Here is a 71,172-nt window from a genome sequence, read left to right on the forward strand (position 1 = left end):
AGGGGAGGAGGGGGGCGATACGCGGGACCGACCCCCGTCCACGCACCGTTGCAAAGAGGCTTTCCTCCCGCGGGAAGGGCGCGAGGCCAGGCCACGCGGCGTCTCTAGCTCTCTCTCTTTCCCCCCCCCCACTCTTTTAAATCCCCCCACCTTTTTTTTTTTGCATCCGCCTGCCGGAACGCGCACACAGCCCCGGGGAGGGAGGGAGGGAGGGAGGGGGGCGGGGCCTGGGGGGAGGCGCGTGCGAGGGGGGCAGGGAGGCGGCGTGCAAAGGGCGGGGCGGGGGGGGGCGCTGGGAAATGCAGCGGCGGAGCAGCAGGTGGTGCTGCCGCTCAGCCGCAGGAGCGAGCGCGGGGGTCCGCAGCCGCCATTAGACAATAGGAGCGGCGGCGGTAGCAGCAGCAGGAGCGAGCCAGAGAAGCGCGGGCGAGGCCCGGGGAAACTGCGCCGCTTTGCCCTTCCTGTCCTTCCGGCCTTTGCAAAGGGGAAAAAACAAACAAAAAAGCCCGGACGGGCCTTCAAAGCAGCCGCAGCAGCAGCAGCAGCCTCCGGGGCCTCCCCGCTTTGCAATCCCCGCCGCTGCTTTCTCCCTGCCGGGACTCCGCAGACGACGAGAGGCGGCACCAGCAGCTCCAGCTCTCGGCGGGGTTTAGCCCCACAAAGGCCGCTCGGGTGCGAAGTCCGCCGCCTGCGCTTCCTCGGCCGCCTTTGCCCGTTCGGGGGGCGGCTTGCAGGCGGGTGCAGCGGCCGGCTGCCTGCCTCCGGCTCCGGCTGCCCGATTGGCATGATGTTTCCGCAAAGCCGGCACTCGGTAAGAGGAGGGGGAGGAAGAGGAGGATTGGGGGAGGGGGGGCTGGATGGGGGGGGCTGCTTGCTCGGGGCCCGGGGAGGAGCGTCGTGGGAATGCGGGAGGGAGGGGGAGGTTGGGTGCAGGAGGGGGAGGGCGGTCAAATACCGCGGGGTGCCTTGAGAATCGGGGACCCTCGTGGGGGGGGGAATCTCGGATGGGAGGCCACGGACCGTCGTGGGGAAGGAGGAGGGAAAAAACACGAGTGGGGGGAGGAAAGGGGGGGCAGAGGGAAAAAAAGGCGGAGGGGGCAGGGGAGCATGGGCATCGGAGTACCCAGAGTTCGGGGAGCCCCCTCCAATATTAAGCGTGGGTGCGGGGGGGGCATATATTGGAGATTGCAAACCGTGATTCCCCCCCTCTCCAGTTTTGCAAAGGGGTCTTTGGCATATAAAGGAAGGGGAAAGGCAGGAGGGAAGGGGGCGCTGGGGAAGAGGGAAAAGAGGGTTGGGGGAACCAGGTGTGGGAGATGCAGCCAGAAGGGGAAGGGGGGTTTCAGGGGAAGGGGGGTTCCTCTTGCAGGAGATATTTCCCCCCCCCTTCCTAAAAACAACAAACAAAAAATTCTTAATGGGTGGGTGGGTGGGGGAAAGCCACTGAATTGGGGCATAGAAGGAAGGGCGTGGACCTGGGGCTGGTGAGAGAGAGAGAGAGAGAAGAAACTTGGGGGGGGGGGAAGGACACCCCAGTGATGCCCCCCCTCCAGTCAAAGATGAGGGGAACAGGCCTGGCTGGGCAGAGCCTGGATGGAAGGGGGGGCCAAGGAAAGTGCATGGAGCCCCAATGGTGGCAGGGTGAGTGGAGAAGATGAGTGTGGGTCAAGAAACTAGTCCTCATTGAGGAGGGGAGTTCCAGTTGGGGGTGAGAAGGTGGGCTTGGCAGGGCCCGCGGAAAGTTCCATTCAGGGCCGTTAATAATGGGAGGTGGGGGAGGGGTCGGATGGGTTTGAGAGTAGGAAAAGTAGGATTGGGTTGGAAGACATGAACGGATTTGCAAAATTGGGGGGAACCGGAAGGGGCTATATAAATAAATTAAACTCAGTTTCTTTCTCTCCCCCCCCCCCTTACTTTGCACTCTGATATCTATGGGTCGAAAAATAGATGAAAGGAAAACAGGATCTCCCCCTTACAATGAAACACACACACACACACACACACCCCGAAACAGGCCGCCTTGCCCTCTGCTTGGTGGGAAATGAGCCTCTGCAGGAAAGGGGGGGGGGGAGAAAGCGGATTTTTATAGGATGTAAAAGAGTAGAATGATTTTTTTGGGGGGGGGGAAGGTTACCAGATTTCCGACTACAGGAAAGCAGGTTTTAATTTTGCTTTTCCAAAAGAGAAGGCCCGGGAAGCGAAGTCTTGGTTTGTGTCCCACCCACTCAAAAATTTCCTTGTCCAAAGCCCCAGGTCAACAAACATGGTTAAGATTGCAAGTGTTCGCCCCCCCCCAGATTGTACTGTTGTAGTGAAGCTGTTTGGGATCCCTTCATGGGCGATACAGCAAAAGTCGCCAGATCCTAAAAAAAATAAAATCCGGCTAATTTTGTGTAGAAAAACCAGGAAGGAAGGAAGAGCTGCCTCGATGCTGAAGATTTTTTTTCCCAAAGAGAAAAAAAGAGATTTTGTAGACATGATTGAAGAACGCCTCAAAAAGAAAAGTTTCTCTGCCATCAAAATGGATGCATTAAATAAATGAAATTAATGCATGTGTAGCATTCTTAGATGTGTTTGGATTGGCGATGCCCACATCCTATTAAGCCAGGGGTGTCCAAACTTGGGAACTTTAAGACTTGTGGACTTCAACTCCCAGAATTCCCCAGCCAGCCATGCTGGCTGGGGAATTCTGGGAGTTGAAGTCCACAAGTCTTAAAGTTCCCAAGTTTGGACACCCCTGTATTAAGCCATAATGGGCTTTTCCCCCCTTCCGATAACCTGAACACACAATCGTTTGCGATTTGCACTCTTTGTGTTACAACTTAACGGTGGGTGTTGTTTGGACACTCCAATTGTGACTAATTTAACAAATTTGTGTTAAAACAGCCTAGGGATTACAAGGAGGCCTGCAACAGTGAATGGGGGTAGATGAGGGGAAATATGCAAGTTGTCCTCGATTTACGACTATTAGTTTAGTGACTGTTCAAAGTTACAACAGCGCTTAAAAAAGGGACTCATGACCATTTTTCACACTTACGACCGTTGCAGCATCGTTTACCTTTGGATGTTTGGCAAAGGGTTCGTATTTATGACAGTGGCATCTCGTGATCCCCTTTTGCAACCTTCTGACAAGCAAAGTCAATGGAAAGGCCGATTCACTTAACAACGGTGTTACTAACTTAACAACTGTCGTGATTTTCGCTTAACAAATGCGGCAAGGAAAGTCGTAAAGCGGGACAAATCTCACAGATTTCTCTGACAGATTGACAGATTTCTCACTTAGGAATATAAACATTGGGCTCAATTGTGGTCGTAAATCGAGGACTAGATATAATACTGGTGTTCACCACCCAAAACAGGAGACGCACCAATGCCCCCCCAAATCACTAATTGTTGCAATTTCTAAAGGCAGATGGAATAGCTGGATTGCTGAAATCTGATGCTTCCTTTAAAACATCTGTTTGCAGCTGTTCAGATACAAAACTAATGTATCCAGGTGGACCTGGATTATATCAAAACAAATCAAATTACAATGTACTTCTTAATTTAAGAACACAATTGAAGCCAAAATATCTGTTGCTAAGCATGGCCGCTGTTAAGTGAGCTTTGCCCCATTTTTCGACCTTTTTTTTGCCGCCGTTAAGTGAATCATGTTGTCCTTAAGCGAATCTGGCTCTCCTCCTTTGACTTTGCTTGTCGGAAGCCGGCTGGGAAGGTCACCAATGGGGATCACATGAATCCTCCCACTCCTACTTGGACAATGCAACCGTCATAACTACGAATCAGTTGTCAAACTCCCAAAATGGTCATAAGGGTGAAAAGTGCCATGAGTGTAACTTTGGTCACTAAAGGAATGATTGTAAGTTGACTGCCTTTAAAAGGTCTTTCAGCCAAGAGTTTTCCAGCCTGAGCCATTGGCAGGGGTGAGACTTCTGTTCCACTAATTCCCCACCCAGCGTGGCCAATGGTGGAGAATTATGGGAGTTGAAGTCCACCTGCCTGGAAGTTGGGAAACGTAGTTTTTAGGATATTAAAAAGCCTCAGATATTTCTGGGCAATGTGGTGAGCGTTTTAAGTAGCCACTTATGGATGGACAACTGCCTGTATAACAACAACAACAATAATAATAATAACTCCATCAAACTGTAGAAGAAGAAAAATGAAGTTTGAATGATGATGTGAACCAAAGTACAGAAAAATTGCTGCAGGATGTGAAAACAGAGAACAGTATAAAAACAACAGAAACAAAGGCAGAATATAAGGAAAAACAGCTGGATGACAGATTAAACAGATGGAAAACCAAAGCTTTGCATGGACAGCACTTGAAAAACATTGAAGGAAAATGTGATGACAACTTGACATGGACAAGGCCTAAGATGGGAACTATCAAGAAAGAAGAGGAAGGTTTAATACTGGCTGCTCAAGAACAAGCACTACAAACTAATGCCATGAAAGCGAAGATACAAAAATCCACTGACAACCCAAATTGCCGACTTTGCAATAACAAAGTCGAAACTGTTTCGCATTTAATATGTGAATGCAGCAAAATTGCACAAACTGATTACAAAGCTAGACATGACCGAGTTGCTAAATTAATCCACTGGTCATTATGTAAAAAATTACCTGCATCCAGAAAATCATGGGAACATAAAAAGTTATCGAAAATGAGAAGGTGAAGATCTTGTGGGACTTTCGAATACAAACGGATCGTCTTTTGGAGCACAGCATGCCAGATATCACGGTTGTAGAGGGCCGAAGTGTACAGTTTATTGATATCGCTGTTCCTGGAGATGCCAGAGTTGAAAAAAAGAGCTAGAAAAAATAATGAAATATCGCGACCTGGCCATTGAAATTACCCGGCTATGGATGAAGCGTGTAAGAGTGATACCCATTGTCATCGGGGCACTTGGCACCATGTCCAAGAATTTTACAAGATACATCCACAAATTGCAGCTTCCTGCAATAACACCAGCGGAACTGCAAAAAACTGCGCTACTCGGAACATCTTATATTTGAAGAAGGTACTTGGTTGATACCTAGGACGCTGGCAGCAAACCGTATCAACCATTAGCACCAGTCACTGGTATTTGTAATGCATTTTTGAATGTTCAGTTGGCTGAGTTTGATGTTTAATGAATAAAGTATATAATAACAACAACATTAATAATAATAATTTAGCCAAGACATTGGTATGCAGTTTGGAATTGACAAATGTGCAACAATGGCAACCAAGGCAGGCAAGGTCCTAGAAGATGATGGAATACAACTTGAGAATGAAGAAATGATAAAGGCAGTAAAACCAGAAGAAGGCTACAAGTACTTGGGGATTTTAGAGGCCTCTGACTTAATGCATAATAAAGTCAAGGAATTAACCTCAGCCAAGTACATTTGACAAATTCGCAAGATATTAAAGACCAAACTGAGTGGAGGAAACATCATAAAAGCCGTAAATACCTGGGCTATACCTGTGACTCGATACTCTGCAGGAATAATTGACTGGACCCAGATGGAGTTGGACAATTTGGACAGAAAAACAAGGCAGCTTATGACAATGAATCATGCTTTGCACCCTAAAAGTGATGTTGACCGATTATATCTACCAAGAGCAGAGGGTGGTCGAGGACTCCTACAAGTAAAACAGACTGTGGAAGAAGAAAGACACAGCTTGAATGATTACATCCAGAAAAGTGAAGAACCAATGATTAAGGAAGTAAATAAAGGAGGCCTTTTGAAGACAATTAAGTCGAAAGCTGAATACAAAAAAGAAGTAATTGAGAGGCGAGCTGAAAATTGGAAAAGCAAAGCTATGCATGGCCAATACTTGAAAAGTATTGAAGGCAAAGCTGACCAAAAACTAACCTGAAACTGGTTAAGATCAGGAGTACTGAAAAAAGAAACAGAAGGCTTTATTGGCAGCTGAAGAACAAGCCTTAGCCACAAACTGCATGAAGGCAAAAATTCAACATGTTACCACCAACAGCAAATGTCGCCTCTGTAATGAGAAAGATGAGACAGTCGACCACTTGATCAGCGGGTGCAGCAAAATTTCACAAACTGACTACCTACAACGCCATGACCGCATTGCTAAGATTATTCAGTGGAAATTGTGCCAAAAAGTTTGGATTTGAGTACAACAAAAACCACTGGGACCATCAGGTGGAGAAGGTTTTAGAGAATGAGAAAGTGAAGATCTTGTGGGACTTCAGAATTCAGACTGACAGGCACTTGGCTACAACACACCTGACATAACAATAATTGAAAAGAAAAAAGTATGGTCCATTGACATTGCAATACCTGGTGATGCACAAATTGAAGATAAACTGCAAGAAAAAAATCACAAAATACCGGGACTTGCAAATTGAAGTTGAGCGACTGTGGAAAAAGAAATCATGTGCTGTCCCGATTGTAATTGGAGCCCTTGGAGCAATACCTAAAGGGCTACCTCGCTATTTGGAAATTCTAAATTTACCTGATTTGAACATTCTGACTCTACAAAAAACCACCCTACTTGGAACAGCTTATATCCCCCGACGTTACCTTAACAGTTCCTAGGTCCTTGGTTAGGACTCGAGCTGTTGAGCTACCAACCAGCCCCAAAGGCTGTGAATCTCACCAAAGATTAACCAAATAATAATAATAATAAACTTGACAAAATCACCATCAGTCAAATGCAAAAAGCTGCACTGCTTGGATCTGCACGTATATTACGAAAACACGTTACGACGTCCTAGGCCCCCGGGTGGGGCCCGACTAGTAATCAATGCCAAATCCGGCGAAACAACTGGCCGCTGTGATACAATCGTATAATAATAAGAATAAACAGTGATACCCATTGTCATCGGGGCACTTGGTACCATGTCCAAGAATTCCACAAAACACATCAAGTTAATTGCAGCTTCCTGCAATAACACCAGAGGAACTGCAAAAAACTGTGCTACTTGGAACATATATTTTAAAAAGGTACTTGGTTGATACCTGGGACGCTGGCAGCAACCCCGTATCAACCATTAGCACCAGTCACTGGTATTTGCGACACATCTTTAAATGTTCCCTTGAACTGAGTTTTATGTTTGATGAATAAAAGAAATAATAATAGCCAAATTTCTGTCAGTTCTGTACAGGTAGCCTTCAATTTCTATTAAATATATATTTTTATTATTTTTACATTTAAAACAATGCAATGCCGCGGAGTCGGAGTGATCGTATATTCACATTATGTACAGCTAGTTTCAACCATTAACAGTTATTCTACTTAATACATTGTCTGTCCTTCTGTTTGATCACAATATATACATTTGTTCCAGTCTTGTCATCTTAACTTATACCAATCATAAAATCTATTCCATACCTCAAAATATTCTGATTCCCCTTTATTTTTAAGTTCCAAAGTGAGCCTATCTGCTTCTGCACAGGCCAACACTTTTCTGATTATATCTAGCTCTGATGGTGTATTTTCTTTTTTCCAATGCTGTGCATAGGTTATACGCGCTGCAGTTAGTATATGTATGATTAGATATTCAATTTCCTTCAATTTCTGACCACAATTGGGATTAGACTTCTGTCACTAAGCGGTGCAGGCATGAAGCAAGTTGCGTCCTATTGTATGAACCTTTTGCCACAGTTGTTAAGCAAATCATTGTGGTCATTAAGTGAATCCAGCTTCCTCCATGGATTTTGCTCTCTTGAGAGGGTTACAAATGATCCCCAAGGAATCTGAAACCACCATAAATACAGGTCCCATCAATATACCAGGTGCCAAACCATTGGATTTTGATCACATGACTTGTTGGGATACTACAACGGAATCGTAAGTGTGAGGACCGGTGATAAGCCATTGTTGTAACAGACATTTGTGACTGCCATCCAGAGTCCATTGGAGTTGGGAAGGACCAATAAAATTTAGAAATAATCCAACCCACTTGAGGGCAGCAAAGAGACCTTTCTGGATCTCTTTGCTGCCACCTGGTGGCCACAGAGATTATTGCAGCCCGGATGGATACACAATAAAGTAAATGCATCGCTTTACACAACAGGTGAATGAGTTGTGTTTGTTTGATTAGATGCAGTCCAACCTGCAGGTAGAAATTTCCCCATTTTAGTGCTCACCCCATGTATAAAATTTATTCCTTAGAAGGAAAAAGGCATGTCCCCAAACGGCTTCATTTTCTGACATTGATGAAGAGGAAGAAAAAAACTCAGAAGTTGAGTTTCTTTCTCTGAACTTGCCAACAACTCCCTCCCCCCCCAGTCGGAAATGGTACATCCCATAGTTACATGCAGAATACAGGTGCTCTTCGACTTACAACAGTTCACTTTGTGACCGAAATTACAACAGCACTGAAAAAAAGTGACTTAGGACCATTTCTCACACTTACGACCCTTGCAGCATCCCCATGCTCGCACGGTTTACATTTGCAACTGACGTTTATGACGGCTGCAGGGTCACACGGACATCCCTTGCGACCTTCTGACGAGCAAATTCAACAGGGAGTCACTTATCAACTGTCGTTATTAGCTCAGCAACTGCAGTGATTCACTTAACAAATGCGGCAAGGGAAGTTGCAAAATGGGGCAAAACTCACCTGACAAGATTTCTCACTTAGCAGCATCAATTTTGGGCTCAACTCTGGTCGTATGTGGAGGATCACTTGTAGGCCTGAGGTCGGCTCTATATTTTATTCTGCATTTATTTATTTGCTTGCTTGCTTTTCAGGTAGCCAAAATATTTGTTTTATTGTGAGATTTATCTGTGTAACTCAGGGCAGCTCCCATCTCCTGTTTCCCCCGTAACAACAACCCTGTGAGGTGGGTTAGGCTGAGAAAGGGATTGGCCTAAAATCCACCAGCTCCTAACCTCTTGGTTTTCTAGTTCAAAATCTTCACTGCTAGTCCAAACCGGTTCTCAAAATGTTGCTGTGTAAAATGTATTGAGGACTGGTTCTTGGATTATGTCGAATAATAGCTTGAGTAGTCTCATTAAGCTGAAACCAGGCAAACCACATCATAAGGTAGGGTGTAAACATGATCACAGTACCCCCTAAACCACCCTTTATGCCATTTGCTCGACAGTGCAGTGGACGGTTTCTTCGGGGAGTCTTGAGGACTAGCGTCCTGAGCAGGCAGTTAACAATACGCTAAATCAAGCACAATTAAAAGCAGGCTCCTAGGGTCGTTTTTAATTGGCTAAAAGGATACTTCTCTCACCCCCCAAATTCTGTTTCAGGCTTCTTCTCATCTGCCTCAGCAGTTGAAGTTCACAACTTCCGATTCCTGCGACCGGATTAAAGATGAATTCCAGTTGTTGCAGGCCCAGTATCACAGGTAAATCGGCCAGTTTTCCCCAGTTTTCAGCCCGCGGTGGTGCGAACGACGATTTCTAGGCCAGGATGTGGGAGCTGGTGAAATCGAAAAGAAGGTTGGATCCCATGGGAATAAACACTCGGCGTGATGGATCGCTGAGGCATGTATTTGCACAATTTTTGCTTATGAAGATCGCAGCAATGCACAGTCTTGGTGCGGTGGTGTTAAAATGTCACCGGGAGATCTTATAGGCCAGGGGTCCCCAACCTTTCGCACCTCAGGGATCACTAAATTCATAATTTTAAATCCCACGGACCACTAATATGATCTGCTTAATGACCGGCTGGGTGGGCGTGGCTGGGTGGTCACGTGATTGGGTGGGCGTGGACAAGTGGATGTCACTCGTGTTGAGGGGCACCTCGGCGGTCTCTACTCGCCCGTCCCTTCCCAGCCCCTCCTCAACATGCCCGCCCGGGCTCCTTAGGACCCCAACAGGAAGCAGTTGCTGGAGCTAAGCAGCCCCCATTGAGAAAGAGTTGGCAAAACGGCTCAGTTCAAATTGGATCTGGCCGAGAAGGAGGCTCAGCAGAAGCACCTCACTGAGGACTAGGAGCATGGGCTTTCCAAGCAGAGGGAAGACCTGCGGGAGTGCAAGGCCAGGTAACGACGCCTGGAGGCTCAGCGGGCTGAGATGGTCAGCCAGTTCCAGGCCATGATGCAGTCCCCCTGGAACGAAGCCCTCCAGCTCTTCCCCACCAGCGGCTCTTCCCTCCAGCCTTCACCCAAAGCCCCCCACCAGGAGGCTGAAGCAGACCCCAAGTTGGAATTCCTGTCCCCCTCCGACCTACACAAAAAGACCCCGAAGGGGGAGACTCCCTGCAGCAACACAAGCTTTCATTGCACGTATCCATCCCAGGGGTCGTAGTTTGAGGACCCCTGATTTAGTGCAATATAAAAAATGCAAATAATTTTTCTGCGGACCACCAAAATTTTCTCGCATCACCAGTTGGTGACCGCTGCTGTAGAAGAGGGTTCCCCATCCTCAGCAACTTCAAGACTTCAATTCCCAGAATTCCTCAGCAAGCTTATGGTTTGATACCTTAAATCAGGAGTGGGGATTCTGGGAGTTGAAATCCACAGGTTGCCAAGTGAAGAAGTCCCCATTTGAAGTCAAACACTCTTACCAGTCTCTTGCAGATCATCCAGAGATTTTTCTCGGAGATCCAGTCTGATCTCCGGATCTGCTTCCTCTCTCTTTCTGAGATCCCTTTTCTATGTATTTTGCAAAGGACTGCAGAACCCACCGTTATTTTGCAATCATCTGAAACCCTGAAAATCTTCATTGTTTCATCCTTAACATTTTTAAAAAATCTGGATGCAGTTGGAAACGGAGGCATATTTAATAAACTCCATTCTGGGTTTTTTTTTTTTAATAAATAACTTTTTTTAGAGAGGAGGGTGTGAGATCTCAAGGTCAGAAACAGGTGCCCGAGTTTCGATCACCCGACTGGCAGATGCTACAATGGTCATAAGTGCGAGGACTCCGTTGCCGGTCACTTTTTTTTCAGTGCTATTTGAAATTTGGTCACTGAACAGAAGCCGGGCAACGTTTCCAATAGCAAAGAAGCCCCCACCCCCACTTCATCTCCCCGTGCCCACCGACCCAATTTCCCTCTCTCTTTAACAGCCTGAAGTTGGAATGCGACAAGCTGGCCAGCGAAAAGTCGGAGATGCAGCGCCATTACGTGATGGTAAGTTTCGCACTCGCGATCGGTGGGGGGTCCTGCCAAGAAGAGTAGCGAGTCCCGTGAGGCAAAGCTGCAAATGGTTCCTCCTCCCCCTGCAAACCACACACACACCCCATACATAAAAGGGGCCGGGGGAACAGCCCTCTCTTTTGTAAACCAAAGCGGAGCTCAGGGCCCTCTGTTCAAATTCAGGTGACAGGAAGCTCAAAGCTTCTATAAGCCAAATTTCCCCCACGCCAAGGAATCAAATCCTCTGAAGGTAAAGACTCTTACTCCCCCCATCCCCAAATTACTGCCTTGGTTGGATTCTGTAGAGATTCTCAGTCATCCAAGGTCAAAGTGCTTTTTTCAAGAGGCAACTGGACCCTCTTGGTTTTTTTTCTTTTGAAGACGTTTCCCTTCTCCTCCAAGAAGCTTCTTCGGGTCTGACCGGATGGTGGGGAATTGAAGGATTTATGCTCCTTGCAGACAGCTGGTCGTTTGCATCCTTTTAGAGGGTCGTTGAGGCCACTTGGAGGTTTATTTGTGTCTTCTTTAAAGATGTTTCACTTCTCATCCAAGAAACTTCTTCAGCTGTGACCGGATGGTGGGGAATGGAAGGATTTATGCTCCTTGCAGACAGCTGGTCGTTTGCATCCTTTTAGAGGGTCCTTGAGGCCACCTGGAAGTTTCTCCGTGTCCTCGGGATCACCTGAGTTGGTACTCCTGGTTCCTGTAGTCTGCAATTTTTTTCTCTGGAAATCCATTCCTACTTCCACACTATTCAAAGGGTCTTCATCTCAGTTCGATTCTGGTTCTGGATTCTTCCCCTCCATCTAAAAACCCAAGTCCATTTTAATTTTATTTCTTTATTAAAGTTAGATACTACCCATCTCATCAATGAGCAATTCTGGGGGTTTCCTTTCCCTTCCCTCTTCCTTCCTTCCTTCCTTCCTTCCTTCCTTTCCTTCCTTCCTTTCTTTCTTTCCATCCTTCCTTCTTTCTCTCTCTTCTTTTTTTATTTTTTCTATTTCTTTTTCTTCTTTTCCCGTCTGTCTTTCTTTTTTCCTTCCCCTCCCTTCCTTTCTCTTGAGGACTTAGAAACTTAAGAACGCCCTAGCGAGATCCCCAAAGCGAGAACAAGGATTCTGCTGCCTTCTGGAACGGATTCCTTTTGTGTCCTCTCCATGCAGGCTCTTATCGTGTTTTGGGGTTTTATTTTGGGGTTTGTCTGTTTTTTTGCAAAAAAAAAACGAGGCTTGACTGTTTTGCATAAGTCACCCAGGCAGCTGTATTCGTCCCTGGCTTATTTGTTTTATTTATTTAGCTTTTATCAGGACACAGTTAGCTGGCTCTCCTTGACATGCCGGTTGGAGGTGGCCAGCTGTGCCTGTTGCTGCGGCTGCCAAAATTCAAGGTGATGGATGTCGTTAGCCTTGAGTGAAACCAGTTCCCAGGCCTTCCAGAAAGAGGCTGCCGCACCTTCTCTGGCGCACAGAGATAAGGCATAAAAATGCTTTGTATTTCCTAGGAAATTCAATTAAAATTAAAAGGGCAAAAAAAAAAAAGTTCTTGTAAGCACATACTAACCTTTCGTGAAAGCCACAAACCACCTCCTGCGCCCACGTCTTCCATTTAGAATGCCATTTAGTGAGCCAAACCCTTTGCCTTGCCAAGTTTCTAGTCCTTAACAAGGAGTGTTTTGAATTCTCCCGAGGCCTCCAAGAGCAGTTTAAGGCGGGCCGGAATGATTGAATTCGGTTTTGGGTGGGTTTTTTTTGCTTCATCCCTTCCTCAAGATAATACCAGAGGCTCTAAATCAGCCTGGTGGCAACTCAAATAAATGTGTGTGGTTGCAAAGGGGGAGTGGGGAGACATTTTGGCTCCCTCTGATGCTAAGAGGATTAAAATGTGCGGGATTGCTGTTTTCATGTTAATCTAGGTCAGCGTTTCGGCTCTTGGGCCCCCTTCCCAATTTTGAAAGTCATGGAGGACCCCAAACAGAGCTTTCGTTGGCATAGGTTATATTTACAGTGTTAAAAATTAAAATGGACCCATTCGTAGAAAATTTATTTATTGAATCGGCTTCAAACGACAAATATGAAACTCATTGGAGGTTGGCATCAATGAAATATTTCTCGTGGGAAAAAACCCTGTTGGTTTTTAAAAAAAACCAATGGAAAAGCTGATGACCTTTAAAATTTTAACAATATTTTTAATATCCAGCAAATCATTTTGATTTTGTGTCCGTCTGTCCGTCCCCGAATTTTGGGAGCTGTCCCGGGCTCCTCAAACCATATAACAAACCCCATTCTACTAAGTTGGTCCTCTACTTACGATCATCATCAAACCTAAAATTTCCATTGCTAAACAAGACAGTTGTTAAGTGAGTTTTGCCCATTTGACGACCTTTCTGGCCAGAGTTGTTAAGTGAATCACTTCAGGTGTTACGTTAGTAACATGGTTGTGAAATAAATCTGGTTTCCCCGTTGACTTTGCTTGTCAGAAGGTCGCAAAAGAGGATCATATATGACCCCAGGGACACTGCAGCCGTCATAAATACGAGTCAGTTGCCAAGCATCTGAATTTTGATCATGGGGGATGCTGCAATGGTCGCTAAGTGTGAAACACGGTCCTAAGTCCCTTTTTTCAGTGCCGTGATAACTTTGAACGATCACTCAATGAAGTGTTGTAAGGAGCTTTGTGAAAATCTCACAAATTACTTTTTTTCAGTGATGTCATAATTTTGAACAGTCACTAGGCAAATAGTTGTAAGTTGAGGACTTGCCTGTAGAAGGGATACATTCAGGCTTTGACTACAAAACCTGAATTTTCTGGGCACAAGATTTTGGAATTAATATTTCTCCCTGCGGTCTACGACCGTGAAGGTAACCCCTTGAGTTGTGATGGTAATAAAATTGCAAACAATTTCATCGTATACATGATGTACTATGACAATAAATGCTATACTATACTAATGGAGCCTGCCCACCGCAGTCATAACTTGGGGCAGTAAAACAAATGGATTGTGTTATCTCATGATTTCAACACCTTTTCTGTGATGTCATTAAGCGAAGCACTGCAGTCATTAAATGAAGGCCACAGTCATGAAAGCAACTCATGATTCACTCTGGTTTTTGGTTTTGCCAAAAATTAGAAGGAAATGCCGTGTTTTGCCCAAAATGTCACAAAAAATAGTTATGTGAGCCCAGGACGCTGCAAATGGCCATAAATTCAGCCTGGTTGCCTGAATAGTCACTGTGAGTGGACATAAGACTAGGACTAGTGGTATATTAATTTTGATCATCTGTTGCTGGTGATTTTTTTTTCTTGCTTAAATGTGTATGTTGCTCAAGGAACAATTTAATGAAAAGCAGAGAAAATATTATTCTCAGTAAATGAATGGACGCAACAGAGGTTTTGGGTAGAGAAAAGTTTTTTTTTTTTTAATGCCTTAAATTCCTTTTTGGTTTGCTTTGGAAGGCAGAGATATGATCAAACCGAATTCATCCTGATTGTGTCTAAAATCATGGCTTGGTCTTAACTTGGTTGGAAGCCTTCCAGCAGGGTCTGCAAAATTACGTATAGAACATATAGAATAACAGAATTGGAAGGGGCCTGGGAGGTCTTCTAGTCCAACCCCCTGCTTAGGCAGGAAACCCTACACCACTTCAGACAAATAGTTATAAAATATCTTCTTAAAAACGTCCAGTGTTAGAGCATTTACAACTTCTGGAGGCAAGTTGTTCCACTGATTAATTGTTCTAACTGTCAGGAAGTTTCTCCTTAGTTCTAAGTTGCTTCTCTCCTTGATTAGTTTCCGCCCATTGCTTCTTGTTCTACCCTCAGGTGCCTTGGAGAATAGTTTGACTCCCTCTTCTTTGTGGCAACCCCTGAGATATTGGAAGACTGCTATCATGTCTCCCCTAGTCCTTCTTTCTCTTAAGCTAAACATACCCAGTTCCTGCAACCGTTCTTCATATGTTTTAGTCTCCAGTCCCCTCATCCTCTTTGTTGCTCTTCTCTGCACTCTTTCTAGAGTCTCCACATCTTTCTTACATCGTGGCGACCAAAACTGAATGCAAATATTCCAAGTGTGGCCTTACCAAGGCATGATAAAGTGGTATTAACATATAATCTTGACATCTTAATTCCCTTTCCCAAATGCAATTTGGGAGAAAGGAGGAATTGCCTTCTCTTAAAGCAAAAGCTGGCTTGTGGGCGGGGGCCAAAGTCAAAGTGGGCGGGGCCAGAAGCAGGGGTCAGCGTGGCCAAAATCAATAATGCACGCATTATATACAGGTAATCCTTCACTTACCACCACAATCAAGCCCAAAATTTCTGTTGGTAAACAAGATAGTTTGTTAAGTGAATTTTGCCCCATTTTATGATCCTTCTTTCCACAGTTGTTAAGTGAACCACTGCAGTTGTTAAGTTAGTAACGTGGCTTTTAAGTAAATCTGACTGATGATCACATGTCCCTTGTTGATAGTTGTGAAGTCTTCTCCGACCCATCGCGACCCCATGGACAATGTTCCTCCAGGCCTTCCTGTCCTCTCCCATTCTCTGGAGTCCATTTAAACTCACGCCGACAGTTCAGTGACTCCATCCAGCCACCTCATTCTCTGCCGTCCCCTTCTTCTTCTTTTGCCCTCCATCTTTCCCAGCATGAGGCTCTTCTCCAGGGAGTCCTTCCTTCTCATTAGGTGGCCAAAGGATTTGAGTTTCCTCTTCAGGATTTAGGACCTTCTAAAGAGCAGTCAGGGTTGATCTCCTCTAGGACTGACCGGTTGGATGGCCTTGCAGTCCAAGGGACTCAGTGCAGGAGTCTTCTCCAGCACCAGAGTCCAAAGGCCTCCATTCTTTGGCGCTCAGCCTTCCTTATGGTCCAACCTTCACAGCCATCCATTGCAACTGGGAAAACCAGAGCCTTGATTAGACCCACTTTTGTTGGCAGGGGGATGTTTCTGCTGTCTAGATTTGCCATCTATGTCCCTGGGACCCTGCAAAGATAAATACATGCCAGTTGCTAAGCGCACTTATTTTTATCACATGAAAACAGGGGTGCTAGCCGTAAGTGTGAGAAACGGTCATAAGTCCCTTTTTTCAATGCAGCTGTAACTTTGAATAGTCACTAAATGAACTGCTGTGAGCATTAAGCTAGGCAATTTTTTTTCTTGGTTCACCCATTTCTTTTCCTCGTAAATCTTGTTTCTCCTTTTCCCATTTCTGCATCCTCTCTTGCCCCGACACTCTTTACAGCAAAACTATTTTAAGTGGGGAGCTTTGATTTAACTCCCGTGCCAGGAAGGAATTTTAATTGTGGGTGTGGCAAAATTGCAGGCGTGTGGAAAGGGCACAGAAATTGTATTCTGTGCTGTTACTCTTCCAAAATTCAAAAGGTGTTTTTTTTGTTTCTTGTTGCTGAGAAGGGACTTCCAAGAGTCATTTAGTCCAGCCCTTTGCCAGTGGGCTGGAAAACCAGTTAGCATCTAAAATGGTGGAGTGGGAAGGGACTTCCAAGGGTCATCTAGTCCAGCCCTTTGCCAGTGGGCTGGAAAACCAGTTAGCATCTAAAATGGTGGAGTGGGAAGGGACTTCCAAGGGTCATCTAGTCCAGCCCTTTGCCAGTGGGCAGGAAAACCAGTTAGCATCTAAAATGGTGGAGTGGGAAGGGACTTCCAAGGGTCATCTAGTCCAGCCCTTTGCCAGTGAGCTGGAAAACCAGTTAGCGTCACAATGGTGGAGTGGGAAGGGATTTCCAAGGGCCATCTAGTCCAGCCCTTTGCAGAGGGCAGGAAAACCAGTTAGTGTGATAGAATTGAGGACGGAAGGGACCTTCAAATACCATCTAGTCCAGCCCTTTGCAATGGGCAGGAAAACCAGTTAACGCCAGAATTGTGGAGTGGGAAGGGACCCCTAAAGGTCATCTATATTCCACCCATTTGCCACTGGGTAGGAAAATCAGAAAGTATCAAGAGTTGTGAAGGGGCTTCCAAGGGTCATCTAATCCAGCCCTTTGCAATGAACAGGAAAGCTGGTTACTGTCAGAACTGGGAAGGGACCGCCAAGGGTCATCTAGTCTAGCTCTTTGCAATCATGGAAGCTTAAAATCCTCGAGAGACGGAAAATCCACATCTGTTTCTAATCTTGTGGCCCCTGGGCCATTGTTTGCCTTAGAGAAGCTGTGTCTGGCCATGATCATAATATGAATTACTTCTCTTTGTAAAATTGGGAGATGAGTTCAAATCCTGTATGGAGAACTCTAGAAATCAGGAGACAGGCCTAGATTTCATCTAACAAGCATATATTTTAATTCTCTCTCTCTCTCTCTCTCTCTTTTTTCCTTCCAGTATTATGAGATGTCCTATGGCCTCAACATCGAAATGCATAAGCAGGTGAGATTTTAAGATGATTATTCTTTCTGCTGGGGGCTTTTGAGGCCGCCTCACACAGGTAGTCCTTGACTTATGACCTCAATCGAGCCCAAGAACTCTGTTGCCAGATGAGACATTCATGAAGTAAGTTTGCCCCCATTTTACAACCTTTCTTGCCACTGTTGTTAAGCGAATCGCTGCCATTGTTAAACTGGTCGAACGGTGGCTAAATGAATCTATTGACTCCCGTTGACTCTGCTAGGTCGCAAAAAGGGATCGCGTGACCCCAGGACACTGCAGTTGTCATAAGTATGAGCCAGCTACCAAATGTCTTCCGTTTTGATCACGTGACCATGGAGATGTGGTCGTTAAGTGGGAGAAAGTGGCCGTAAGTCGCTTTTTTTCCCAGTACCGTGGTACTGAACTCTGAACGGTCACTTAACAAACTGTTGTAAGTCGAGGACTGCCTGTACCTCAGTGGTGGGTTCCGGATCGGTTGCAACGGAGCCCCGGCGTCCACCTGCCAGTGACGCCACCGCAACGCTCCAGCTGCTCGGCAGAGCATTGCGCAGGCTCTGTATACGCCGTACGCGGAAGAACTAAAGGCTTTAAACGACAGGTAAGGAGCTCGGGCGGGCCCTCCAGAGCACCGTACCAGAACGGTACCCGGTGCTCCGGGCAGGCTCCGGTATGCCCGTACCCCCGGGGCGTACCACCTGCAACCCACCACTGCTGTACCTGCAGCTGAAGCAGGAGTGGGTTTTTCTTACCTTCTCTCCTCCTTTGAGGAGCATTTTAGGTCGGCCGCTACGTGCTGTTTTAGATTATATCCAGGGCCGCTGCCCCACCCCTTCAACCAAGCAGAGCGCTTACAAACAGCCCGGCGCGCCTGCCAGACACTCGCTAAATATAATTAAAAATTCATTGAAATGACGTTTAAATTAAATTGCAGCTAATCCGATTTGTTCCTCCTGCGTGTCATCCTTCTACCTGCTCTGACTTCCTTTTGCAAAGATCTGCAGGCTGCACCTGGTCTTGTCAAAGATGCCGTGCTAAAGGCAAACAGATTTAATTAAAAGCCAGGTTTATTAGCTCCACCCAGCTCGTTTCCTTGTTCTTGTCTTAATATTATTATTATTTTAATTGAGATGCAACTTTAGGTTACTGTGCATCCCAGGAATGATTAACCATGGCTCCTTTAAGACCTCTGGATTTCAACTCCCAGAATTCCTGAGTCAGCCATGCTGGCTCAGGAATTCTGGGAGTTGAAGTCCACATCATGCTGGCTCAGGAATTCTGGGAGTTGAAGTCCACATCATGCTGGCTCAGGAATTCTGGGAGTTGAAGTCCATGTCATGCTGGCTCAGGAATTCTGGGAGTTAAAATGTTCATTCCTTGTAAAATGGCCATAGTTACCCACAACTGGTGTAGCCTAGTAAACTTCTGCCAGCTCTTGTAACACCTGTTGTTAAACCACGAAGCTGACTGCAATTTTTTTTGAGAAATTACCATGACGTTGAACTTGTGTGAAGTAACAATTACAATTCCCATACCCCATTCTTAGGAGTACCAGAATCCCCCAAAGACTCATTTCCCCTTTTCAATGGGAACATTGGCAAATTACACTTAAGTCACTAACTGCATCAGTGTTTTTCAAAATGGTGACTTTAAGGTGGGTGGACTTCAACTCCAAGGATTCACCAACCAGTGTGCTTTAAGATGGGTGGATTTCAATTCCCAGAAATCCCAAACCAGTGTGCTTTAAGATGAGTGGACTTCAACTCCCAGAACTCCCCAGCGAGTATGCTTTAAGATGAGTGGACTTCAACTCCCAGAACTCCCCAGCGAGTATGCTTTAAAATGGGTGGATTTCAATTCCCAAAATGCCCGAGCTAGTATGCCTTAAAGTAGCTGGACTTCAGCTCCCAGAATTCCCTGGCCAAAATGGCTGACTGTAATCCTGGGAGTTAATCCACCCATCTTCAAATCACCAATTTGAGAATGGCTACATAATCCCCACCTTTTCTTTGGCTCTGGCTCATTTTTACCTCCCAATCGATTTCATTCTGTTTAAAACTGGCATGGGCCACCTAGCACCACGGACCTGCACGCATTCACACAATCCATCCTCCACGAATTGGGTGATGGTTCGAAGTATTGTGTGAAAACCACAAACCCAAGGAATGCCCCGTGATGCGTCTGGGTAGTAAGGCGGAAACGTTGCCCATCGTTCGGGAAGGAAGCGTGCGCCAACCATCGCACCATGCGAAAGACGCAACCCGCACACGTTTTTTGTCATTTGCAGCCTGCCCGACAAACGCTGTTGATGTCCCTTGCAAAAGGCTGCCGTGTTGTCATTGGCTTTGGAGTTTGGGTGGATGCTGCCACATAAAACACACTTGCACATCGTGTTTTTGTCTCCTCCTGCCAAGCAGCTGATTGAAGTACCCTTCTCCGGGTTAACCTTGTGTGTAATCTTCCCTTTCAGGCTGAAATTGTCAAGCGGTTGAATGGCATTTGTGCCCAGGTTTTGCCATACCTGTCGCAAGAGGTACTGTAAATTCCCTTTTCTTTGCTCTGGAACTTTCCTTTTCATTCCTTTGATTTTTGTTCATTTACATCCCATCTTCATTGTTTCTACAAATAACTCAAGGCAGCAAAAATATCCAACATCCCTTCTTCTGGTTTTCCCCACAACAGGAACCGTGAGTGGCCCAAATTCACCCTGGCTTTTATGCCTAAGGTGGTGCTAGAATTCAACAGTCTCCTAATGATTGGCTCAAAGCCACCTAGAGGGCTCTCATGCCTAGAACTCACAGTCTCCTGGTGATTGGCCCAGAATCACCCGGTTGGCGTTCATGCCTAAGGCAGGACTAGAATTCATTGTCTCCTACTGAATGGACCAAAGTCACCCAGCCAGTTTTAATGCTAAGGCAGAACTAGAACTCACAGTCTCCCAATGATTGGCCTAAAGACACCCAGCAGCTTTAATGGCTAAGGCGGCACTAGAATTCACCTTTTCCTGGTGATTGGCTCAAAGTGACCCAGCTGGCTTTCATGCCTAAATGTGGAACTAGAACTCTCTATCTCCTGGTGGACACTACAAAATAACCCAGCTGGCTTTCATGCCTAAGTGTAGAACTAGAACTCACTATTTCCAGGTAGACAGTCCAAAATCACCCAGCTGGCTTTCATGCCTAAGGTGAAACTAGAATTCACGGTGTCCTGGCGATTGGCTCAGCATCACCCAGCCACTTTTCATGCCTAATTTGGCTTTGAAAAACCGGGTATCTCTGCTTGCCTTAATTAAGGGACTTGTTTGCCCCACTATCTGAACCTTCACCCCTTCAGATCCCCCCCCCCTTCCCTGCTTCAGGTGAGGAGTGTAGGGTGCCTTGAGAAGTTCTCGGATTATAATGGCAGACATTTGGGGAGGTGGGTTCAGGCAGGGTCCCTCTTGAGGACATAGATAACGGTGTTTCCTGGGACCTTCTGGTGGAGGTGAGCAAGGAAGAATTGGCAGAATAATAACGCTACAAGGCAAAGATAGGAGCTAGCGTCGTCGTAGGCATCTTGGGTGCAGTCCCAAAAACATCCGGAGCATCTCTTGACCATCATCGGCATTGACAAAATCCCCATCGGTCAATTGCAAAAAAAGGCAGCTTTGCTGGGAACGGCTGACATCCGGCTTTCAACACCATCCAACATTCCCCATCTGCCCCATCCCAGGTCATTTGGGGAAGGACCCCAGAGGGGGACCGAAAGTGCCAAATCCAGTCCGAACATCCGGATAACATCTTAATAATGGAAATGACGTTTTCTGGCACAAATTGGCTCATCAAACCGTACTGCCCCCCCCCCCTGTCATTGATCCTCCTGCAGATTGGTTCGTATCATCTTCTAATTTTCTTCTTTTTCTCCTCCTCCTTCCCCCCCCCCTCCTTTGTCCCCCAGCATCAACAGCAGGTCCTTGGAGCCATTGAGCGTGCCAAGCAAGTGACAGCCCCCGAACTGAATTCCATCATCCGGGTCTGTGATGCTCTTTTTGTTAGAATTGATGGGAGGAGGGGTGGGGTCTTGGGGATATAACCATTCGGAGCGCTCCCCATTTTCATACATCTTCTTGTTTGATGGGCACGTGGCTTTGTTAATTTAGAGCAGTGGGGGGGGGCAACCAAACTTGGCCACTTTATAAGACTTGTGGACTTCAACTCCCAGAAGTTCCCAGCCAGCATGGAATTCTGGGAGTTGAAGTCCCCAAGTCTTAAAAAACAGCCACGTTTGGAGGACCCTCCCCCCTTGTGTATAGATAGCCCTCGACTTACAACAGTTCACTTAGTGACCGAGGTTACAACAGCACTGAAAACAGTGCCTTACCACCATTTTTCACGCAGTTTTTAACAGCATCTCCATGGATTTAGGATTCGTATTTAGGATGGTTGCAATGTCCCAGGATCATGTGATCTCCTTTTGTGACCTGACAAGCCAAGTCGATGGGGAACGTTGTAAATAGGAGATAAGCCTTGGTGGCGCAGTGGTTAGAGTGCAGTACTTGTTAAGTCTATCCCCGTTAGGAGACTAGAGTTCAGCTGCGGAATGTAGTAACGAATAAGCCGTTGAATAGTCACAGCCACCAAAGTAAAACAAATAGCTTTACTTGCATAACAAAAATAGGATAAATAGTCTCCAAACAGACTATAAGCAGTCTTGAAGTTTATACAGTCTATTTACACCTCGTTGAAGTTAAAGTTGCTCAACTCACAATTCACCATGTAGACAGGTAACTTAGTTACAGACTAGCCACCATCCAATGCACGGTCTTCTCTCTAATACAAAGCTCATACAGTACTGCAGGCTACTTCTGCTGACTTCTGGCTGCCTGCAATTTGGCAGTTCAAATCTCACCAGGCTCAAGGTTAACTCAGCCTTCTGTCCTTGGTAAAATGAGGACCCAGATTGTTGGGGGCAATCGGTTGACTCTCAACCGCTTAGAGAGGGCTGTAAAGCAGACAGGTTAGACAGCATCACCACCAGATGGATTCGTAACTGGCTGACCAACCGCACTCAACGTGTAGTTCTCAATGGAACGGCATCTACATGGAGGGAAGTATGCAGTGGAGTACCCCAAGGCTCTGTTTTAGGCCCAGTACTCTTCAACATCTTCATCAATGATTTGGATGAGGGAATAAATGGGGAACTCCTCAAATTTGCAGATGACACCAAGCTGGCAGGAATAGCCAACACTCCAGAAGATAGGCTTAAGATACAGAAGGATCTTGACAAACCTGAACATTGGGCACTATCTAATAAAATGAAATTCAATGGTGAAAAGAGTAAGGTTCTACATTTAGGCAACAAAAACGGAATGCACAGGTAGAGTAAAGGTGGTACCTTGCTCAACAGTAGTCACTGTGAGAGGGATCTTGGAGTCCTAGTGGACGACCATTTAAATATGAGCCAGCCGTGTGTAGCAGCTGCCAAAAAAGCCAACACAGTTCTAGGCTGCATCAACAGAGGGATAGAATCAAGATCACGTGAAGTGTTGATACCACTTTATAAGGCCTTGGTAAGGCCACACTTGGAATACTGCATTCAGTTTTGGTCACCATGATGTAGAAAAGATGTGGAGACTCTAGAAAGAGTGCAGAGAAGAGCAACAAAGATGATTAGGGGACTGGAGACTAAAACATATGAAGAACGGTTGCAGGAACTGGGCATGTCTAGCTTAATAGAAAGAAGGACCAGGGGAGACATGATAGCAGTCTTCCAATATCTCAGGGGTTGCCACAAAGAGGAGGGAGTCAAACTATTCTCCAAGGCACCTGAGGGTAGAACAAGAAGCAATGGGTGGAAACTAATCAAGGAGAGAAGCAACTTAGAACTGAGGAGAAATTTCCTGACAGAACAATTAATCAGTGGAACAGAAGTTGCCTCCAGAAGTTGTGAATGCCCCAACACTGGAAGTCTTTAAGAAGATGTTGGATAGCCATTTACAATACAATACAATACAATAGAGTTGGAAGGGACCTTGGAGGTCTTCTAGTCCAACCCCCTGCCTAGGCAGGAAACCCTATACCGTTTCAGACAAATGGCTATCCAACATCTTCTTAAAGACTTCCAGTGTTGGGGCATTCACAACTTCTGGAGGCAAGCTGTTCCACTGATTAATTGTTCTGTCAGGAAATTTCTCCTCAGTTCTAAGTTGCTTCTCTCCTTGATTAGTTTCCACCCATTGCTTCTTGTTCTACCCTCAGGTGCCTTGGAAAATAGTTTGACTCCCTCTTCTTTGTGGCAACCCCTGAGATATTGGAAGACTGCTATCCTGTCTCCCCTAGTCCTTCTTTCTCTTAAGCTAAACATACCCAGTTCCTGCAACCGTTCTTCATATGTTTTAGTCTCCAGTCCCCTAATCATCTTTGTTGCTCTTCTCTGCACTCTTTCTAGAGTCTCCACTAGTTTGTCTGAAACGGTATAGGGTTTCCTGCCTAGGCAGGGGATTGGACTAGAAGACCTCCAAGGTCCCTTCCAACTCTGCTATTGTATTGTATTATATAAGTCTAAGGGCTATTGCTAAGATGGTGTCGTATCCCTCCCCCTCTGTTGAGAGAGGAATAGTCAATTTTGACATAGAGGGCCTCTTTTGACCCCTCTTTCAAAGTAGACAAAGTCCATATTCTGGACAGATGACCACTGGTTTGAAAGAGGTCAACAGCCCTCTCTCCACAGAGGGGGAGGGATTCTCCTGTTTACAACACAGACCAGTTCCAAGAAGGCTCCACATTCATTGGCACTACTCAGGTGATCTTGAGGGCACAAGTAAACCTCCCAAGTGACCTCAACGACGCTCTGAAAGAGTGATAATGGCCAGGTGACTGCAAGAAATATTAGTCCTTCCAACTTCCACCACTCAGTCAGAACTGAAGAAGCTTCTTGGATGAGAAGCGAAATATCTTCAAGGAAAAAACCCCGAATAGAATAGAATTCTTCATTGGCCAAGTGTGATTGGACACACAAGGAATTTGCCTTTGGTGCATAAGCTCTCAATGTACATAAAAGAAAAGATACATTTGTCATGAATCATAAGATGCAACACTTAACAATAGTCATAGGGTACAAATAAGCAATCAAATCCTACTAGGAAACAATCTATACATTGTAAGGATATAAGCGACAAAGCTACCGTCATAAGTGGGAGGAGATGGGTGATAGGATCGATGAGAAGATTAATAGTCATAGTAATGCAGGCTTAGTAAATAGTTTGACAGTGGCGAGGGAAATATTTGTTTAGCAGAGTGATGGCGTTCGGGGGGGGGGGGGAAACTGTCCTTGTGCCTAATTGTCTTGGTGTGCAGTGCTCTGTAGCATCGTTTTGAGGGTAGGAGTTGAAACAATTTATGACCAGGATGCGAGGGGGTCTGTAAATATTTCCACAGCCCTCTTTTTGACTCGTGCAAATATACATGTCCTCAGTGGAAGGCAGATTGGTAGCAATTTATTTATTTATTTTGCAGTTCTAATTATCCGTTGAAGTCTCTCTTGTTGGGTTGCAGAACCAAACCAGACAGTTATGGAGGTGCAATTGACAGACTCCATAATTCCTCTGTAGAACTGAATCAGCAGCTCCTTGGGCAGTTTGAGCTTCCTGAGTTGGTTCAAAAAGAGCATTCTTTGTTGTCGTTTTTGATGTTAGATGTGCATTTTGAAAAAGCACCTGTCAAGCAATGAACCCAACCCATCCCAGCAACTCTTGAGACTTTCGGCTTTCTCAAAGAACTGCTTTATTGAGTACATCCTTTCAGCACATTTGAAATGTAACCCAGCTCTGGTTATTTCCTGCACTTTTTCAGTATAATTAAAAGCCAACACAGTCCTAGGCTGCATAAACAGAGGGATAGAATCAAGATCAGGTGAAGTGTTAATACCACTTTATAAGGCCTTGGTAAGGCCACACTTGGAATTCTGCATTCAGTTCTGGTCGCCACGATGTAGAAAAGATGTGGAGACTCCAGAAAGAGTGCAGAGAAGAGCAACAAAGATGATTAGGGGACTGGAGACTAAAACATATGAAGAACGGTTGCAGGAACTGGGTATGTTTAGCTTAAGAGAAAGAAGGACCAGGGGAGACATGATAGCAGTCTTCCAATATCTCAGCGGTTGCCACAAAGAAGAGGGAGTCAAACTATTCTCCAAAGCATCTGAGGGTAGAACAAGAAGCAATGGGTGGAAACTAATCAAGGAGAGAAGCAACTTAGAACTGAGGAGAAATTTCCTGACAGTTAGAACAATTAATCAGTGGAACAGAAGTTGCCTCCAGAAGTTGTGAATGCCCCAACACTGGAAGTCTTTAAGAAGATGTTGGATAGCCATTTGTCTGAAACTGTATAGGGTTTCCTGCCTAGGCAGGGGGGTTGGACTAGAAGACCTCTAAGGTCCCTTCCAACTCTGCTACTGTAAATTAAAGATTATATAGCTCCCTCCATCATCACAGGTCACTTCGTCCAATTAGATGTTTTTTGCATCTCCTTGGTAAGTGCTTCCCATTTCTGGCCAGCATCTGGTAGGATGACCTTGGTTCCCAGGAGATAGTTAGTTGTTGATATCTGGTCTGACATTCCTAAGGTCCCTTTCCCCCACAAAAGTGTGGCAAGCTGGAAAACAGAGAAAAATGGCTGCAGGAGGCCCAATCCAATTCGAAGTTGGTAGCATCTTTGGGAAAACCATGACCTAGATGACTGGGAGTCTCCATAGATTTATCGGCTTTAAGATGTGTGGACTTCAATTCCCAGAATTCCCCCGCACTTATGGGAAAATTGAAGTCCACACATTTTTTAAAGGAGGGGTTTCCAACCTTGGCCACTTTAAGGCCTGTGGACTTCAACTCCCAGAATTCCTCAGCCAGCTTTGCTGGCTGAGGAATTCTGGGAGTTGAAGTCCACGGGCCTTAAAGTGGCCAAAGTTGGAGATTCCTGTTTTAAAGGACTCAAGATTGAGAAATACTGACAGTATCTTGCTTAGATTCTGTTCCCCTCCAAATCAAAATGCTTTCCTGCGTGGATTGGCCTACTTTACAGGGCTCTGGTGAGCATGATAGCAAAGAATCGGGAATGCTGTTGGGATTTCTCCATTTTCCCGAAAATAAGACCTCCCTGGATAATAAGTCCAATCGGACTTTTGAGTGCATGCGCTAAAATAAACCCCGAAAATATTGCAACACAGCAGCAGCCATGAGGTGACCTCCTCCTCCTCCTGCACCTCAAAAATAATAAGACCTCCCCCGAAAATAAGGCCCAGCGCTTATTTTGGGGGTCAAAAGAATATGAGACTCTTGTCTTATTTTTGGGGAAACACGGTATTTAAAAACAGAGAACAGAATTGGATGGAAGCAGGGGGTTAGTTGGGAAACTCCAAATTTATTTTAAGTGATGTGTCCAGCCATATCAACAAATATATTACTTCACTGGGCAAGAACCACATCTGAGCATGCAAACTTAATAATTGTATATTATATAATTATATGTATTTTGATATTGAGCAGCTTGTTGGCTTAGAATTGAAGACATTCAGCTTCGCACTCGGAAAGTTGAGAGTTCAATCTTAAGCAGATGTTTCTCTGTTGGGGTGTGCTTTTACTTTGGACATTAAATGAACTGTTGTAAGTCAAGGACTACCTTTAAGTGCTTTTAAGATGTGTGGACCTGAATTCCCAGGATTGGGGGTGCTGCAACGGTCATAAGTATGAAAAACTGTCGTCATGTCACACTTTCTATGAGCCATGTGGCGCAGTGGTTAAGAGTGCACTACTGCAGGCTACTTCTGACTGCTGGGGCTGTCTGCAATTTGGCAGTTCGAATCTCACCAGGCTCAAGGTTGACTTAGCCTTCCGTCCTTCCGAGATCGGTAAAATGAGGACCCAGATTGTTGGGGGCAATAGGATGACTCTGTAAACCGCTTAGAAAGGGCTGTAAAATAAGTGTTAAGTGGGAGGGAAGGAAGGAAGGACAGACCATGATGGCACAGTGGTGAGAATGGAGTATTGCAAGGTGACTGCCCACTGCCATCAGTTCGATCCTGACTGGCTCAGGGTTGACTCAGCCTTCCATCCTTCCAAGGTCGGTAAAATGAGGACCCATATTGTTAGGGGCAAGAGGCTGGTACTCTGTAAACCGCTTAAGAGAGGGATGCAAAGCATTGTGAAACAGTATATAAGTCTAAACGCTACTCCTATTGCTATTTTCAGCACCATTGTAGCCGTACGGTCACTAAACAAACGGTCGTAAGTCGAGGACTACCTAGGTGGGGGATGCAAGTGTCTTTATTTTTATTTCTCGTCTGTTTTTCTCCTGGGTTTCCCCTACAGCAGCAACTCCAAGCCCACCAGCTCTCTCAGCTGCAGGCGCTGGCCTTGCCCCTCACCCCGCTCTCCGTGGGCCTGCAGGCCCCCTCCCTGCCCGCCGTGAGCGCCAGCACCGGCCTGCTCTCCCTCTCGGCGCTGGGCTCCCAGGCCCACCTCTGCAAGGAAGACAAGAACGGTCACGACGGAGACGCCCACCAAGAAGACGATGGGGAAAAATCCGACTAGGTGGATCTCGGGGGGCGGGGGGGGAGCGGGAGGCGATCCTGGCGGTGGGGGCAGAAGATGCCGCATTTAATCCAATTCCGGCGGTGGCGGGCAAACCATAGTTCTTCAGTGGGGCACGACAAAATTGCAGCAATAACCTTTTAGCCCCCCTCTCTTTTCCTGCCCTTCCTCCATTCCAGCTGCATAGCAGGCAGGAACAGTTCCCCAAGCAATTGGGGGGCCTCTTGCATGCATGTTGAGGGAGGGGGGGTTTCAGGTGAGGGAGGGTTTTGACCTCCCCCCCTTTTTTATCTCCCCTCCTCCCTTTAAATTAATTCCAAAGGGTTAAGCCAGCATCAGAATATCCACGATGCATTGTTAAACTGGGTTACTCCCTCTGCACATCCATCCATCCATCTTTTCCCAGGCTTTTTTTTTTGCGATTGCTTGGCCCCGTCGGACAAGAAACTAACAAATTGGGTTAGTTATCCAAGGGGGAAGGAAAGGATGTGGGTTTGCCCGATCCTAGATTTGCGGGAAAACCAGAGATCCTGGAAAACCCCCACCCCATCACACAGCTGGAAAGTTTTCATCCACAGCTGCGGAGGACCAGTCACTGGCACCCTACCAGCTGCTTTAAGATGGGTTAACTACAACTCCCAGAATCCCTCGCTTGACTCAATCGTGACCCCTAGGTGGATAGTGTGGAGGTTGTTAAGATGGTTGTGTACAGGTTTTCTTCGACTGATGGATCCAATTTCCCTTTGCTAAGTGACTCGTGCCTGATTGGATGAGCTGTTTTGCCCCGCGGTTGCTAATCCAATCACCGCTGGAGGGGGGGGAATGCTGGGAGGTGAAGTCCACGCATCTTAAAATGGCTGCCGTTGAAAAGCAGCGCGAAGAAAACCATAATTCTGACATTCCCCGTCTGATTTCAGCTCCCTGGCACAGCGGCACCACAGTTTTGGGCTCATGGAGGGCAGCCCTCTCCCAGTGGGCAAGGCCAGACCCCATTGGTAGAGGGCACTCCAACAGGGCGAGATACAAAATGGGTTGGCAAACCTTCTGAAACCTGCCAACCTCTTAAAAATGCCCCCAAATAGAGAGAAATGGCTGAAATGCAAAGAACAAAGGTCCCCACCTGTGGGGATGCTGGCATGTTGACCGTCGTCCCCCCCCCCTCCACACACATTTCCGTTCACCAATCTTCAGGTAGTCCTCGAATTACAACCGTTCATTTTAGTGACCGTTTGAAGTTATAGCTGCATTGGAAAAAAGTGACTTCTGTCCTTTTTTCACACTTAATGATCGTTGCGGCATCTCCAAGGTCACGTGATGGAAAATCCAGGCGTTTTGACAACTGGTTCGTATTTATGACAGTTGCAGGGTGGCTAGGAAAGGTCGTAAAATGGGGCAGGCCTCATGTAGCAAATGTCTCACTTAACAACAAATGCGGGGCTCCATTGCAGTCGTAATTCGAGGACTACCTGTATTCTAGCGGAGGTCCCATAAAGGGCCAAGCTCACTCGCCCAACAGCACAATTTCCCCATGTGGATTAGACACCCCCCCCCTTTAAAAAGGCAAAATCTAGATCCATTAACTCACCCTTACTTGCAAGTCCTCAGCAGCTACGTCCAGCCAGGAAACTCATTACAGCTAGCCCTCGATTTTAAAACCGTTCATTTAGTGACCGTTCCAAATGGCAACGGCACTGGAAAAACTTAACCAGCCCTCCCACTCACAACGGCCATCGCGGCCATCCCTGTGGTCACGTGATCAGAATCCGGCCACTGTGTTAATGGGCGTGTACCTTTGAAGTTTGCAGCGTCCCCGGGGATCATGTGATCCCCACTCGCGGCCTTCCCAGCTGACTCCCGCCAAGCGAAGCCAATAAGGAAAGCCGGATTCGCTTAACAACCGCATGATTCACTTAACAACCCCGCGGTGATTTGCTTAACAACCACGGCAAACGGGTAATAACATGCGGTTAAGCGGCTCCCTTAACCTCTCCCTGTCTCGCTTCGCTGTGGAAATTCTGTTCTCCATTGTGGCCGTACGTGCCACCTGCGCTCAATGGGAGAAACCTTTTAAAACACTTGTCCCGCACTGCAGGGTTGTCTGTTTGATTTTGGGTAGGTCACGTAAGCAACTGGACGTGAACGGATAGGGTCCCGCCGATGATTTCCCTGAAAAGCAAGCCCGACTGATTCCTTGGGGGGGTTACAAGGGTCCTGGCTTGGGCCAACCCTGTCAGACTACCTCCGCATTGGATAATTTGCAAACCGCCAGATCCCACCGGACTCTACGTCGGTAGTTTTCATTTGCTTTTCTCCCTCCTTGGCGGCACTTAGCTCACATCTGCCGATGGGGGGGCCCTCCTTCTCTGCAGAAGTTTTTGTTTTAAATTTGATCCATATCGCCACTGACCCCCCCTCCCCCGCAACACTAGCAAGCAGTATCTGGGCTTCGCGAAGCCCACCCACCCCCCAACTCCCGCCCCGCTCGACTCCTCTCTCGCTGGCCCTCTCTTGCTCCCACCAGCACTGTTTTAGCTAAGCAAGCACCTTTGTCATTATGCATGTCTCGTTTTTAAGGTAGCACAGAAGCAAAAATTTTATATATATACATATATATATAAATATATATAAATATATAAATATATTAGTTGGGTATCTCTGCCTCTGGGTGAACCTCTCAATGGCGTGTTGTTTTTTAACCTGCCTTGCTGTTTCCTTTCCCTGCCCTTTTTTATTTTTCGGGTTAAAAAAAGCTGGAATTTGGAAACTTTTAATCTCCCAACGATAATCTCGACTCCCTTTTTTCTCAGCCGGATGGTTTGAAATTCAGGGGGTTGGGTGGGTGGGAAAGGATGGGAAGGGGGCTCCTGGACGCCCCTTCCCATTTCTTAAAACAAAAACACCCCAAGGATCCTGCAGCTATTTTATCTTTCTGTAATGCTAGTTCTCGACTTCTTCCCCCACCCCCCTCCGATTCCCCGAATAAATTTTACGACAAAGAGAATTTTTTTCGTGTTTGTATATATTCCTTTAGAGACAGAGAAGAGAGAAGAGAAAAATCTTGTTGGCTCCGTGTGTTTATTAATCACTTGACCCTATATTAAGAGGAACTGAGACAAATTCTGTATTGAAAATGTAATAGCTGTGCCTTTTCAAATAAAGAAATCAGATTGTTGGTTAAACTGTGACCTCTTCATTACTGCTTTTGTAGATTCCTTCATTTCCTTGGGTTTTGTTTACTTTGGCCACAGCACGCAAACCCCTCTGCGGCTGAAAATAAAAATGATGGTTGAAATATATCGGTTAAAACTTTCCAGTGGAAAAAAAAATCACATAAAGATCCAGTGTTTGGAATCCTCTGACTATTGACACCATTAGAGGCCACAGTGGCTTTATCACCTGTTCTGTGTGAGTGCCTCTGTTGGCAGGGGGTGGTACTGCAGTCAGATCAGAGGTGATATAAAAGAGCCAATGGGGGTGGTTTGTAGTTTTATAGACAGGTCTAACCAGGTTTGTTCCACACATCAGACTTTTCACTTGGGATAACTAGTCCTCAATGGAACTACATCTTACAATAACAGAGTTGGAAGGGACCTTGGAGGTCTTCTAGTCCAACCCCCTGCTTAGGCAGGAAACCCTACAACACTTCAGACAAATGGTTGTCCAACATCTTAAAGACTTCCAGTGTTGGAGCATTTACAACTTCTGGAGGCAACTTCTGTTCCACTGATTAATTGTTCTCGCTGCCAGGAAATTACTCCTTAGTTCTAAGTTGCTTCTCTCCGTGAGTAGTTTCCACCCATTGCTTCTTGTTCTACCCTCAGGTGCCTTGGAGAATAGTTTGACTCCCTCCTCTTTGTGGCATCCCTTGAGATATTGGAAGGCTGCTATCAGTCTCCCCTAGTCCTTCTTTTCATTAAACATTAGACATCCCCGGTTCCTGCAACCGTTCTTCATATGTTTCAGCCTCCAGTCCCTAAATCATCTTTGTTGCTCATCTCTGCACTCTTTCTAGAGTCTCCACATCTTTTTTACATTGTGGCGAACAAAACTGGATGCAGTTTTGTTTATGCAGCCTAGAACTGTGTTGGCTTTTTAGGTAGCTGCTGCACACAGCTGGCTCCTATTTAAATGATAGTCCACAACAAGATGTACATAGAAAGAAGCAAAATTCTGTCTCGTGCCCACTACTCATCACCTTCATAAACGATTTAGTTGAGGGGATAGAAGAATTCATCAAATTTGCAGATGACACCACCCTGGCAGGGACACCCAACCCCCCTGAAGATAGGCTCAAGATCTAGATGGATCTCGACAAGACTTGAACCCTGGACTCTTATCCAGAAAAATGAAATTTGGTGGTTAGAAAAGTCAGGGGAAGAATAACCAAAAGCACAGGTACATAATAGGTGGTACCTAGCTCAACAACAGTAACTCAGAGATGTAGCAGGTACAGGTAAAGGTTCCCCTCGCACATATGTGCTAGTCGTTCCCGACTAGGGGGTGATGCTCATCTCCGTTTTAAAGCTGAAGAGCCAGCGCTGTCCGAAGATATCTCTGGTCATGTGGCTGGCATGACTAAAACGCCAAAGGCGCACAGAACACTGTTACCTTCCCACCGAAGCTGGTCCCTATTTTTCTACTTGCATTTTTACCTGCTTTCGAACTGCTAGGTTGGCAGAAGCTGGGACAAGTCACGGGAGCTCACTCCATTACGCAGCGCTAGGGATTCGAACTGCCGACCTTGTGATCGACAAGCTTAGCCATTGAGCCATTGCGTCCCATGGTCCTAGTGAAGCACTGCTTAAGTATGAGCCAGCAATGTGCTAGAGGCTCAAAAAAGCTAATGCAATCCTAGATTGCATCAACAAAGGGATAGTTCCAGAGTAACGGGAAATGGTAGTACTGGTCTGAGAGGCTGCCACTGAGAGGAGTGGGTCAAGCTATTTTCCAAAGCCCCTGAAGGCCAGAGAAGGAATAATGGATGGAAACTGATCAAGGAGAGATTCAACCTAGAAATAAGAAATTTTCTGACAAGGAACCATCAACCCATGGAACAGAAATTGCCTTCGGAAGTTGTCAGGGACTTTCAAGAAGAGATTGGACTGCCATCTGTCAGAAATGGTACAGGGTCTCCTGCTTGGGCAGGGGTTCGACTAGATGACCTTAGAAGGTCCCTTCCAACTCTTGTTAATTTGGTCTATGTTGCACCAGTGAGGCTCCATTTGGAATACCGTGTCCTGTTTTGGTCACCATGATAACAAAAAAATCAGCCTGAGGCCTAAGAAAAGGTGGCTGCAATTTGAGTACCTATATTCTTCTACCTAAAGATCACTCTACCGCAGGGGTGTCCAAACTTGGGAACTTTAAGACTTGTGGACTTCAACTCCCAGAATTCCCCAGCCAGCCATGCTGGCTGGGGAATTATGGGAGTTGAAGTCCACAAGTCTTAAAGTTTCCAAGTTAAAGTTCCCAGCATGGCTGGCTGGCGAATTCTGGGAGTTGAAGTCCACAAGTCTTAAAGTTCCCAAGTTTGGACACCCCTGCTCTATCGTTTTCATCTGCTTACAGCTCAGGAGAATCTGCTTCCAGCAATTTTGCTTAGGAGAGAGGGTCAAGAGGGACTTAGGGAATAATAATCAATTCAAGAGTTGTCCCACAGGACGGAGACTAAAGGCAAAATCTCATGATTCATTAGTTGCGTCTTAGCGTTCCAGTTATTTTTAACATTTTCTGCTCCCCTGTAGCCCAATTTTGTCAGGAATATTCAAAATGCTTGCCGGGGTAGATCAAAGCAGCCATGAAATCAATGAATTAGTTGTACTGCTTAAGCGGCTAACCTAGAAACCAGGAGGTGGTGTGTTCAAATTTTGTTTTAGTCTTGAAAGCCGGCCTGATGTCTTTGGGCCAATCACCAGGAGAACTGGGAGTTGTAGTCCCACCGTAGGCATGAAAACCAGTTGGGTGACTTTGAACCAATCACCAAGCGATGGTGAGTTCCAGTCCCACCTTAGGTATGAAAACCAGTTAATGACTTTGGGAGAATTGCCAGGAGACTGGGAGTTCTAGTCCCACTTTAGGCATGAAAGCTGGCCAGATGTCTTTGGGCCAATCACCAGGAGACCGGGAGTTCTAGTCCCACTTTAGGTATGAAAGCTGGCCTGATGTCTTTGGGCCAATCGCCAGGAGACCGGGAGTTCTAGTCCTACCTTAGGTATGAAAGCTGGCCAGATGTCTTTGGGCCAATCGCCAGGGGACCGGGAGTTCTAGTCCTACCTTAGGTATGAAAGCTGGCCAGATGTCTTTGGGCCAATCACCAGGGGACTGGGAGTTCTAGTCCTACCTTAGGTATGAAAGCTGGGCTGATGTCTTTGGGCCAATCGCCAGGAGACCGGGAGTTCTAGTCCTACCTTAGGTATGAAAGCTGGCCAGATGTCTTTGGGCCAATCACCAGGGGACCAGGAGTTCTAGTCCTACCTTAGGTATGAAAGCTGGCCTTATGTCTTTGGGCCAATCGCCAGGAGACCGGGAGTTCTAGTCCTACCTTAGGTATGAAAGCTGGCCTGATGTCTTTGGGCCAATCACCAGGGGACCGGGAGTTCTAGTCCTACCTTAGGTATGAAAGCTGGCCTGATGTCTTTGGGCCAATCACCAGGAGACCGGGAGTTCTAGTCCTACCTTAGGTATGAAAGCTGGCCAGATGTCTTTGGGCCAATCACCAGGGGACTGGGAGTTCTAGTCCTACCTTAGGTATGAAAGCTGGGCTGATGTCTTTGGGCCAATCGCCAGGAGACCGGGAGTTCTAGTCCTACCTTAGGTATGAAAGCTGGCCAGATGTCTTTGGGCCAATCACCAGGGGACCGGGAGTTCTAGTCCTACCTTAGGTATGAAAGCTGGCCAGATGTCTTTGGGCCAATCACCAGGGGACCGGGAGTTCTAGTCCTACCTTAGGTATGGAAGCTGGCCAGATGTCTTTGGGCCAATCACCAGGGGACCGGGAGTTCTAGTCCTACCTTAGGTATGGAAGCTGGCCAGATGTCTTTGGGCCAATCACCAGGAGACCGGGAGTTCTAGTCCTACCTTAGGTATGAAAGCTGGCCAGATGTCTTTGGGCCAATCACCAGGGGACCGGGAGTTCTAGTCCTACCTTAGGTATGAAAGCTGGCTAGATGTCTTTGGGCCAATCACCAGGGGACCGGGAGTTCTAGTCCTACCTTAGGTATGAAAGCTGGCCAGATGTCTTTGGGCCAATCACCAGGGGACCGGGAGTTCTAGTCCTACCTTAGGTATGAAAGCTGGCCAGATGTCTTTGGGCCAATCACCAGGAGACCGGGAGTTCTAGTCCTACCTTAGGTATGGAAGCTGGCCAGATGTCTTTGGGCCAATCACCAGGGGACCGGGAGTTCTAGTCCTACCTTAGGTATGAAAGCTGGCTAGATGTCTTTGGGCCAATCACCAGGGGACCGGGAGTTCTAGTCCTACCTTAGGTATGAAAGCTGGCCAGATGTCTTTGGGCCAATCACCAGGGGACCGGGAGTTCTAGTCCTACCTTAGGTATGAAAGCTGGCCAGATGTCTTTGGGCCAATCACCAGGAGACCGGGAGTTCTAGTCCTACCTTAGGTATGGAAGCTGGCCAGATGTCTTTGGGCCAATCACCAGGAGACCGGGAGTTCTAGTCCTACCTTAGGTATGGAAGCTGGCCTGATGTCTTTGGGCCAATCACCAGGAGACCGGGAGTTCTAGTCCTACCTTAGGTATGGAAGCTGGCCAGATGTCTTTGGGCCAATCACCAGGAGACCGGGAGTTCTAGTCCTACCTTAGGTATGAAAGCTGGCCTGATGTCTTTGGGCCAATCACCAGGGGACCGGGAGTTCTAGTTCTACCTTAGGTATGAAAGCTGGCCAGATGTCTTTGGGCCAATCACCAGGGGACCGGGAGTTCTAGTCCTACCTTAGGTATGAAAAGTGGCTTGATGTCTTTGGGCTAATCACCAGGTGATGGTGAACTATATAGTCCCACTTCAGGCATGAAAACCAGTTAATGATTTTGGGCCAATTGCCAGGAGACTGGGAGTTCTAGTCCCACCGCAGGCATGAAAACCAGTTGGGTGATTTTGGGCCAAATCACAGGAGATTGTGAGTTCTAATCCTACTGTAGGCATGAAAACCAGTTAGTGGCTTTGGGCCAATTGCCAGGAGACTGGGAGTTCTAGTCCCACTTTAAACATGAAAGCTGGCTTGAGTCTTTGGGCCAATCACTAGGAGACTGGGAGTTCTAATCCTTCCTTAGCCATGAAAGCTGGTTGGGTGACTTTGGGCCAGTCCCTCTCTCTCCCAGGCCAGCCCACCTCACAAGATTGCTGTTGTGGGGAAAACAGGAGGAGGAAGGAGTATTATAGCACATTTACCACCTCGAGTAACTTCTAAAGTTAACAAAGGTCGGACAAAAATCTTAACAAAAATAATCAGGGAAAGAAAAACCCCTTTGTGATTTGATCCATTTTGACACAAACTGTAGCCAAGCACCGGTCTCTGGGCCTTAGGAAGGCCACGAAGCCAAAGGCTCGGCTATCCCTCTTGGACCAAGGATGCACATCTGAAAACTATCCAGCAGCTTGCAAAATATTTTCTTCCTCCTGGATTTGTGCCCTGCCTTGATGGCTTGAGGGGGGGGGGAGGAGAGGCGGGGCATTTCTGGAAGCAAGGCGATGGGGGACGTTTGGCTTGAGATAAACGCAGGGCGGCTTGGTTTCCTTCCTCTCTCCCAACGTGGCTAATGCAAACGCTGGCTGGGGAAAAAAATGGGGAGGGGGAGACAGCAAGGCAGGGATCATCAATAATTGAAACCCCACTCAAGAGGCCTTCGCAGCAGCGCCGAGGTGGGGAGCGAGGCAAGATAAATTGCCAATTGCCTTTGCCAACTCGGGAGCAGGACTCCTGACGGGCACCGAGCCAGCCTCGACACAGCAAGCCTTGTGAACGATTTTCGCAAATCTATCCTCGGCACAAGCAGGCAGGCCCCCGGCATCTCTGAAGGCCAAGCTACTGCTTAGGCACGCCGGCAAGATTCACAGCCGGCTTTTCGGCTGGCGTCGGCGGATAAAGGACCAGATCTGGGTTGTGTCTTCCGGCCCACCAGGAAGGATTTTCCTGCGCAGTTCTTCAGAGAAAGGAGCATTTGTTAGGAGTGTCAAATCAGGAAGAGACAGAGTAACAGAGTTGGAAGGGACCTTGGCAGTTGTGGGTTCTGGATCCTGTCGCAACCGGTACGCTGCGTCGGGGCCAGACGTCCACCTCGGGCATGCGCATGCATGCGTACGCCACTGCCCTGCGATGCCCCAGATGCTCGGTGAGGTCGCACAGGTGCCGTACGCTATGCAGGCATGCGCAATTGGACCGTTTCCCTCAAAAACCAGTAAGGAACGCGGGCGGGCAGGGGGGCCCAACAAGCCACCGTTCCGGTATGGTGGCCGCTGCTCTCAGCGGCCACTAGTACCGCCCGTAATCCACCACTGGACCTTGGAGGTCTTCTAGTCCAGGGGTCTCCAACCTTTCGGACCTCAGGGATCATTAATTCATAATTTCAAATTCCGCGGATCACTAATATGATCTGCCTAATGACCAGCTGGGTGGGCGTGGCTAGATGAGCATGTGACTAGATGGGTGTGGCCAACTCAATGTCACTCACGTCGAGCGGCGCCTCACCAGTCTCTACTCGCCCCTCCCCTCCCACCCACTCCTCCCTTGCCCTCCTGGGCTCCTTAAGACCCCCAACAGGAAGCAGTTGCTGGAGCTAAGCAGCCCCCATGAGAAAAAGTTGGCAAAACAGCTCAGTTCAAATTGGATCTGTCCGAGAAGGAGGCTCAGCAGAAGCACCTCACTGAGGACTAGAAGCATAGGCTTTCCAAGCAGAGGGAAGACCTGCGGGAGTGCAAGGCCAGGTAATGGCACCTGGAGGCTCAGCGGGCTGAGATGGTCAGCCAGTTCCAGCCCACGATGCAGTCCCACTGGAACGAGGCCCTCTGGCTCTTTGCCCCCAGCGGTGCTTCCCTCCAGCCTTCGCCCAAAGCCCCCCACCAGGAGGCTGAAGCAGACCCTAAGTTGGAATTTCTGCCTCCCCCTTCCCCGCACAAAAAGACCCCAAAGGGGGAGGCTCTCTGCAGCAATCCAAGTGTTCATTGCTTGCCTCCGTCCCATCGGTCATAATTTGAGGACCCCTGATTTAGTGCAATATAAAAAAATGCAAATAATTTTTCTGCAGACCACCAAAATTTTCTCGTGGACCACCAGTTGGTGAGTGCTCATTTCGAGGAACAGATTTCCAGCAACTAGAGAAATCTTTTTAAAAGGGAGAAGAAAAATAAATAAATATATGCTCAGCACGCTTGGTGGACTTAGAAAATTGATTTCTAATCGAGGAGAAGCAGATTTGGAGAGGGGATTAAATCGAAATGTCCAGGGGGGATGCAAGTTTGGCTGGAACGCCAGGCACCAGCCTTTTCAGAGATTGAGATAATACTGCAATATTTTACCAGCAGACTTCTTGGAGTCTTTCAAATGGAGGGGATTTAAAAATAGAAAAAGATATATGGGCACAGAATTATTAGGACTAAGCAAAACATCGCCCCAAGCTTCTCTCTTCTTCTGTCCCCTTTTGTTGCAAACTCTTAAATTTTGCCAAGCTGCTAAGTTATCCACGGAAAAAGAGTGTTATGCATGCCCGGTGCCCTTCCATGGGTTTATAAATGCCTTAGATAAGTTTTTGGATTTCAATCTTGTCTTTCTCTTACTACTTGTTCACCATTTTTATTACTTTTGCTCTTTTATAGAATAGGTTCATTCTTATTGTTTGTTTGTTTTCTGTGAACTATTTTGTTATGCATATACAGGTGGTCCTTGACCACAATTGAGCCCAAAATGTATGTTGCTAAGTGAGACATTTGATAAGCGAATTTTGCCCCGATTTATAAATTTTCCAAAGAAGAGAGGAGTCAGACTATTCTCCGAAGCACCTGAGAGTAGGAGAAGAGGCAATGGGTGGAAACTAATCAAGGAGAGAATCAACTTAGAACTAAGGAGAAACTTCCTGACAGTGGGAACAATTAATCAGTGGAACAACTTGCCTCCAGAAGTTGTGAATGCCCCAACACTTGAGGTTTTTAAGATGATGTTGGAGGATGACCATTTGTCTGAAGTGGTGTAGGGTTTCCTGCCTAAGCAGGGGGTTGGTCTAGAAGACCTCCAAGGTCCCTTCCAACTCTGCTATTCTATTCTGCTCTGCTCTGCTCTCTTCCTATTCTAATTCTAATTCTATTCTATTCTATTCTATTCTTTTTCTAATTCTAATTCTAATTCTAATTCTATTCTATTCTTGCCACCAGTGTTAAGTAAAATAGAATAGTTAAATAGTATAAAATAGAATAGGAATAGGAATTAGAACAGAACAGAATAGAATAACAGAGTTGGAAGGGATCTTGGAGGTCTTCTAGTCCAGCCCCTTGTTCAAGCAGGAAAACCAAAGTGTTTGAACCGGGGACCTTTTGCATGTGAAGCGAATGGGATAACTGCTACACTACGGAAACCCTCCTCATGTATATACTACACCCTAACATGTAAATGTTAATCGGCGTTCAGGGTGAATGCATAGCGGAAAGGGGAAGCTTGAGAGTTCACAAGGTTGGATGGTATATGGAACAAAACTGGGACTGAATTCTAGATATTCTGCTTCGGGTACCACAAAGTACTTCCTCCCAGAAGGTCAACAAGTCGTGAAGAGGATGTGTAGCGTCCCAGACAATCTTGTGGACCCTGCTCAAGCATCGCTTATATGCCACGCCCTGGATAGAAGGGAGCGAACTGCCAATGATCTTTTCTGCTGTCCTCACCACACTCTGCTCTGCCTTTCCATCCGAGGCAATAATGCTTCCAAACCAGACTGTCATGCAATATGACAGGATGCTCTCGATCGTCCCTCTACAGCAGGTGTGTCAAACTGGCCCAAGGGGTGTTTAGATGTGGCTCCCAGGGCCGCCCTTGAGACAGCAAAGGACCAAAGCAAAGAGCTCCATTTTCGCTGGCAGAGGGTTGCAGGAGGCCATCACAGCCGGAAATGGAGCTTGGGAGCCCATTTTCGCTGGCAGAGCATTTATGCCACCATAGGTGCCCCCTGACGTGAGTAATGTCGAGCTGGGCAAGCCCGCCCTGGCCATGCCCATCCCTAAAGATAAAACACAACCCTGACGTGGTCCTCAATGAAATCAAGTTTGACACCCCTGCTCTATAGAAAGTGGTGAGGACAGGGGGGGACGAAGAGGTGTTTTTCTCATGCGACGCAGAAAATGCATGCGTTGCCATGTCCACTTCACCAGCGTCTCGATGTTGAGCAGCCAAGCCAGCCGACTTGTCAGCTGCACATCCAGAAATTTGATGCCTCTAACCATCTCCACAGTTGATAAACCACAGTTGGTTTGAGTTGGACAACACTGGTGACCTTGCCGGGAGCTCTCCTTGTGGGAAACCACAAACCAAGGCTTATCAACCACAGCAGCTGCTTTCCACCGCCTGCCAAGCGCAAACCAGGGAAGGCGGGTTGTTACTTAGCCCGATGTGGGAACCCCTGTCACCCCAAGGCATTGCACCTCCAAATTAGGGGGAGTTGCAAATAACACAAGCCACTGTATGGGGCTTAAAAACAGTAGTGGGTCGGTTTTCCTGGCTGGATTTGTACAACGCCTGAAATCTAAACAGGGCCGCACTGGTGGTGGTGGTTGCATAAAGGTTTTGCATTATTTGTAGAAATAAAAAAGGTGGTAGGCAAGTAAATAAATACAGGTAGTCCTCGACTTATGATGGTTCATTTAGTGACCGCTCAACGTTACAACGGCACTGAGAAAAGTGACACAAGATCAGTTTTCCACACCCACAACCGCTGCAGCAGGCACACGATCAAAATTCAGATGCTTGGCCACTTTCTCGTACTTATGACTGTTGCAGTGTCCCGGGGTCACATAGGATCCCCTTTTGCTCCCTTCTGACAAGCAAAGTCAAGAGAGAAGCCAGCTTCACTTAACGACCGTGTTGCTAACTTAACAACTGCAGCGATTCAATTAACAACTGTGGCAAGAAAAGTCGTAGAAGTGGGCAAAACTCACTTAGCAACAGAAACGTTGGGCTCAATATGTCATAAATTGAGGACTACCATTCAATAAGCCAATCACTTGCCAGCCTCCATTTAACCCAGATTTTCAACCTCAACCTAATTCACCTCTCTGTCAAAAGTTCCTTATAACCAGCAGATAGCATGCTTTGATGTTCCTCGCGTCTGTGGTAACTAACATAAGGTTCTAGTCCCTGTTAACATTGAAAACCAGACGGGAAGGAGGGGGGCACTGAGGCTCTCTCTGGCGACAGGGAGGAAGAAGCAGTATCGAAAAGGCTCAGATCCCAAAAATAAAACTATTTGGAACAATAGCAGTTAGTGATATATTAGAAAATGACAAAGAGAAACATGTAGGAACACAAGACTAACAATATAGAGTAAGATTTGGTTTACTGTTTTCTTCTATAAATTTGTTTGTACAATGTTATATATGTGAGTATCGTGCTGGGAGCTCTACCAACAGTATGAAAGCTGCCAAAAAATTTTCTTTACCTATTTACCCTCCCCTATATATTTGAAAACCAATAAAATTTTGTTTAAAAACAAAAGAAAACCAGTCCCTTATAGTAAACAGAGACAACTTTCTACAGTTAGTCCTCAACTTAACCTCCATTCATTTGTTGACCTTTCGAAATTCCAACTCCACTGAAAAAATGGCTGGTTCTCACACTTGTGACCCTTGTAGTAGCCTCCTACAACCACAAAACCAAAATCCTGATGCTTGGCAACTGACATGTATTTAACAGATTAACAGAGTTGGAAGGGACCTTGGAGATCCGTGATGGCGAACTCGTGGCACGCATGCCACAGGTGGCACGCGGAGCCATTTGTCAGGGCACGCAAGGCGTTGCCCTGTCAGCTGGCCAGCGCACATGTGTGCACTGGACAGCTGACTTTGGCCTTTTGAGGCTATTTTTCACCCTCCGGAGGTAAACCAGCCCTTCGGGCAAACCGGAAGGTTGGGAATGGACTTCCGGTTTGCTCGTACGGCCGATTTTAGTCCAACAGAGCCTTCAGGGGCCTTCCAGTTGTGCATGGGTGTGACTTCTGGTTTGCTTGTAGGACCGGTTTTAGCCGTACGGAGCCTTCAGGAGGCTTCCCTAAAGGCTCGGGGGGGGGGGGAACGACCCTACGAGCAAACCTCAATTTGCTCGTACAGTCATTTTTTGCCCTCCAGAGCCTTCAGGGAAGCCTCCTGAAAGTCCCTGAAGGCTCCGGAGGAATAAAATCAGCCCTATGAGCAAACCAGAAGTCTGTTCCTGAACTTCCGGTTTGACCGTAGGGCCGGTTTTTCACACTCCGGAGGCTTCAGGGAAGCTCCTGAAGCCTCTGAAGGGCCTTCAGTGGCGGGCGGGGGGCAGGCGAGGCTCTTTTCACCCTCCCCAGGCTCCTATAAAGCCTCTGGAGCCTGGGGAGGGTGAAAAAAGCACACCAAAAATGGGAGGGAGCGTTGGTTGTGCGTGCATGCACGCTGGGGTTGTGCGCATAGCATTATGGGTGTGGCACACCTGCGCACAACCCCTCTGCACTCCCCCCGCTTTTGGCACACGAGCCACAAAAGGTTCGCCATCACTGTTGTAGGTCATCTCGTCTAACCCCTCGCCCAAGAGGAGACCTACTCCGTCCTGTATTTGAGACAGTGACAGCATCCCTGGTTGTCCCATGATTGTCATTTGCGACCTCCCCAGCCAGCTTCCAACAGGCAACATCAGCGAGGGAAGCTGGATTTGTGCAACGACCGTACGATTCGCTTAACACCTGCAGCGATCCGCTTCATGGCGGCCAAACAAAGGTTATAAAATTGAGCGCAATTCGCTTACCAACAGCCTTGCTCAGCCACAGAAATTGTGGTTCCTACCGCGGTCGTACGTCGAGGATTTTCATTGCAGATGAAACTTGCAAATATGAAACGTGTGTTTGTGTGATATCTGGGCTTGGAAAGGGACAGACTTTTCCTAGTCATCTACTCCAGCTTTTAAATGATTCTGCACGGTCCCCATTCCCTAAGAGGCGAACTGCGCCATCATCTTCCTCTGCTGCCAGGGAGAACTCTGGGAGTTGAAGTCCACACCTCAAGATACTCAGATCCACAGGGGCGGGGGGAGGGGGATTTAAGCAGTGGTGAAATTCCAAATTTTTTTACTACTGGTTCTGTGGGCGTGGCTTGGTGGACGTGGCTTGGTGGACATGGCAAGAGAAGGATACTGCAAAATCTCCTTTCCCACCCCATTCTGGGGTCAGCCAGAGGTGGCATTTGCCGGTTCTCCGAACTACTAAAATTTCCACTACCAGTTCTCCAGAACCTGCTGGATTTCACCCCTGGATTTGAGGGGGAGGGGAGGAGGGGGGGAACCAGCTTTCGTTTTTGTTTTTTTTACACACTCACCTCCCACGCGAGCTGCCAGTTTTGGCTACCACGACTAACGGAATTAATAAAAGATTAGGAGGAAACACGAGCTATGAAATATTTAGCCCGTGCAGCTGCTTTGGAGAATGCAGACAACTGGCTTTTAGGGAGGGGTGTGTGTTGTGTGTTGTGTGTGTGTGTGTGTGTTTCCAGCTTGCAGGGTAGCGGCATCGGCTGTTCTCCTTCACACAATTGCACCAAGGCAGGCACCCCGTTTTCAAGCGAGCATGTTGTGTGGCCTCCATCTGTGCGGTTGGTTCAGGCTGCGTTGAAGCAAAGGAAGCAAATTCAGCAGGGCTGGCTACAGGGCAGGTCAAAAAGGTCAAGATGGCGCCCGCCACCGCTCCCTCAAGACCCTACTATTTTTTTCATCCTGCAATGAACAAGGGAGCGGGATGACTGGCAAATAATAAATAAAATAATATTGAAACGAAATAATATTAAAATAAATTAAAAAATTAAAAATAAAATAAAAAAATAAAATAAATAAATAAAATAAAATAATAAATTTATAAAATAAAATAAAATAATAAAATAAATGAAATAAATAAAATAAATAATATAAAATAACATAAATAAATAAATAAATTAAATAATAAAATAATAAAATAATTAATAAAATAATAAAATAAAAAATAATAAAATATGAAATAAAATATGAAATGAAATGAAATAAAAATTCTCATTTTTATATATTCTTTTCGTTTTTACCCTGCCTTATTTTCTTTGACTTAAGGCAGCATATGTACAGGTAATCTTTGATTTACGACCACAATTGCTGCCAAAATTTCTGTCGCTAAGTGAGGCATTCATTATGGGAGTTTCACACATCCCCTTCTTTTTTTTGCCACACTTGTTAAGTGAATCACGGCAGCTGATAAAGACGTGATCAAAATTCAGATACTTGGCAACTGACTCATATTTATGACGGCTACAATGTTCACTTAACAACCGTGTTACTCACGAATCTGATTTTTTTAGAGAGTGCTTTACAAAAATAGCTAACCTCATCTCAGCCTTCCCCTTTTAAAAAGTTGTGGGAAAAAGTGGTAATTTCATCCCTTCATCAGGTTTATAGAGGGGAAAAAATAGTTTCCTGTGATATTTCCACCTCCCCCCCCCAAGACCTGCAGTTCTAATACTCACTTGTAAATTAAAAACCCGGGAAACGCAAAATTCATGTTAAGTGAGAAATTTGTTAAGTACATTTTACCCCATTTCTTGCTAAGTGAATCACTGCAGCTGTTAAATTAATAACGCAGCCAGTAAGTAAATCTGGTTTCCCCATGGTTGTTGCTTGTGAGTAGGTCGCAAAAGGAGATCACATGATTCCAGGACACTGCCACCGTCATAAATGGGAGGCAGTCGTTAAGCATCCAAATATAAATCACGTGACCATGGTGAAATGCTTCAATGGTCCTCAGTGCAGAAAACAGTCATCAGTTACTTTTTTCAGTGACGTCGTATCCTTGAACGGTCAGTAAATGAACTGTTGTATGTCGAGGACTACCTGTACATTTCTGAAATATGACCAGAAGTGGGATTCAGCCGGTTCGGAGCATTTTGCCCGAACCGGTAGCGGAAACCGCAGCCCTGGCTCTACACCGTCCTTTTTAGGCATATTTTTGAAGCTTGGCACATGTGTGGAAGGAGTACACACAAGCAAAGAGTGGAAGGCCGGGTGCATGCGTGGAAGGGGCGCATGTGCCCACACAGCATGCCGGACATACGAAGCGAGTGGGCACGCGCACAGGGCGTACCTGTGGTAACAAAATGTGAAACCCACCGCTGAATACGACTTGCCTATCTGGGTTATGCAAATCTACACCAGCCGCTCAATTCACAAGTTTACAGTTAACGTATTTTTCGGAGTATAAGACGCACCATTTTCCCTTAAAAAGAGGGTGAAAATCTGGGTGCGTCTTGTACACTGAATGTAGCATTTTTGGCCTCCCGAAACCCCGCCCCCTTTGCAAATATGGCCGTGCATAGCCTTTAGGAGGCTTACAGAGTGCTCCTGGGGGGTGGGGAGGGCAGAAATGAGCGGAAAAGGGCCATTTTTTTGCTTGTTTTTGCCCCCCCCCCCCCGCAGCACCCAGGAGCACCCTATAAGCCTCTTAAAGGCTTTGCATGCACTTTTTTTGACAAAATTGGGCTCATTTTTGCGAAAAACGGGCCGTTTTTGGGAGGTCTGAAGTTAAATTTGCCTCTTCAAAATCTTGGTGCGTCTTATACTCCGGTGCGTCTTATACTGTGAAAAATATGGTAATTAAACCACAATGTACTCCATAAGTGTAATTTTTTTCTCTCTTCACCCTACAGGTGGTCCTTAATGTTGGACCAAAATTGGGACCAGAATTTATCTTGCTAAGACAAGAGGCTATTGCGCTGCCCCCAATTTTCTCTTTTTGACCACCGTTCTCAAACCAATCACTGCAGTCGTTAAGTGGAGTGGTTGTTAAGCAAAACCAACTTTTTCCTGTTGACTTTGCTTGTGGAAGCCGGCTGGGAGGTAGACACAGGACCTGGAGATGTACAGTAGCAGCAGAAATGAATATATAAGCCGGTTGCAAAGAGCTGGAGTTATCTCACCTTTGGAATCCTGCCAGAGTCATAAGCAAGAGGACTGGCCGTAAGTCACTCTTTTCAGTGCAGTCCTAATGTTGAACCATCACTAAACAAATCGTTGTAAGTCAAGGACTACTATTACTCTGTCCCCAATGTTTCCGGCTTTGCAAACCAGCAAGTGGGGGGGGGGTTGAGGGAGGGAGAATGGATATGCGCATGTACACACATTTGCAAATGCAGCTTGCACGAATGGAGCTTCACACAAGTGCACACACACGCACACTCAGCCGTTGCTTCCACAGCTCATTTCCGAACAGGCTACGGCCCAGTAGTGGGCCGTGGTCCATAGGTTGGGGACCCCTCCACAAGTTTCTCAACTTGCCTGGGGAATGCTAATAGTCACAAACGTTGGCTAGGGAATTCTGGGAGTTGAAAGTCCACTAATGCTGGCTGGGGAATTCTGGGAGTTGAAGTCCACTAATGCTGGCTAGGGAATTCTGGGAGTTGAAAGTCCACTAATGCTGGCTGGGGAATTCTGGGAGTTGAAGTCCACTAATGCTGGCTGGGGAATTCTGGGAGTTGAAGTCCACTAATGCTGGCTGGGGAATCCTGGGAGTTGAAGTCCACTAATGCTGGCTGGGGAATCCTGGGAGTTGAAAGTCCACTAATGCTGGCTGGGGAATTCTGGGAGTTGAAGTCCACTAATGCTGGCTGGGGAATTCTGGGAGTTGAAGTCCACTAATGCTGGCTGGGGAATTCTGGGAGTTGAAGTCCACTAATGCTGGCTGGGGAATCCTGGGAGTTGAAGTCCACTAATGCTGGCTGGGGAATCCTGGGAGTTGAAGTCCACTAATGCTGGCTGGGGAATTCTGGGAGTTGAAGTCCACTAATGCTGGCTGGGGAATCCTGGGAGTTGAAGTCCACTATGCTGGCTGGGGAATCCTGGGACTTGGAAGTCCACTAATGCTGGCTGGGGAATCCTGGGATCTGAAGTTCACACACCCCACTTTCAGATTGCAAAAGCTGAGAAATACTGGATTTACACGGATCCTGATTCCTCTGTGGGAATCCACCCGATCTTCCTCTTTTGCTTTCCTCGCTTGGAAAGTGCAACCTCTTATGTGAACGGAGCCCTCCCGTTTCCTTAACCGGGCTTTAGATATCACGTACACCTTTCTCCCCCGAGTCCTCCCCCCCCCCCGCCCCCTGCCTTCGGGCTGGCCGCCAAACGGGTCGCGCCCGCACAGCCTGTGGCCCTTCCCGGGAGAGCGATGCTCCCTCTGCCCATGCTCAGAGGCACGCTGATCGCACGCCGCTTTGCAGCTTCCCCGGGCGGCCTTTCGCAAAAACGGCGTCTGCTTCTGGGCTTTCAGGCCAGGGCGAAGCGAAGCCAAGCAGGGTTTTCTTTTTTTTTTTGGAAGGCAGCCCTCGAGAGCGCCGGCTTTTGATCGGCAGCCCGTCTGCTCTCCCCCCGCGCTCCTCTCTTCCTCCCCCCTCCCCCCCTTTCCCCGCTAATGCTTGATTGATGGCCAACAGGAGAACCTCGCCTGGGTGAGATCAATGGGTTGCAATTAGAGCCAGCGGCCAATCAGGAGCGAGCAGGCTTGGGAGCCCACGTTACTTTGATTGACAGGGCGGAGCGCGGGGAGGAGGGGAGGGGGAGAGGGGCGGGGGCACGGCTCCAGCCGCGCAAGGGCTTGTGGGGAGCGTAGTTCTCCCCAGCAGTTTTCCTCGTTCTCTTCTCTCACCGCCTGCATAATAACTCTTGCTCCATTTTCGGGGAATTTAGCCTCCTGCTAAATCTATCAAGTAGGGGAGGAGCCGGAACCCCCTTTTTGTGATGGGGGGGCATCACAAAAAGGGGGCTCTGGCTCCCATTAGATGGATTTAGAGAAGCGTGCCTTTCAGCTGTATAAGGAAACATTTCCTGACTGGGAGAAGAATCAATCAGGGGAACTTGCTTGCCCTTAAAAGTTGTAGGGGCTTCATCATTGGAGGCTTTCAAGAAGAGACTGGACTCTCCATTTGTCAGAAATGGTGTAGGGTCTCCTGCTTGAGTGGGGGGTTGGACTAGATGACCTACAAGATCCCTTCCAACTCTGTTATTCTATATTGGATGGAAGGACTTCCCTTCAGAAATTGTGGGGGCTTCATCACTGGAGGCTTTCAAGAAGAGACTCGACTGCCATTTGTCAGAAATGGTGTAGGGTCTCCTGCTTGAGTGGGGGGTTGGACTAGATGACCTACAAGGCCCCTTCCAACTCTGTTATTCTGTCTTTGGGGGGGCAATTGACTGCATTCCCACACAACCGATTTATTTTGCTCAACAAAACAAGTACATTTTGCCTCATTTTATGACCTTTCTTGCCGCTGTTGTAAAGTGAGTCCCTGCAACTGTTAGTAACCTGGTTGTTAAGTGAATCTGGCTTCCCCATTGACCTGGCTGGTCAGAAGGTCGCAATAGGGGATCACATGACTCCAGGACACTGCAACGGTCGTAAGTATGAGTCAGTTGGCCAGCGTCTGAATTTCGATCAAGTGACCATGGGGATGCTGCAACGGTTGTAAGTGTGAAAAATGGTCAAAAGTCACTTTTTTCAATGCCGTTATAATTTTGAACGGTCACTAAAAGAACGGTTGTAAGTTGTACCTGTATATGCTGCCTAAGTGAGGACGCAACCAGCAAACCCAGTGTGAACCAAATACTTTGGAGGATTCTTGGCTCAAACCCCAGTTTAGCCCTGCCTAGGGGTTGTGGGAAGCCGCCAACCTGGGTTTAGCTGGCCATCCTGCCCACCAAGAAAGCCGACTGACCAGCGACAAGTCCCTGATTTGGAAGCAGATTCCAAATTTTAAGCAGATTACAACAGGACAAGTACTCCTTGACTTGCATTTAGTGATTGGATTCGTTTGGTGACCATTCGAAAGTCCGCCAGCACTGAAAAAAAGAGACATATGACCGTTTTTCACATGTATGACCGTTGAAGCATCCCCCTGGTCACGTGATCAAAATCCAGATGCTTGGCAACTGACACATACAGTCTTTAGAACAGCTGCGGTGTCCCAGGGTCAAGGGATCCCCCTTTTGGGACCTCCTGACAAGCAAAGTCAACGAGGAAGCCAGATTAACCACCATGCTACTAGCTTAACAACTGCAACGATTCGCTTAACGGCTGGGGCAAGGAAGGTCATAAAATGGGACAAAGCTCACTTAACAATTATCTTGCTTAGCAATGGAAATTTTGGATTCAGTTGGGTTGAGGACTACAGGTAGGACGGACGGACGGACGGACGGACAGACAGACAGATACAGATGATATAGATAGTGACAGATAGTGACAGATAGACAGACAGACAGACAGATAGATAGATAGATAGATAGATAGAGATAATATAGATAGTGACAGATAGATAGAGATAGATAGATGATAGATTAGAGAGAGAGAGAGATGATAAAGATTAGATAGATAGATAGATAGATAGATAGATAGATAGATGATAAAGATTAGAGAGATAGATATAGAGATGATAAAGATTAGATGATAGATAGATAGATGATAGATAGATAGATAGATAGATAGATAGATGATAAAGATTAGAGAGAGAGAGAGAGAGAGAGAGAGAGAGATGATAGATAGATAGATAGATAGATAGATAGATAGATAGATAGATAGATAGATAGATAGATAGATGATAAAGATTAGAGAGAGAGAGAGAGATACAGAGATAGATAGATGATAGATAGATAGATAGATTAGAGAGATAGAGATACAGAGATAGATAGATGATAGATAGATAGATAGATAGATAGATAGATAGATAGATAGATAGATGATAGATAGATAGATGATAGATACAGACAGACAGACAGACACAGACAGGCAGACAGATGCATATAGAGACAGAGACAGATACATGATACATAGTGACAGATAGTGACAGATAGACAGATAGACAGATAGACAGACAGACAGATGAAAGAGAGATATGATAGATATAGGTAGGTAGGTAGGTAGGTAGGTAGGTAGGTAGGTAGGTAGGTAGATATGAGATAGAGAGATAGTGACAGACAGACAATGCTCGCTGGGGAATTCTGGGAGTTGAAGTGCTGCAAATAAATGCTCGTTTTCCTACCCAAGCAAATTTTTCCTAGTGGGAAAACTTGCTCCTTTGACAAGACCAGCAGCAGAAAAAAAGCACACTTGCTTCTACAGGGCCAAAACTACGCTACCCACAATTCTGCTGGGAAAGCTCCCGCCGAGCCCCTCCCTTCCCCGGCCGCTTAGGCCTCCAAAGCTTCTAGGTCGCTCTCCCCTGATTAGCCATCCCCACCTTTGACGTCATAGACCCGTGTGGGATCCGACGCGACTGATTGGCCAGTTGCCTACCTTGGTGCAGCCAATCCGCAGCGGCCCGTAGTAGCCAAGCCTTGGAAAAGCAATTTAAGGTGGACCGAAGGCTCTTGATTGGCATTGTGCTGGTGTTAAATATGTATTTGGATATATTTTTTAAAGAAATAAATTTAATGCAATGAAGCTGGGAGCTTTTCTTGATGTTTCAGACAAGGGGAGATTTTTTTAAAATTTTAATTTCTTTGTCCCCCCCAAGGTGTTGGGAGCCAAGTACCATCCTTGATGGATGAGCTTACAAAGATAATCAGTCAGGTTGTGTCTAACCATGGTTTATTAAATAGACCATAGTTTCTGGAGTGGCACAACCCTATCATCAATTAGATGGTTGCAATCACGGCAGCATGCTAAGGTATCAAACTGCAAACCCTGGATTTTCAGGAATAGAGTAGTCCTTCACTTGCAACTGTTTCTTTAGTGACCATTTGAAGTTAAAAAGGGCACTGAAAAAAGTGACTGATGACCAGACCTCACACTTACAATGGTCACAGGCTCCCCACAACCATGTGATCACAATTCGGGCGCTTTGCAACTACCAGGTATTTATAACTCAGCGGCTAAGACGCTGAACTTGTCAATCAGAAGGTCGGTGGTTCGAATCCCTTGCACCGCCTAATGGAGGGAGCTCCCGTTACTTGTCCCAGTTTCTGCCAATCTAGCAAATCAATCAAATCAAATCAAATTTTATTTGATTAGCCGCACCCTCTCCAGAAGGACTCGGGGCGGCGTACAATTAAAACACATAAAAATACAAATATAACAATACATAAACATATACATATGCATGTGCATGGAGGAGGTAAACAAATGAATAAAATAGCATTAAAATTTCAATTTAAAATCCCCTCAATTACAATACAAAATATACAATTAAAAAAACCCGTCAGGAGCGATATGATAAAACTATGGTTGAGCCAGGCCAGCTACTTGAAAGAGGTGGGTCTTGAGCTTTACGCGGAAAGAGCGGAGGTCAGAGGTGGTCCTAATATCAGGGGGGAGGTCATTCTACAGGGCTGGGCCCATCACAGAGAAGGCTCTGCTCCTAGGCGTCGCCCCCCCCCCCCCCGACACTGTCTGGTGGACGGCACCTGGAGAAGTCCCTCTCTGTGTGAGCGAATTGGTCGCAGGGATGTATGGGGCAAGATACGATCCCGCAAGTAACTAGGTCAAAAGTAGCAGTTCGAAAGCACGTAAAAATGCGAGTAGAAAAATAGAGACCACCTTTGGTGGGAAGGGAACAGAGCCTTTGGCGTTTAGCCATGCTGGCCACATGACCACGGAGATGTCTTCAGACAGTGCTGGCTCTTCAGCTTTGAAATGGAGATGAGCACCGCCCCCTAGAGTCAGGTATGACTAGTACATATATGCGAGGGGAACCTTTACCTCTACCTTGAGTATCTCAAGAGTTGCTTGATGGCCATTTTAACCTTCCCAGCCATCTTCTAATCAACAAAGTCAGTGGAGAAGCTGGATTTGCTAAATGACTGCAGTGATTCACTTAAGAGCCATGGCCAAACAGGTCATAAAATTGGGTGCAACTCCATTAGTAACTGTCCTGTTTAGCAATGAATGGAAACGAACTAATCGAGGAGAGATTCAACCTAGATAGAACTAAGAAAAAATGTCCTCACAATTAGAACGATCGGTGAAATAGCTTGCCTCCAGAAGTTGTGGGTGCTTCATCAATGGAGGCTTTGAAAAAGAAATTGGACAGCCACTTGTCCTGAATGATATAAGGTCTGCTTGAGCAGGGAGTTGGACTAGAAGACCTCCAAGGTCCCTTCCAACCTAGTTATTCTGTTAATGGAAATTCCGAATCCAGTTGTTGCAGAGGACTAGCTGTAATTCTCTCCCTGAGTCCCTGAGAATTCTCCCTGAGTCTATTAAAAAATTCAGAAATGATAATTTGTGTTTTCCAGTTAATAGCACGTGATCAAAATTTGAGTAACCAGTGTGCATTTACCAAGGTTGCAACGTCCTGAGGTCGTGGGACTGTAGTTTGCAACCTTTCCTCGCAAGCAAAGTCAATGGAAGAAGCCATATTCATTTACCAACTGTAGGGATTCACTTAACTGCAATAAAAAAAAAGGTTCTGCTGGACTCAGTCACCATATTGCTTAGTAATGGAAGTTCTGGTCCCACCTGATCGAAGGTTGAGGACTACCTGTCGTGTTTGAACAGACCCTGAAAGCTTCTTAGTTCGGGGACCACCAAGGATTCTTGAGAAGTTGTGGTTATTGCTCCTTTCTCCCTCAAATTCCTTCCTTGAAGAATGCGAACACCTGTGCAGCACCTGCATGAGCCAAAGCTGAAATAAGGCCACAGACAATTGCACTTTAAAGAGGTGAGCTGCTTTTGCAAAGAAAAAAACATTGGATGAGAAGCAAAAGTTCTTCAAAAGAAAAAAAACAAAGTCCAGTTGCCTCTTGAAAAAAGCCCCTTTGGGACAACCACGACCTGGGATGACTGAGAATCTCTACAGACTTCTAGCGATACAATTTGGGATAAACACCCTTGGAATGGTGTGGGAGTAGGAATGGATTTCCAGAGGATAAATTGCAGACTGCAGGAACCATTTGCACCACTCAGGTGACCCTGAAGACATGGATAAACTTCCAAGTGCTTCAAGGACCCTCTAAAAGGGTGCAAATGACCAGCTGTCTGCAAGGAATATAAATCCTTCCATTCTCCACCATCCAGTCAGAGCCGAAGAAGCTTCTTGGATGAAAGCGAAATGTCTTCAAAGAAAAAACAAGTCCAGTTGCCTCCTGAAAAAAGCACATTTTGGGACAGCCATGACCTTGGATGGCTGAGAATCTTTACAGACTTCAAACTGAACTTCAGTTCTCATGACCTCATGGTCAATTCCCTGCGGTTTTCCTTTTCTCACTATAAGAGGTGTGAATTGCCACTATTTTCTTTCAGGTTTTTGAGTTTCCAATTTACAAGTAATCCTTGACTTACAACATTCATAGAATAGAATAGAATAGAATAGAATAGAATAGAATTCTTTATTGGCCAAGTGTGATTGGACACACAAGGAATTTCTCTTTGATGCAGATGCTCACAGTGTACATAAGGAGAATAAAATACATTCATCAATATATCAAGAATAAAAAGATACAACACTTAGTGATAGTCAAGGTTACTTAATAAGCTATCAAATCGCACTAGGAAACAAATAAAAACAATATAAATAGAAAGATACAAGCAACATGATTATAGTCGTAAGTGGGGAGAGATGGGTACTAGGATAGGAAGAGAATAATAATAGTAATACAGTCTTAGTAAATTATTTGGTAGTGTTGTGGGAATTAGTCGTTAAGCGTTTAGCAACCATTCAAAGTTACAATGGAAACTTTGGCCGGTTCTCACACTTATGACCTTTGTTGCCCCTCCTGAAGTCACAGGATCGCAATTTGCGCGCATGTCTTTACAACCGGCGCAGCATCCTGGAGTCCTGTGATCGATGCGTTTTGTGACCTTCCCAGCTGGCTTCCGACAAGCAAAGTCAATGGGGCAATTGGGATTTGTTTAATGACTGAACGATTCACTTAACAACTGCAGTGATTCAATTAGCAACCATAATAAAGTAGAAACATTTCACAGTAGGCTGAGTTTAATCTTGAGATGTCATTTGGACGATGGGTTTGTATGAAAATAAGCCCACGTTTGGGGTGTGTTTTTTTTTTAGTCTAGTAATTTGTTCTGGAGGATATATTTTTATGTGGGTCCTAAACTGAGACTTATCCATTTAGTGTGCTATAGTAACAAATATTAATTTATTTATTGTTATTTGTCACATTTTAGAACCACCCCATCAGAGGTGGATTTCGGCCCATTCGGATCGGATGAACCAGTAGTGGCGGGAGGATCCACCCACCTGCCTGGATGAGTGCGCATGTGTGTACAAGCAAACCAGTAGTAAAATAAATTGAAAGCCACCACTGCACCCCATCATAAGGTTATAAACGGCATGATTCACTCAACACAATGGCCTTGCTTTAGCAATGGAAAATTTGTATGCAGTTGTGGTCCTTAGTCAAGGACTGTTGTGGCCCGCCAGCAGATCTTGCAGCAGAATCGGAGAGTGAGGAGGTTGTGGAGGAACATGGGCCAGTCCTGGAGTCTGGGGAAGGCTCTGATGAGGGCTCTGTGTCGGAGGCAGAGATGGGGCCAGGGCCGTCTGACAGTTATCAGCTGCCTTCGGAGTCAGACATCATTAGGCAGAAGAACAGTTGGAGCCTGTTCCCAGTGTGCGCATGTGCAGAGTGGCCAGACGAAGGGAACAGCTAAAGAACAGGGGTTGACTTGGGAGTAAGGCCACAGGTGGACGGTGAATGGCCCTCCCATAGGGAATAAAAGAGGAGTGAAAGGGGAGTGGAGTTTGCAGGAGACAAGAAGTTTGCTTAATTGGTTTGTGACTCTCTGAGACTCCTTGCCAAGTTTTGCAAATATCGGCCTGGCAGCTCTCCAAGCCAGATAAGGTCTGTGACTGTAAATCCTCCCTTGAAAGTCTTTGCTGGGTGTGAATGAGCGGAATTCACAGTCAATTAATAAAAAAGAGTTTTGTCGGGACAAGGAGTTTGCTTCATGCTCTCGGGAAGCCTAAGGTCACAAATGCTTTATATACTGCATAAGATAAAAGTAAAGGTTCCCCTCCTACAAATGTGCTAGTCGTTCCCGACTCTAGGGGGCAGTCCTTATCTCCATTTCTAATGACAAAGAGCCAGCGCTTGTCCGAAGACGTCTCCGTGGTCATGTGACCAGCATGACTAAATGCTGATGGCGCATGGAATGCCATCAGGGACCAAAAGTGGTCCCTATTTTTCTACTTGCATTTGTACATGCTTTCGAACTGCTAGGTTGGCAGAAGCTGGGACAAGTAACGGGAGCTCACTCCGTTACGCGGCGCTAGGGATTTGAGCCGCCGAACTGACGACCTTCTGATCGACAAGCTCAACGTCTTAGCTACTGAGCCACTGCGTCCCTTAATATACTGCATACTACATTTATTTAGCCAAGTGTGGTTAGATCCACAATCGCAATCCTGTGACCACACCACAACATGTTGTGACTGCCATAAACACAAGCCAGCTGACAAGCGCTCAAATCACAAGTGGGGCTAGTGCAGGGGTGTCCAAACTTGGCAACTTTAAGACTTGTGGACTTCAACACCCAGAATTCCCCAGCCAGCTGGCTGGGGAATTCTGGGTGTTGAAGTCCACAAGTCTTAAAGTTGCCAAGTTTGGACACCCCTGGGCTAGTGTGATGGTTGTGAGGATGGATTGTAAATCACTTTACAGAATACAGAATAACAGAGTTCATCTGTTTAAAGAGAGTTTAAAATGCTTCTTCCCCCTCTGGGTGCATTAAAATTATCACTCAAATGCAATTCATTAAAAAGAATGAGACAACGATTTAAAGTCACACAATACAGAAAAATGGCAGAAAACAGGGGCTTGAAAATTAGTGTAATGCCAGTCATAAAGCCGGTGGGGATTAAGGCCTAATGGTCACACCAATGGCATTCTTAGCGTAGAATAGTAACAGAATAACAAAGTTGGAAGGGAACTTGAAGGTCTTCTAGTCCAACCCCCTACTCAGGAATCCTACACCATTTCAGACAAATGGTTCTCCAATCTCTTCTTAAAAACTTCCAGTGTTGTAACATTCACAACTTCTGGAGTCAAGTTGTTTCACTGATTAATTGTTCTGTCAGGAAGTTTTTCCTTAGTTCTAAGTTGCTTCTCTCCTTGATTAGTTTCCACCCATTTCTTCTTGTCCTGCCCTCGGGTGCTTTGAAGAGTAACTTTGCTCTCTCTTCTTTGTGGCAGCCCCTGAGATATTGGAAGACTGCTATCATGTCTCCCCTAGTCCTTCTTTCTCTTAAGCTAAACATACCAAGTTCCTGCAACCGTTCTTCATGTTTTAGTCTCCAGTCCCCTAATCATCTTTCTTGCTCTTCTCTGCACTCTTTCTAGAGTCTCCACATCTTTTCTACATCGTGGCGACCAAAACTGAATGCAGTATTCCAAGTGTGGCCTTACCAAGGCCTTATAAAGTGGTATTAACACTTCACGTGATCTTGATTCCATCCCTCTGTTGATGCAGCCTAGAACTGTGTTGGCTTTTTTGGCAGCTGCTGCACAAGGCTGGCTCCTATTTAAATGGTTGTCCACTAGGACTCCAAGATCCCTTTCACAGTTACTACTATTGAGCCAGGTACCACCTATCCTCTACCTGTGTGGTTTTTTCTTGTGGTTTTTCTTGCCTAAATGTAGAACGTTACTTTTGTCACCATTAATTTTCATTTTGTTGGATAGGGGCCAGTTTTCAAATCTGTCACGATCCTTCTGTATCTTGAGCCTATCTTCTGGAGTGTTGGCTATTCCTTCCTTTGCCGGTCTACAAATCTTATGAGTTCCCCATCTGAAGATGTTGAAGAGTAATGGGCCTACTTAACCTGGTTACTAAATTAAGCCAGTTTGATCCAGAGGCAGTTTGGTCTAGCAGTGAAGGCACCAGGCTAAAACCAGGAGACAGTGAATTCTAGTCCTGCCTTAGGCATGAAAGATGGCTGGGTGAGTTTGGGCCAATCACCAGGAGACAATGAGTTCTAGTCCCACCTTAGGCATGTTTAATATGAAAGCCTCAAGCCAAGGCTCTTCAGGTGTCTGCAATCGGTGGTAAACAAACATCAACCCCAAGATGCCCGCCACAACAGTATTAAAAAAAGATTCAGCCAATTTTTCATGGGCGTCAATCATGTTCTGCATAAAAAATGCAAAAGGGCTCTTCAATTCACACTGTCATGGTGGCCATCTTGACTTTTTTGACCACCTGCTGAAGATTCCCCTGCAGAAACCTCTGTTCTGAGCGGCTATCACACTTGTTAGTTGACACAAGCTGATTTTATTTATTACACTTTTCTAAAATTTCCCATGCTCGCTTCCAAGCCATCTTTCTCAAGCTTGGCAACTTTTGAGAAGTGTGGATTTCAATTTTCCCAACATTCCCCAGCCAGCCAACATCTTAAAAGTTGCCGTAGTTGAGAAAAAAACACTCCATCAAGTTTTCTTGGAGGTTCCAGAATTGGGGTTGAGAATGTTCCCCCATTTTTTTTATTTTTTTGCTTTCTTCTTCTTTCGTCCTTGACTTACAACCATTCATTTAGTCATCACCAGCATCTTCATTTAATGACCCCATAATCCCTTGTGGGGTGGACTCTGGGCAACGGAATGGAGCTAGCAGAGTGTTTCAATGGCCGGATGCCCTTCCTGTCGCCAATGGGGAGTTTTGTTCAGTAGATATATTCCTGTGCCCAGAGAAAGAAATATCTGCCTCTACCAGTGGTGGGTTGCAGGCTGTACGCCCCGGTACGGGCGTAGCAGTGCTTGCCCGGAGCACCGGGTACTGTTCCGATACGGTGCTCCAGAGGGCCCACCCACCTGCCTGAGCTCCTTACCTGTATTTGAGCTCTTTGGCGCTTCTGCGCATGGAGCGCACGCTCTGCCGAGCAGTTGAAGTGTTGCGGAGGCATTGCAGGAGGTAAGGACGCATGCATGCATGATCCAGAACCTACCTCTGGCCTCTACCTAGGATTTAACTCACAGCCTCCTGATTGTGAGGTGAGAACTCCCCCTCTAGGCTACCGTACCACTCTTTATAACCATTCATCCAAAATTACAACAGCACTGGGAAAAAAAAGACTTATGACCAGTCCTCGCACTTACAACCATCGGCGCCCCTCCATAATCACGTGAGTGAAATTTGAGTGCTTGGTTATGCGAACTTGTAGTCACGTTGATTCTGAATTCGTGATCTTCCCAGCCTCTTCCAACAAGCCAAGTGGACGCTTAAAATGGATTTGCTTAACTCGTTTTAACAACGGTGGCAAAAATGTCATAAAATCAGGTGCCACTTCATTCACAATAGCTTTGCTTAGCAATGGAGCTCTGGTCCCAATTGTGGTTGTAAGTTGAGGACTACCTGTATCCCCCCCACCCCCCACTCCGGAAGCTGACATTCCAGGAGGCCAAACCATGGATTGGCGTAGCCCAGAGGTGTCCAAACTTGGGAACTTTAAGACTTGTGGACTTCAAGTCCTAGAATTCCCCAGCCAGCATGGCTGGCTGGGGAATTCTGGGAGATGAAGTCCACAAGTCTTAAAGTTCCCAAGTTTGGACACCCCTGGCGTAGCCAATGCCACATTTCTGCAGTCAGAAGTTCATTTGGGGAGGGAGAATCCATTGGGAATCTTGGGCTACAGGCTGTCCTCAACTTACAACCACAAAATGAGCTCTTTGTTTCTGTTGTTAAACAAGACAGTTGCTAAATGAATCTTGCCCCAAGTTTTGTGACCTTTCTTGCCAGAGTGAAATGAGTAACACGGTTCTGAAGTGAATCTGGCTTCCCCATTTTCTTTGCATGCCAGAAGGTCACAGAGTGTGATTACGTGACCCCCCCCAGGACGCTGTGACCGTCGTAAATACGAATCAGTTGACAATCGTCAGAATTTTAATCCCCATTGGATGCTCCAATGATCATAAGCCTGAAAAATGGCCTAGTTCAATGAAAAGAAAGATATGGGGAGACATGATAGCAGTCTTCCAATATCTCAGGGGTTGCCACAAAGAGGAGGGAGTCAAACTATTCTCCAAGGCACCTGAGGGCAGGACTAGAAGCAATGGGTGGAAACTAATCAAGGAGAGAAGCAACTTAGAACTGAGGAGAAATTTCCTGACAGTTAGAACAATTAATCAGTGGAACAGCTTGCCTCCAGAAGTTGTGAATGCTCCAACACTGGAAGTCTTTAAGAAGATGTTGGATAGCCATTTGTCGGAAACGGTATAGGGTTTCCTGCCTAGGCAGGGGGTTGGACTAGAAGACCTCCAAGGCCCCTTCCAACTCTGTTATTTTGCTATCTGTGACTAAGAGGGGGTGGGTCTCATCTCACCTATCTAGGGATATGCATAATCAAATTGAGCCTCTTCCCGACTGGTACCCTCCCTTAGCTGTTGGATCTTAATCTCCAGAATTCCTTGGGATCTTCTGGAATTTCTGGAAGTTGAATCCAAACATCTGGAGATCTATCAAACAATGGAGGGTTGACTTCGCCACTTCATATACATTAGGAGGGTTTCTGTAGTGAGGTGGTTATCCCATTTGCCTCACACGTGAAAGGTCCACGGTTCAAATATTTTGGTTGTCCTGCTGGGATGGGGGCTGGACTGGAAGACCTCTGAGGTCCTTTCGTTTCTATTCTGTTCTGTTCTATTCTCTATTCTATTTTCTATACTCTTTTATTTTCTATTTTATTTTCTATTCTATTTTCTATTTTTTATTCCATTTTATTTTATATTCTATTCTGTTCAGTTCTCTTTTATATTCCATTCTATTTTCTGTCCTGTTCTTGTTCTTATTCTATCCTCTCCTCTTATCTCCTCTTTTCTATTCTGTTCTGTTCTCTTTTATATTCTATTCTATTCTATTTTCTGTTCTTGTTCTTGTTCTTATTCTATCCTCTCCTCTCCTCTTTTCTATTCTATTCTGTTCTCTTTTATATTCTATTTTCTGTTCTGTTCTTGTTCTTATTCTATCTTCTCTCCTCTCCTCTTTTATATTCTATTTTCTGTTCTGTTCTTTCTTATTCTATCCTCTCCTCTCCTCTATTCTATTCCATTCTATTCTATTCTGTTCTCTTTTATATTCTATTCTATTTCTGTTCTGTTCTTGTTCTTATTCTATCCTCTCCTCTCCTCTTTTCTATTCTATTCTGTTCTCTTTTATATTCTATTTTCTGTTCTGTTCTTGTTCTTATTCTATCTTCTCCTCTCCTCTCCTCTATTCTATTCTGTTCTATTCTATTCTGTTCTCTTTTATATTCTATTCTATTTCTGTTCTGTTCTTGTTCTTATTCTATCCTCTCCTCTCCTCTTTTCTATTCTATTCTGTTCTCTTTTATATTCTATTTTCTGTTCTGTTCTTGTTCTTATTCTATCTTCTCCTCTCCTCTCCTCTATTCTATTCTGTTCTATTCTATTCTGTTCTCTTTTATATTCTATTCTATTTCTGTTCTGTTCTTATCCTATCCTATCCTCTTTTCTATTCTGTTCTGTTCTCTTTTATATTCTATTCTATCCTCTTTTATTTTCTATTCTATTTTCTGTTCTGTTCTTGTTCGTTCTTGTTCTATTCTAATTCTAATTCTAATTCTATTCCTTTCCCTATTCCTATTCCAGCAGTTCCCTATTCGTGTTTTAGACGAGACTTTCCGATCGATCGCTTCTGCAAGAGGAGGAAAGGGGGAGGGGGGGCGGTCGGGATCCACCTTAAACCTTCCGTGCGCGAGATACCCCCCCCCCCCGCAATCCCCGTCGGGTTGTCAATCGGCATCGCTGCCCGCACAGGACCGCGTCCAGATTTGGCACCGACCTCCAGGTGCTTGCCCGCACACGCACTCACGCACCCTCCCCCCCCCCGCTCCCTTGCACACTCGGAGCAAATTCGCCCCTTCCCTTTTTTTTTCAAGGGATTGCAAATCTTCCCCCTTCTCTTTCCTTCCTTCCTTCCTTCCTTCCTTCCTTGCTAAGTGCTCTTTTAAGAGATGGGCGGTGGGGAGGGGAGAGCCAAACGCCCCCCCTTCTGCTGGTATTTAACACGCTTCTCCTTTTGACCCGCGTGTGCAAATTCTTCTCTTTTTCTCCCTTCTCAGGTAGAATTATTTTTTTAAAAAACCCTCTCTTTCTTTCTTTCTTTCTTTCTTTCTTTCTTTCTTTCTTTCTTTCTTTCTTTCTTTCTTTCTTTCTTTCTTTCTTTCTCCCTCCCTCTTTTTGCTTTTATTTTTAAACAAATAAAGGGCATGGCACGGAAACCTTCCTGAAATCTGAAGCGCAGAAAGAGCGCTCCCACAGCCACCCACCCACCCAATTTCTGTGGGGAGGGGGCCGTGTCCCCCCAGGATGTATTCTCAAGGGCGGCATGCTGTAAGTACCCTCTTTGTTGGGGTGGGATGAAGGGTGAGTGGCTTGGATGGAGCTGGAGGGGTCGTATCTTGAGGGGGTTTGGAGAATGGGACTTTGGGGAGGGGGGTGTCCCAAAAACTGTGTGCAGAAAGGGGTGCAGTTATATAAGGTGAAGTTTAGGCTTGGGAAGGGGGGGATCAAAGTGTTGGGTAGGCCCCCAGGTCTCTGCTTACTTACTCACAGCAGCTGGCTTTCCCCCCTCCCAAAAAGTGTTAAAATACACTACAGGTCCGTCCCGAACTTACAACCGTCCGTTTAGTGACCGTTGAAAGCTACAACAGCCCTGAAAAAAGGGACTTGGGAGCGTTTTTCACACTTAACGACCATTGTGGCATCCCCCACAGTCAGGTGATCCAAATTCAGACCCTTATTTATTTATTTATTATTATTTATTTATTACTTGAACTTATTAGTCGCCCCCTCTCCCCACAGGGACTCGGGGCGACGTACAAAAGTATTATATAGCGTACAGAGGAGGTAAGAATAAATAAATAAGTTACAATACCTAAAAAAGTTAAAACCCCAGTGAAATTAACCCTTAAAAACTAAAATTACCAATTAAAAATGCCCTGGGCTGGAGAGGTTGTAGTATTATGCCAGGTCAGCTAGTCGAAACAGTCCTTGGCAAAGGACTCATCTTTATGACCGTCGCAGTGTCCCCCGGGCTCACGTGATCCATGGGGGGGGGGACCAGATTCGCTTTGCAACCAAGCTAGGTTCACTTAACAACCAGCTGACTCACTTATCAACTGCAGTGATTCACTTAACAGCGGCGGCAAGAAAGGTCGTACCGCAGGTCGACACTCACTTCACAGGCATCTCACTCAGCCACGGAAACTTTGGCCTCAATTGCAGGTCGTAAGTCGATGTAAATGTTAAGTCCTGCATTTGCAAGTCAAAATGAATTTCTCTACCGAATATGCATTTCCAGGTTAAGTGTGGGGAAAACTTGGGATTCTGGAATCTGGCAAGAACCAGAGGCAGGATTTTTCCTGCCTCGTCTTGCTAAAGTTCAGACTTTCCTACTCGGTTGAGTAATGAATCCTTTATGATTAATTCCAAGACCTTCGGGTTACCGTTTGTTTGCGTAGCCTTTTGGAACCCAAAAGGTCGCTGCCCCATTTAGAATAGAACAACAGAGTTGGAAGGGACCTTGGAGGTCTTCTAGTCAAACCCCCTGCTTAGGCAGGAAACCCTACACCATTTCAGAAAAATGGTTATCTAACTTCTTCTTAAAGACTTCCCGTGTTGGAGCAGTTACAACTTCTGGAGGCAAGTTGTTCCACTGATTAATTGTTCTAACTGTCAGGAAGTTTCTCCTCAGTTCTAAGTTGTTTCTCTCCTTGATTAGTTTCCACCCATTGCTTCTTGTTCTACCCTCAGGTGCTTTGGAGAATAGTTTGACTCCCTCTTCTTTGTGGCAACCCCTGAGATATTGGAACAATGCTATCATGTCTCCCCTAGTCCTTCTTTCTCTTAAGCTAGACATACCCAGTTCCTGCAACCGTTCTTCCTATGTTTTAGTCTCCAGTCCCCTAATCCTCTTTGTTGCTCTTCTCTGCACTCTTTCTAGAGTCTCCACATCTTTTCTACATCGTGATGACAAAAACTGAATGCCGTATTCCAAGTGTGGCCTTACCAAGGCATTATAAAGTGGTATTAACACTTCACGTGATCTTGATTCTATCCCTCTGTTGATGCAGCCTAGAACTGTGTTTGCTTTTTTGGCCGCTGCTGCACACTGCTAAAATTTGCCAAAACCATATTTTTTAAAAGAAAGAGGATGGATTTTAAAGGATGGAAAAAGCCCCATCCTGTTTGACCAGAGAACCCGTTTCTGGTTTTGTGGGGATCGGGTTCAGATCTCTCTGCATGGGTGATAAGCCCTGATCTTGGATTGAATGCAAGGAAGGCGGTCCTTCCATTTTATTCACACAACCTGTCAACGCAGGTCAGGGAAAGACCTAACAGATGCATTGAGGGAGCCCAGTTCAGAATAAAATAAGTCACAATAGTTAACTAGGTTAATCGTGGTTTGCTTTTGTTGGATGCGTGTATGGGAGGGGGGAGGACACAGGAAGTTTGAGAAGGTTGTGTGAACTTGGTGTAAGGGTCCTTGTGAACAAAGGTGGTATTCAGCCTTTCGGATTGATTCGCCCGACCTGGTAGCAGAAATCGCGGGTGGGCATGTCCACCCGGCCGGCTCTATGACGTCCTATTTAGGCACATTTTTGAGGCTGGGCAGATGCGCGGAAGGTGCACGCGTGAGCAAAGCGGATGTGCGGAGAGCCAGATGCATGCACAGAAGGGGCGGGAAAACGCATGTGCGAAGCAGGTGCATGCGCGGTGGTGTGTGTGAACCAGCAGTAACAAAATGTGAAGCCCACCGCCGCTTGTCAACCATAAAACTGAAGTAGAGGTAGCTCTCAGCATATGACCACAACTGAGCCCGAAAGCGACGTGGCTAAGTCAGAAATGTGTTATGTGAGTTTTGCCCATTTCCTACGACTTTTCTTGCCACATTGATTAGATCAGGGGGTCGGCAAACTTAAACACTCAAAGAGCCATTTGCACCCGTTTCCCACAGAAAAGAAAACACCGGGAGCCACAAAGGTCCTAACCGGAAGTCCCCCTGTTCAATTCTGGAGCTGACTGGAAGTTCAGTTCCCCCACCATAGAGTCTCATCCTAGAGTGGCATACTTTTTCCTCTACCTGTCCTAACCGAAAGCCCTATCAATGGTGGAGACAACTGGAAAACCCTCCCCTTGCCATAGAGTCTCCTCCTGGCGCACTCTGCTTCTCTTCCCCCCTCCCCTCACCGGAAGCTCCTCTCAAAATTGTGGCGCCGACCGGTGACGGAGCCGCAGCAGAGGGAGGAAAGAGCCACATGCGGCTCCATTTGCTGGATTAGGTGAACCCCTGCAGTTGATAAATTAGTGACGTGGTTGTTAAGTGAATCGGGTTTCCCCCATTGACTTTGTTTGTCAGGAAGTTGCAAAAGGGGGTGGTGGTCATGTGACCTGCTGGATGCGGCAACCGTCGTAAATGTGAGTCAGTTGCCAAGCATCCGAAAGTAAATCACGCGACGATAGGGTCGTAAGTGTGAAAAAGGATCCCAAATCGCTTTTTTTTTCCAGTGCTGTTGTAACTTGGAACGGTCACTAAATGAACTGTTGTAAGTCAAGGACTGCCTATACTGCATCATTAGGTTCTTTATCGTGCAAACACAGCCAGGGGAGTGCCGCCTTCTTTAAACCTGCCTCAAAGAAGCTGGAAATGAAATTCACAGGACATTTACTTGATTAGGCTTGCTGAAACTGGGGAGGTAATTGGCTAATTTGGATTCCCGCGTCGGTGTCCTTTCCACCTTGCCTGGACGGTTGTGTGAATGCAGCCCAAAGAGAAGTAGGCCTGGCCCTTCAGACGGGAGAAATTTGCAAACGGGATGCGTGGCTCAGTCTTTAAAGGTAACCCCTGACTACAGAATCATTAGCACCAGAATGGGAGAGGAAGAGAGAGAGGAAGAGAGAGAGAGAGAGATAGATTGTGGTGTTTTGCACAATTCCCTGACCGACAATTAATTTAACCACGGTGTTTTCAATTAGTCTGGATTTGCATGACACAGAAGGGGAAGCTCAGCAGCGATGTCTGGTTGGAGGCTCGGCTGACCGTGAGCTCAAACAGGGGCGTAACAGCCAGCCCCCCTGAAAGCAGAAGGGGGGGTGTCAAAGAGGGGCCCTTTATTTCATTTTTTAAATATCATTTTTTCATTTCCCACCTTCGGGATTTGTATAAATAACTCCAAATGGCAAACAAAACCTGTAATTCAATACAATAATAATACAATAGCAGAGTTGGAAGGGACCTTGGAGGTCTTCTAGTCCAACCCCCTGCCTAGGCAGAAAACCCTATATCGTTTCAGACAAATGGCTATCCAACATCTTCTTAAAGACTTCCAGTGTTGGAGCATTCACAACTTCTGGAGGCAACTTCTGTTCCACTGATTAATTGTTCTCACTGTCAGGAAGTTTCTCCTCAGTTCTAAGTTACTTCTCTCCTTGATTAGTTTCCACCCATTGTTTCTTGTTCTACCCTCAGGTGCCTTGGAGAATAGTTTGACTCCCTCTTCTTTGTGGCAACCCCTGAGATATTGGAAGACTGCTATCATGTCTCCCCTAGTCCTTCTTTCTCTTAAGCTAAACATACCCAGTTCCTGCAACCGTTCTTCGTATGTTTTAGCCTCCAGTCCCCTAATCCTCTTTGTTGCTCTTCTCTGCCCTCTTTCTAGAGTCTCCACATCTTTTCTACATCGTGGCGACCAAAACTGAATTTATTTATTTATTTATTTATTTATTTATTTATTTATTTAAACTTATTAGTCGCCCCCTCTCCCCACAGGGACTCGGGGCGACGTACACAAGCAACAGTTAGCACAGTGTCAGAGGAGGTAAAAAATAAATAAATAATAACATTAATAGTTTAAAAACTAAAATTGACAATGCCGTATTCCAAGTGTGGCCTTACCAAGGCCTTATAAAGTGGCATTAACCCTTCACGTGATCTTGATTCTATCCCTCTGCTGATGCAGCCTAGAACTTTAGGGAGTCCTCGATTAACCACGGTTCATTGAGTGACTGTTCAAAGTTACAACGGCACTGAAAAAAAAAGTGGCTTAGGACCATTTTTCACACTTACGACCTTTTCCAGCACCCTCGTAATCACGGGGTCAAAGTTGGGGTGCTTGGCAATTGGTTCGTGTTGATGACGGTTGCTGGGTCCCAATGTCACTTGATCTCCTTTTACGACCTTCTGGCGAGCAAAGTCAATGGGGGAAGCCAGATTCGCTTAGCAACCGGGATACTAACTTATGAACCGCAGGGATTCGCTTAACAATCAAAACAAGGAAGATCGTAAAACAGGGCAAAATTCACGTAACAAGTGTCTCGCTGAACAACAGAAATCTTGGACTCAATTGTGGTCGTAAATCGAGGACTATCTGTGTTTTCTCCTCCTATTTTCCCCACAAAAACATCCCTGTAAGGTGGTTGGGGTGAGAGAGAGAGAGAGAGAGAGAGAGAGAGAGACTGGACCAAAGTTGCCAAGTCAGCTTCAGTGCCTAAGACAGAACTAGAGGTCCCAGTCTCCTAGTGATTGGCCCAAAATCACCCAGCTGGCTTTCGTGCCTAAGACAGAACTAGAAGTCCCAGTCTCCTGGTGATTGGCCCAAAGGCACCCAGCTGGCTGTTGTGCCCAAGGTGGGACTACAACTCCTAGTCGCCTGGTGATTGGCCCAAAGTCACCCAGCTGGCTCTTGTGCCTAATGTGAGACTAGAACTCCCAGTCTCCTGGCGATCGGTCCCAAATTACCCAGCTGGCTCTTGTGCCTAATGTGAGACTAGAAGTCCCAGTCTCCTGGTGATCAGCCCCAAATCACCCAGCTGGCTCTTGTGCCTAATGTAAGACTAGAACTCCCAGTCTCCTGGTGATTGGCCCAAAGTCACCCAGCTGGCTCTTGTGCCTAATGTGAGACTAGAACTCCCAGTCTCCTGGTGATAGGCCCCAAATCACCCAGCTGGCTCTTGTGCCTAATGTAAGACTAGAACTCCCAGTCTCCTGGTGATTGGCCCAAAGTCACCCAGCTGGCTCTTGTGCCTAATGTGAGGCTAGAACTCCCAGTCTCCTGGTGATAGGCCCCAAATCACCCAGCTAGCTCTTGTGCCTAATGTGAGACTAGAAGTCCCAGTCTCCTGGTGATCAGCCCCAAATCACCCAGCTGGCTCTTGTGCCTAATGTAAGACTAGAACTCCCAGTCTCCTGGTGATTGGCCCAAAGTCGCCCAGCTGGCTCTTGTGCCTAATGTGAGACTAGAACTCCCAGTCTCCTGGTGATAGGCCCCAAATCACCCAGCTAGCTCTTGTGCCTAATGTGAGACTAGAAGTCCCAGTCTCCTGGTGATCAGCCCCAAATCACCCAGCTGGCTCTTGTGCCTAATGTAAGACTAGAACTCCCAGTCTCCTGGTGATTGGTCCCAAAGTCACCCAGCTGGCTCTTGTGCCTAATGTGAGGCTAGAACTCCCAGTCTCCTGGTGATAGGCCCCAAATCACCCAGCTGGCTCTTGTGCCTAATGTGAGACTAGAACTCCCAGTCTCCTGGTGATAGGTCCCAAATCACCCAGCTGGATCTTGTGCCTAATGTGAGACTAGAACTCCCCGTCTCCTGGTGATTGGACCCAAATCACCCAGCTGGCTCTTGTGCCTAATGTGAGACTAGAACTCCCAGTCTCCTGGTGATAGGCCCCAAATCACCCAGCTGGCTCTTGTGCCTAATGTGAGACTAGAAGTCCCAGTCTCCTGGTGATCAGCCCCAAATCACCCAGCTGGCTCTTGTGCCTAATGTAAGACTAGAACTCCCAGTCTCCTGGTGATTGGTCCCAAAGTCACCCAGCTGGCTCTTGTGCCTAATGTGAGGCTAGAACTCCCAGTCTCCTGGTGATAGGCCCCAAATCACCCAGCTGGCTCTTGTGCCTAATGTGAGACTAGAACTCCCAGTCTCCTGGTGATAGGTCCCAAATCACCCAGCTGGATCTTGTGCCTAATGTGAGACTAGAACTCCCCGTCTCCTGGTGATTGGACCCAAATCACCCAGCTGGCTCTTGTGCCTAATGTGAGACTAGAACTCCCAGTCTTCTGGTGATCGGTCCCAAATCACCCAGCTGGCTCTTGTGCCTAATGTGAGACTAGAACTCCCAGTCTTCTGGTGATCGGTCCCAAATCACCCAGCTGGATCTTGTGCCTAATGTAAGACTAGAACTCCCAGTCTCCTGGTGATTGGCCCAAAGTCGCCCAGCTGGCTCTTGTGCCTAATGTGAGACTAGAACTCCCAGTCTCCTGGTGATAGGCCCCAAATCACCCAGCTAGCTCTTGTGCCTAATGTGAGACTAGAAGTCCCAGTCTCCTGGTGATCAGCCCCAAATCACCCAGCTGGCTCTTGTGCCTAATGTAAGACTAGAACTCCCAGTCTCCTGGTGATTGGTCCCAAAGTCACCCAGCTGGCTCTTGTGCCTAATGTGAGGCTAGAACTCCCAGTCTCCTGGTGATAGGCCCCAAATCACCCAGCTGGCTCTTGTGCCTAATGTGAGACTAGAACTCCCAGTCTCCTGGTGATAGGTCCCAAATCACCCAGCTGGATCTTGTGCCTAATGTGAGACTAGAACTCCCCGTCTCCTGGTGATTGGACCCAAATCACCCAGCTGGCTCTTGTGCCTAATGTGAGACTAGAACTCCCAGTCTTCTGGTGATCGGTCCCAAATCACCCAGCTGGCTCTTGTGCCTAATGTGAGACTAGAACTCCCAGTCTTCTGGTGATCGGTCCCAAATCACCCAGCTGGATCTTGTGCCTAATGTGAGACTAGAACTCCCAGTCTCCTGGTGATTGGACCCAAATCACCCAGCTGGATCTTGTGCCTAATGTGAGACTAGAACTCCCAGTCTCCTGGTGATTGGTCCCAAAGTCACCCAGCTGGCTCTTGTGCCTAATGTGAGACTAGAACTCCCAGTCTCCTGGTGATTGGTCCCAAAGTCACCCAGCTGGCTCTTGTGCCTAATGTGAGACTAGAACTCCCAGTCTCCTGGTGATCGGTCCCAAAGTCACCCAGCTGGCTCTTGTGCCTAATGTGAGACTAGAACTCCCAGTCTTCTGGTGATCGGTCCCAAATCACCCAGCTGACTTCTGGTTTTTAGACCAACTCCTTCCCCTCTAGACCAGACTGGGGTTTGGGGTGACCAGATCCTGGCCAGATCCTTCAGGAATGCCTCGTAGCTGGGTGGGAGCCACCCAGAGGAGCAGGAACTCTTGTAGAGTGACAACAGGAGTCTCCTTGGAAAAAAAGAGTTTCTGCCCCTTCTCTAAACTGGCTCTTTTCAGAGAGCATCAATTGTTGTATCTTTATTGGAAGTTTTTCATCTTTTGGCTGAAAAAGTGTAAAAAAAAATAGGCTTTCGCCCGGTTCTGGATGGTGAATAAAAGAGTCATAACAATTAAAATCCCACTCTGCCGCATGGGTGGCTGGGGAATTCTGGGAGCTGAAGTCCTCCAGAATTAAAGTTGCCAAGTTTGAAAAAATACTGTTTTTTAACACATTGCACTGGATGTCTTTTTCTCTCTCCCTTTTTCAGGTGAATTTAAAACCAGCCTGCTGGTTGCAGGCCAGGGGGAAAAACACCCTTTTAAAGATTTTTACCTCCCTTAATTTTAGGTTACCGCCATTCCTGTCAGCCGCAATCATTTTATAAGCAGCTGCAGTTCATAAAAGCCACAGTGGGTCTTTTCATTTCCTGCCTATCATTACCTGGTATCTCTTACATTCTTTTCCCACCCCAGCTGAGGACACCTCCCAAAAAGGAGAAATGAAAAAACAACAACATTCTAACGCCCCAGATCTGGAAGGGGTACTTGAGGTCATCCAGCTTCACCCCTTCTTTCATGGCAGGAAGCCAAACTGACAATGTTTTCCTTAACATTCATTGTTTTTATCATTTAATCCGTTATGGGTAGTCCTTGAATTATGGCCCAAATTGAGGCAAAAATTTCTGCGGCTAAGCGAGATGTTGGTGTTTTGCCTCCTTTTATGACATTTGTTGCTGGGATTATTAAGTGAATCACGGCAGTCATTAAGTTAGTGACAGCCTCTGAACTTGTCATAAAGTGGAAGGAAGGAAGGAAGGAAGGAAGGAAGGAAGGAAGGAAGGAAGGAAGGAAGGAAGGAGGAAGGAAGGAAAGAGGGAGTGAGGGAGGGGGGAGGGAAGGGAAGGAAGGAGGCAGGAGAAGGGGAGGGAGGAGGAAGAAGCAAGGAAGGAAAGAAGGCAGAGAGGGAAGGAGGGGGGAGGGAAGGGAAGGGAAGGAAGGAGACAGGAGAAGGGGAGGAGAAGCAAGGAAGGAAAGAAGGCAGAGAGGGAAGGCGGGGGGCGGAAGGGAAGGAAGGAAGGAGGAGAAGGGAAGGGAAGGGAAGGGAAGGGAAGGGAAGGGAAGGGAAGGGAAGGAAGGAGACAGGAGAAGGGGAGGAGAAGCAAGGAAGGAAAGAAGGCGGGGGCGGAAGGGAAGGAAGGAGGAGAAGGGAAGGAAGGAGGCAGGAGAAGGGGGGGAGGAGGAAGAAGCAAGGAAGGAAAGAAGGCAGAGAGGGAAGGCGGGGGCGGAAGGGAAGGAAGGAAGGTGGAGAAGGGAAGGGAAGGGAAGGGAAGGGAAGGAAGGAGACAGGAGAAGGGGAGGAGAAGCAAGGAAGGAAAGAAGGCGGGGGCGGAAGGGAAGGAAGGAGGAGAAGGGAAGGAAGGAGGCAGGAGAAGGGGGGGAGGAGGAAGAAGCAAGGAAGGAAAGAAGGCAGAGAGGGAAGGCGGGGGCGGAAGGGAAGGAAGGAAGGTGGAGAAGGGAAGGGAAGGGAAGGAAGGAGACAGGAGAAGGGGAGGAGAAGCAAGGAAGGAAAGAAGGCGGGGGCGGAAGGGAAGGAAGGAAGGAGGAGAAGAGAAGGAAGGAGGCAGGAGAAGGGGAGGGTGTCAGGCCTGTAGTTATGTTCTTTTTAGGATCTTTGGCCTGCCACACTTTCTTATAATTTTCTATGCTGTTTCAAT

The 71,172-nt window shown here is 46.5% G+C and overlaps 2 protein-coding genes across 3 annotated transcripts in view; both read left to right on the plus strand.

Moving 5' to 3' along the window:
• The first annotated feature begins 278 nt into the window (after window positions 1-278).
• On the plus strand, window positions 279-31,162 carry TLE5 (TLE family member 5, transcriptional modulator). 2 transcript variants are annotated; one of them, XM_081960401.1, is made up of 7 exons: window positions 279-811; window positions 9,224-9,321; window positions 10,988-11,051; window positions 17,381-17,425; window positions 19,893-19,955; window positions 21,359-21,433; window positions 27,765-31,162. In XM_081960401.1, the coding sequence occupies exons 1-7, from the start codon at window positions 785-787 to the stop codon at window positions 27,981-27,983; spliced, it is 591 nt and encodes a 196-aa protein (XP_081816527.1). In that variant the 5' UTR covers window positions 279-784; the 3' UTR covers window positions 27,984-31,162. The 2 variants fall into 2 exon arrangements, with proteins under 2 accessions (XP_081816527.1, XP_081816526.1); XM_081960400.1 differs by having other exon boundaries at window positions 293-811; window positions 27,762-31,162.
• Window positions 31,163-61,047: 29,885 nt separating this feature from the next.
• Window positions 61,048-71,172, plus strand: part of LOC309384440 (transducin-like enhancer protein 2) — a 75,233-nt gene continuing 65,108 nt past the window's right edge. Inside the window, exon 1 of the mRNA XM_081938007.1 lies at window positions 61,048-61,511. Coding sequence (XP_081794133.1) covers window positions 61,488-61,511 — 24 coding nt within the window. The 5' untranslated portion in view covers window positions 61,048-61,487. The remainder of the gene's footprint in view (window positions 61,512-71,172) is intronic.

This window comes from Natrix helvetica (genome assembly GCF_964273705.1).
Source record: "Natrix helvetica genome assembly, chromosome: 1".
NCBI classification, from domain to species: domain Eukaryota; kingdom Metazoa; phylum Chordata; class Lepidosauria; order Squamata; family Natricidae; genus Natrix; species Natrix helvetica.

Excerpts from the sequence above, each read along its gene's own strand:
- TLE5 (XM_081960400.1), top strand. The coding sequence starts at position 785 with ATGATGTTTCCGCAAAGCCGGCACTCG. Across the intron at positions 812-9,223 it reads TTCCGCAAAGCCGGCACTCG|GCTTCTTCTCATCTGCCTCA; the intron begins GTAAGAGGAGGG and ends ATTCTGTTTCAG. Across the intron at positions 17,426-19,892 it reads ACATCGAAATGCATAAGCAG|GCTGAAATTGTCAAGCGGTT; the intron begins GTGAGATTTTAA and ends CTTCCCTTTCAG.